Raw genomic sequence first — 70,380 nt, forward strand, 5'->3', positions numbered from 1 at the left:
GTCTTACAGGTCCAATTTAGCCAACGATTATAGCCAACGCCGTTGGAGATGATCTTATGAATGAATTGCACGTGGAAAATCTGCACAGAATTACGCCAAAAATTATCTATATACAGCATGTCCGTCGGAAATTTTCCTTGACTGTCACATTTAGTATTGCAAAAATTGATTGAAGGTCATAAAAAAGACTCACCGAGAAGAATCCAATGGTATATACGAGTATTTTGGACGTTTGTCGCATGTAGGGGTGTCGATGGATCGGATTTGGATCGGATCATCCTTGATCCATATCTTGATCCGTCTAATTTTATCGGATTCGGATTTGGATCGGATTATAGACGGATTTTTTAGAACATGATCCATATCCTAATCTGTAGGATTATCGGATTTTCGGATCGGAGCTTCGCTCCATGTATATTTAGAAAAAAATATTTCATTTTTTATATTTTGAATTTTCGGATCGTAGGAAAATCCAAATATGTATTGTAAAATAAAAATTAAAAAACGAATGTATATAAAACACACACCACACATATTAATCATTAAGACACAATTGCAAGAATGTGTAGCTACTACCAGTTACGGATATTAAAACATGAAACTAGTGCCGATGCACATAACCATAACATGCATATTCAAAACATGAAATTAGCAGTATGTTGACAAAATGAATACCAAAATATACACAAAAAATGCAACACCAATGAGCAAACCAGCAATCAGAATACTAAAGCATACAACTTACTCCTCAGATTTCAGTGGTCCGGTATACTAAAGCAATTTGTTTTATTTACTTTTATTTATAATATATTAGTTAAGTATTATATATATATAATTATAAATAAATAAATATATATATATAAAAGTCGGATCGGATTATTTTCGGATCGGATCATATTAAATCCATATCCTATACATATCGGATCGGATTTTTTCCGGATCGGATTTTTTTCGGATCGGATTTTATTTTAGATGATCCATATCCGCTCCGTTAGCTCTTGGATCGGACCGGATCGGACCGAATATCCGCTCCATTGACAGCTCTAGTCGCATGCAATATAACTGCGCAGATCTTGTTTGGGTATATCCTGTTCCCTTCACCGGGTCACCGCAACTATTGGTGATATGGCACCCGAAAATATAAACCGTCTTTTCATGCATTCCAAGAGCAACAAAATATCAGATTCCAGCCCCTCATAACAATAGCATTTGAACTGGGCTGATTAAAAATTATTGGTTAAATTGAAGATGGGTAAAATTTATCAAACTCATAAGATATTGCGGATGAAATAAATTATATTGATCGGCTATATTTCAAAAATAAATATAATTATTATTTCAATTGGTCAAATAAAATATATTATCTTATCTTAATGTGATAATAGATGAAATTTTGTTACATGTCTCTAGAGGTTGGTCAAATTAGTCAACCATTTTATTTTGACTATATTTTCTGTTGATGAAAATGGTTCATCGGAGGACGCATTGTGCCCGTCTGGGCAGCCCTACTTCTGGTTTTTTTTAAATAAAGGGTTAACCCTACTTTTCACGATCCATTTGTGTAAAAAGGAACTAGTTATAAAAATCTGAGAATTCTATTTCAGGATTTCTACTCTTTTCCCAAATAATTTAATCACTTATATGTCTTACTCCCTCTGTCCCTCTCATTTCTTTACCGTTACTATCTTGGGATGTCCCTGTCATTTTTTTACGTTACTATAAATAGTAAGTTTTTCTCATCATTACACCCATTATCTTCCCCTACTATATCATATTTAATAATAAAAACTACTATTACACCCACTACTTTTCTCCACTATCTCAAATCTATTATTAAATATTGATAGGTCCCACCACTTTACCCACTTTTCATCTAACTTTACTCAATTTTCATACATTGTCTTGGTCTCCGTGTACCCCTCCAATGTAAACAATTGAGGGGGACGGAGGGAGTAATTTACTTCTCATTTCTAATCACTTTCGTTATTTTAAGTAAAAAACACTTTTTAAAATTATCCAAACACTCTCATTATATTATTATATATTTTTTATTTATAATATTACACATATCTAACACGAATTCTCACCCGGAAATACACGAGACGAGGTCCCCCCCCCCCCGCTCTAATTATCGTCATGTCATTGGCTCATTAACCTAGAAAACAGTAACACAACTACTTAAATATACAAAATATCTCAATGGCCAATGACGTTCGACTTGTTCAATTCCCGTGCGGTGCTGTTACTTCCACTGATTAATCTATGAAATTATGAAACATAGTAGTAAAAAACATCTAAACTATAATGCACATATCAATCACTAGTCTCCTAAAAGTAAAAATAGTGGAGTGAAAATGACTACATATCTTAATTCGTGGTGCAGACCAGTTTGAGATCTAATGGTGCATTGCTATTGATTCGATTTGGTATGATCGCCCGATTTTTTATATTATAATGATGAGGACTGATATAGAATAGTACACCATAGATGTCTAATTGTAGCCAATGGGTCGCTGTTGGATGTTTTTTGAAAACAATAATACGTATATTTATATGGGGTAAACTAATGCTTCCAATTAGATGGTGTCTATTTCTCTAAAGGCTACGAATAGCTGATGCAGTAAGAAATTGTTGATCGGCCAGTTATCTTGGATTTTTTGGACTCGCCAAGTCAATGAACAGGTTCCTTTTCTTTTTTCAGCTCAAACATTAGTATCTGATTTATACATGTGGATATTCCACAGAATCTGAACCCAACATATTGGAAACATGATGTGGCTGTTTGGGTTAGTTTAAAAGAAGTGACTTTTTGCTTAAATTAAAGAATTGGAGTAAAAGTGAGAAGTAAATATGCTAATAAAATGTTTGGAAAAAAAATAGAAGCTGTGAGGGAAAAGTTAGCATTCTCAACTTCTTAAAAGTGCTTCTACTTATTTACACAAACGGGTTAAGAGAAGCAGAAGTCAGAAGCAACTTCTGCTTCTATGAAACAAACAGCCCCGATATATGAATAATTTTAATTGAGTAACTCGCTTCTCATGAGACATGTTTCATGAAATGTATCATAAAAAATGTGACAGTTTGTATGATTTTTGTGAATTGGATAATGAGATTTGAATAAATTTCATATTCAAAGAATCGTTGTTGAATTACTTTATAATATCATTTATATATATATATATATATATTATGTCAGGGTTTATGTAAAATTAGGCTTTGTTTATGTAATTGAATTAAGATGTGTCATCTGGCACCTTTAGAAAAAAGAAGAAAAATGCGTAATTTGGTATATATTATTATGAACAATTTTTTTAAGCGAATGGGATACACAATATGAACGATTATTTAAGTTGCTCCACTAATTATGATCCAAACAGCAGCAGGCAACAGTGTAAAAGATTAACTGGTGACCCCTTAAAGGCAATCTTGCCGGCCTCAGGAACAAAAGATAGCAACATTGTGTGGTGCATGGGCACTACAATTAAACTGTCGATAAAAGCCTAAATGGAAGCCCCAACACTCCACGATTAATTATTTCCCTGCTTTTTGTCTTTGGATTATTCTTCACTGGTCATGACAGTAGCTGTAAGCCTGTATTTAGAGCAAGTCCAATGGTGGTGTTAAAATATGTGTTATTGCTATAATATAGCATTCAAGTAAAAAATTCAACTTCAATGGGATGCTAAACTTGAATGTAAAATAGCAAAATGTTATACTTGGTTCTATATATAGAACCAACTATAGATGGTACTATAATTGCCACATAAGCATGCAAGTGACAAAATACATTAATAAAATAATAGTGACAAATATAGTTATGTACTTTAAGATTATCACTACGCCATAAATGACTTTCAGCAACATTACAAATACGTTGCCAGAGGCCCATAAATTGTTGCAGCAGGCTGAAAATTTGCAATGGCAACGGTTTTGGGCTGTTAGTATTTTTGGCGTTGCCTTAGCCAGCAAAGGCAACAGTTTATGCAACATCTTAATTTCGTTGCCAAAAAGGCACAATTTTGAAAAAAATATGGGACCCACCAAACAGTGGGTCTATATATTAGGTCCACTGTTTGGTGGGCCCACTGCTATACAAATAACAACAGTAAATATAAAGCGAGTACAACACATTTTATATGACTATTGCAATAGGTTCTAAAAATTATCAAATTGAAAGGTACTATTTGAATACATAGATTTCCCTACATTCCAAAAACATCCAAAATATACATCCATACTACTACTTATGTCAAACACTTAACAAATCATAAAGAATCCGAGCACCGCAAACATAGCAAGTCTCCCATTCTTGTAGGCCCGCTCAGTCGCAAATTATCATATGGATGTAGAAGTTTCACTCTATCTTGTAAAAATTGCACACCAGTTTTTGCTAGAAGATCTGAAAACCGTGGAGCTATTTCCCATGAATCTACTTCTGCACTTAAACATTCTGTCCGTTAGCAGGTGCATTATACAACAAAGTAAATGTTTAATTTTAGTCATACCTCCACTCAGAAGCTCATGTAACATTGGCTTAAAGATAAATCTTTCAGACTTGTCAATCAGAAGCACCTATTATATTCCAAAACATTAGAAGGGTCAATCAATTGATCTAAATCCAAGGAAAGCATGCTATTCAATTTAAACTCAGAAACCTGTTTCTTTGAACCAACACTCCACACTCAAATATTTGTTTCCATGAAGCAAGATTCCAAGAACAAACGTCTTGCTATTGTTAGAGGTCAGACCAAATATAAGTTATAATCACTGTCTAGATCAGAGAAACAGAACATAAACAAAATTAATTAATAATGCTCTGTATTGCTTGTAATTAATTACTAGCATGTCAACTATTAAAAGGAAAAGAAAGTGATGGCACAACAAGAATTGGAATGGTCTCTGAATCATATTGTGTTGGAACTAACACACAACATTAAAATTATTTATAAAGTTTACTGGATAAAAGCAAACAAATCAGCAAGATAAGTGGATATAAGTATGGCAGTACCTGCTCCGGTGTTCCAAAGCAACATAAACATAACAAACTGTCGGTTGCACTACTTAAACAAGAACCCAAATGAGCAAATGATCCCAAGCTATAGACACAGTAAGTAAATTAAACAATATCAACAATAATACTTAAAGTGCATAGTGCATACTACCCTGATTGAGGAGCAAATTATTTGAAAGAGGCATAAATAGAAATAACAATGTAAAAAATCAATAAAATTACAGCTAACCTGGGGTTTTATATCATCCGGCCATTCAAGCTATAAACACAGTAAGTAAGATAAACATTATCCAAGTAGCTGAGCCTTAATTAATGAAGTCAAGACCTGAGTCAAACACTAATTAACAAATTAACAACAGATTCGAGTTGAATTAGGCGAAACACGTATCCGAGATTCGCGGATCTAGAGTGTGATTAGTAGTAATTAGCGATGCAAGCGAAAATCGAACAGTGAATCTGACCTAGACATGAGAAGGAACAGCTCAGGAGAGAGGGAGAGGGAGAGAAAGGAAGGGGAGAGAGAGAGAGAAAGAGAGAGAGATGTACATACACAGGCATATGCATATACAGGTACAAGAAACAAAATCGAGTAAGAATAGTACCTTAAATCAAAGAAGATTAAATTCAACCCCAGTTCAAGAACTAATAAAGCTTTAATCCTCCCTTAACTCACAGCTTGCTTCCATTTCTAGCCCTCTCTTCGCCGCTCTCGAACCCTATTTTTCAGCTCTCGACATTGAGAAAGGGGGCTGAGTGTCGATGATGAATTAGTGTAATTTGGAGCTGAGTTGTTCAAATAGCGTGGCAATTTTTTAGTGGGATCTGCATATATATAAAATATTGATTAAAAATATTTCTTTATTAAAAATATTTTCTTTTCCTTTACATATTTCTTTATTAAAATTAATATTCTTTGCCTATATAATTGTTTGGCAACATTTTGTTTATGTCTATGCTAACGTAATTAAAAATTGTTGTAATATGCTAGATTAATAGATAGCTACGGCAACATCTTCTACGGCAACAGTGGGGAAAATTGTTGTAGAAGGCTAGTTATGGTGTAGTGTATGTAATTAGAATATAGCTTTATTTGGATATGTTTGGTGCTATTTTGCATTTATCATTAGACCATAAATTCTATTTTAGCATCAAAGATTACTTTTTGTTTTCAAAATATAACAAGAGCTATATCTATTTTAACATCATCATTGGACTTGCTCTTGCTCGTTTCTCCGAGAGAAATGTGTGAAATTATGCTTAGATGGGTTGGCCGCAGATAATAGACAGATTTTAGCGCACTCTTTATGAAAAACTAAATTGATATCATATAGTTTAGTTGTCTTGTGAGATCAATTGAGGGAGATTTAGTCGATTCAAACACCCTGTATTCTGTATGATAAAATAAAAAGTAATTAGAGTCAGCGGGTTAGAGAAGCGTAAGTTTTTTATTAGTTAGTATTAAATTTGTCTAATCTGAGTCAAATAAAAATTTGTGCGGGTTTGCTACGTATATCAGTGTAAGACTAGAAATCTAGAATATAGTCCCCTCATTTTGTTCTGCAAGTCATTTTTTTTTATCAATTCTGCAAGTCATTTTATTTTACAGAAATCATTTCATTTTACAAAAAAGTGTGATACTTCAATACAATTATATCATCGTAATCTCATTTTTTTTCTCAAATGACATGATAAATATATGTTTAATTTTAATTGGATATTAGTACACACCCGTTATTATTAACATAGGTCGAATCAATTAAATATTGCCAACTGAGATTTACAAAAAAGATTAGAAATAATCTTTGGGATGTCTGATATTTTGCTTGTTATATTAACTCTTTAATATATATGTTATATGTTATTAGTCAATTTATAAAACGAGATCCGTTTAGCTTAACTTAAAAAAAAGTAATATTACTTAATTTATATAACTGAAACGTAATTTTTAATTTATGTATTTTAATAGTTAAAATTTATTAGGCACAAAAATTATTAATAAAATTATATAAATTATTTTTTAATATGATCTCGTACAAATTCAAATTTCAAAAACAAAAATAAGTTAATAAAAAATTTCAACTTATACTGTTGACTTATAAAAACACTGGAAGCTGGCCAGCCAACCGCCACATCATGATTTCTGATAACCGTAAATATCCACCAGTGTACTTATAAGAATTGTACTGTAGGTTTATTTGCACGACGATTGACGACTCAAAAGATGCATGCATGTCATGTATGTATATGACTAATATGAGTGGGTCTTCCGGTGGTCAGCACTCAGCAGCAGTTGAATGTCAAACAATAAGACGAGCTATCATTTTCAGGAGCCCGGGAAGTTGGTGAGTGATAAACAACCACATAGCTCAAGCTGCCTGACCCACACCCAACTTGTTGAGTTCCACATGCAGCCCAAGAAGTTCCTTGTACCACGCTACTTCTGCTTATATGCATTTAATTATCTGAGATCACTATTAGAAAACTTGAATAGTATTAGGCTATTAGCTCAGCAATCTTGTTTTTTTGGAACATCTTATTTTCAATTTGACCTTCATCTTAACATAAAAAGAGTGATTTATTGTTTAAAATAATGAAGATGGTTATAAAAGATAGGTGAATTTGATTTATAAATTATTAATAAGTATATTTGATTTATAAATTATTAAAATCGTTAGAATTTGATTTATAAGTTAATTGAGTGTTAGTTTTGAATTTATAAATTAAGAAAAAAATCAAGTTATTAAAATAGAGAAAACTGTATGAATAAATAAAATGTGTTACACATTAAAATTTAAAAAAATCATAATAAAATACAAATCACTAGAAAATCCCAAAAAAAAATAGTATTTCTAAATTCCAGCTTCTTGCTTCAAAAATCCAAAAGAAACACTATTTTTATCATACTTCTAACTTATAAACCAAGAAATACTTAAAAGAAGCACATCCCAAAAGGCGCATAGATTAATATAACTATATTTGGCAAAGTCAATCAAAATAAATTTGAATATTTATGAAACTGAATTTTTATTTTAGCTGAGACTCGGATACTAAACACGGATTATATAGTAGGCTAAAATGAAATTGTAATTGAATATATCATTGTCTAAACGACAGTCATCTAAACTAAAGAATCCTTGGCGAAAAAGAAAACAAAAAAAAAAAACTAAAGAATCTGTATCTATGTAAAGACTAAAGAGTGTAACTTTTGACTTCAACCTGGTGTTCTTCCAAGTGGCTACTGGGTCACATTTAGTCCGTGCTTATAAAATTGATAAGAAAAGTAGCTGATAGAAAAGCTTTGTTGATAATTAGCCAAGAGGAGACTATAATTTGACAGGGTCGCAAGGCCACGGTTAGGTTGGCCAAGTTGAACAAATATCTCAACTCAGCGATTATACATTAAATTAATAAAGTTAGTGGGCTCTTATTTTTTTTTTTTGAACAAAGTGGACTCTTATTTAATGGACTTGAAATTTGATCCAGATTATTTTATATCGTATTATGTTTAATTCGAAAATACGATATCATTTTGTGAATGACAAATTAAATTAGACAGGAAACATTGAATGAAATATTTTAACCAAATTTTGATGTCAGTAGATCCAATCGAATTTAGTTTTAACATAGACATTTTATCGTCTTCATTTTTGTCACTTGATTTTCATTAAAAAATGAATTCGATCGTCTTTATAATTGAATATCGTCTTTATTGGGTGACAAATGAATTCGATCGTGTTTATAATTTGATCGTTTTAATATTTTTTACTGGTTTGATTGATGGACGAACTTATTACCACTGAACTCGTAGGAATCAATGCATCAGAAATATGAGCTGAGTCTAGAATTAATAAAATTGATACCAAATATTTCATTACGATATTTACATCTTACAATTTCAGATTCATGTCTCAAACGCACTGTATATGGTTTCTTAATACGAAAGAGAGACGTGAGTCCAAAAATACTAGAGTCGAGGTATCAAATTATTTTCTGATTATTGTTTCCTAATTCATATACGAAAACTGTACTGTTTAGTGTTTCCAATTTTCAAATAAAGTCAAAAAAAAATGGCACATGGAAGGCTGATATAACAGTACTAGTACGAAACAATAAATTATTTAGGTACTTAGGCGGCATGCAGCCGTCTTCACCACCCAGAGACTATAGTGGGGGTGATAAAATATTGGTCACCAGATCCATTGCTCAATGCATGATTATTAGTATTGTTAGGCGTAGAGATTAGTTTCTTTTAATAAAGAAAGCACACAAATGAGTGAAATGACTATCAATTCATGATTATTAGTTTTGTTAGACGTAGCGTCGAGATTAGTTTTTTTTAATAAAAACAAGTCTACACAGATGGCTATTATAATGATAAAAACCGGAAATTGGAATCAATTAGTGAAGATGATGATTAGAAATTATAAAGCATTTTTTCATAAATAACAGGTTTAAAAGAATTTTTATTCTATTGTTTGTATGAACTTATTATAATTTTTGTTTGTATTGTATTTTTCCGGGTACGCGGGGTGGAAGAAAGAACGATAACGGGACCTTTTATGGGTGTTTTCTTATCGAACATTAAAGCTTTATTGCTTAAGCGTCAGCGGTCATCTCTGCATGTCCGAGGGTTAGATGATAAATTTTCTTGAACGAGAGCGGCTATTGTATTCTGATATAATTCATCATACGTGAAAGTATCTTATGACAAAAAAAAACAGATTTAAAAGAATTTTTGCAAAAACTACTATCATTTTTTAAAACATATAGCAAAAATACTATGTTCCAGAAAATATTTGTGAAAATATGATGGTCGCATATGCAACCATATCTGTAACTGCTACAACCATATATGCAATCAGAAATGCAACTTTGAATTTTTTTTTTAAAATTATATTTATTTTCGTAATAAGTTGCAACTGGTTGCAAAGGTAGAGAAACATCCGTGCGGTGCAAATTCTAATATGAACATTGCAACCTAAAAAAGCAACTAAAACAATAAACTACAAAATCAACTCAAAAGCAACCAATTAAAATAAACATCTCGAAGAACAGATCAACGCGCATTCTCATTATCAACGGCAGGGGAACCACTAGCATTGTTGCCAGCGAGTCTTTGATTCATCATGAAGAATAAATCCACGTGAAGTCTGACGACTCGAATACTTGAATCATCGATTTCTTTGATTTATCGTTGAAATTGAAATTGGAGCAGTGTTTAGCCTCGGTCTCGTCGCCACCGCACTCCCTCTCCGGACCGCCGACTCATCCTCCGCCGCTGCCATGTCGGAGTTTGTGGACGGGATAGTTAAGGAGAAAAAAGAGATGAAGGGAGAGAGTGTAGAACCGGAGATTGATAAGGATAAAGCTGAGATGATGGGATAGTGGTGGGTTTCGATTCAACGAAAGAAAAACATGTGGATGGGAATGATGTTAGTAGTATTATAGGTAAATTAAAGAAGTTAGTATATTTGCAAATAAGATCCAAAAGATATTATATTTGCAAGATTTTAGAAAAGATAGTATATTTGCAAATAAGATCCAAAAATTAGTATACTTGGTAAATTTCTTACATTTTATCATCACCGGTTAATAATAATTTTTGATAAAATATATTATAGTCGAATATGAGATATATGGTACTCCCTCCGTCCCAATGAGATGTATACATTCACTATTTGCACGTATTTCGAGACTCCAATAAAATATAGTTGCATAATGTTTTTTTTTTAATTTTTGAATAAAAATTTAGACATCAATCTTTTATTCATAAAAAGAAAATTTTAAAAAATTATGAAGGTATACTCTAAAAAAAATCTTAAAAAAAGTGTCAAAAAATAGCGTATACAATTCAATTCATTGGCACGGAGGAGTCATTGGTCTATAATAACATGGCATTTAAGCCCACTCCCGATAAATTTTTATTAAAAAATAAAAATAAATCTGAGTCGGTCGAAAAAGTATATTAAAAAAAAAAGCACCAAATCACACATTCATAAAATTAACAAAAATGCAATAAAATGAAAAAACATAAGTAATATTCTAGAAAAGGTAAGACAGTATGGAGCCAACTGTGAGACACTATTACAAAATTAAACCCCCTATATAAAACAGCCCTATCAGCCTATTCTCACACCTCCCCATGCAATCTGGCCTCTTAAAAATTATACTCTCTCTTTTCATCTCCGCCCTTCCACGCCGCCGTCCATAATCATGGATCGGAACCCTAACCCTAATCCCCTCCGGCGCTCCACCAGCGGCGGCGGAAGCGGCGGAATCATCCTCGAAAAATATCAGTTAGGTCAAATCCTAGGCCGCGGCAGCTTCGCCAAGGTCTACCGTGCCAAATCATTGCTCGATAACGCCAACGTGGCGATCAAGGTGATTGAGAAGCCGGCCATAGCTGACCAGACGGCGGAGAGCTTGCTTGTGCGGGAAGTTTCCGCGATGAAGCGATTGAACGCTCATCCAAATATATTGAAAATCTTCGAAGTGATGGCGACGAGGTCGAAGATTTATCTCGTGATGGAGCTCGCGGAAGGCGGGGAGATGTTTAGTCAGATTACGAAGCGTGGGAAGATGAGTGAGGCGATAGGGAGGAGGTATTTTCAGGAATTGATCTCGGCGCTTAGGTTTTGTCACGGGAATGGAGTGACGCATCGTGATTTGAAGCCGCAGAATTTGTTATTGGATGAGTTTGGGAGGCTGAAGGTGTCGGATTTCGGGCTCTCGGCGTTGCCGGAGCACGGTAGAGATGGATTGTTGTTCACGGCGTGTGGGACGCCGTGTTATACGGCGCCGGAGGTTGTGAGGAGGAACGGTTATGACGGTGCGAAAGCGGATGCGTTTTCGTGTGGGGTGATTTTGTTTGTGTTCTTGGCGGGGTATTTGCCGTATAATGATGCGAATTTGGGGGAATTGTATAAGAAGGTGTATAGGAGGGATTTTGTGTTTCCGGATTGGATTTCGAAGGGGGCGAGGAATGTGATATATAAGCTGCTTGATCCGAATCCGAATACGAGGATGACCATGGAGGGGGTGGTGGGGACGAATTGGTTTAAGAAGAGTTTGAGGGTTGAGAGTGAGGTGGATAATTTGGGGGTTTTGTTGGGGAAGGAGAATTGTAAGAGTGATGTTAGTGTGAATGCTTTTGATATAATTTCAATGTCTTCGGGGTTGGATTTGTCGGGGCTTTTTGAGGCGGATTTGGGGAAGAAGGAGAGGAGGTTTGCGTCGAGGGGGTCGATGAAGGATGTGGAGGAAAGGGTGGAGAGAGTGAGTGGGGAATTGGGGTATAAGGTTGAGAAAGGGAAGGGGAGGGAGATGGGATTGGTGAAAGGGAAGATGGTGCTTCTGGTTAGGATTTTGGAGTTGGTTGCGAAAATGGGATTGTTGATGGTGGAAATGAAGGTTGTTAGTGGTGGCGATGAGCTTGATAAGGGCGATGTTGATCAGTTAGAAGCTTTGAAATTAGGACTCGGAGACATTGCTGTTTCTTGGCATAATAATGACGTGGCTGTCAATGCTTAAAGTTAAGACAGCGATACGTTAGTGATGGTGGTGGCTGTGAGGTGGAGATTCACAGATGATGGTGAGCTTTCTGATCATTAGTTCTTTGATTTGTACATTCTTGATAAAGATGATCAAGGGCTTGCTTTTGTTTTGTAACTTTGCCGGAGTATGGTAAAATGATGTTTGTTTTTGTACATTGAAATTTGCTTTCTAGTGTTTTAGTTTCAGTTACATAATCGATTCTTGTTGGTTTCTTGGTTAAGATTTTACTTTTCTCAACTTGATATGAATTTCTTCATGCAATCTGTTTCTCGACTTGATATAGATGAAACATAGTTTGTTCCGTTTCGGTTAGAATCAAAGAGCCTGATTTTCCTCAGCAACACTGCCCTCACCCTGGCATAGTTGCTCTTGATTTGTTTTAAGTAGAAAGCTATGTGCCTGTTTGGCCAATCTAACTTATGGATTTTTTCTGTAATAAGTCAGCTTCTAAGTCAGAAACACTTATAAAAAACTGAGCATACTAGTTTTCAGGACTTCTACAAATGGTAGACTGTTGCATCAAGATGAAACACATTTGTTCCATTTTGGTTGAAACCAGGCGTAATCAAAGGTCCTGAGTTTCCTCAGCAACACTGCCCTCACCCCTCTAAAGTAGAAAGCTATGTAATGCAGAAGTCTTTGTTTTTAGATTGAATATGGCTCACCAAGAACTTACCAGGTTGGTAAGTCGGAACGGTTGAATTTGAGCGATGATGGAATGAAATTTGTACTTTGTTAGATTAACTTTTTTTTAGTCTTCCCCTGTTGCGGGTTAAACAAGAACAACTCCTTGCCACAACCAACACACAAAATGGTGGAGGAAATGATGAATAACCATTTTTTCTAATATCTCACTCTTCCCTGTATTTGTCATCCACAATTAATTTTATTAATATTCTGAAGTCCCTACAATATCCTGTCTAGCCACATTTAATTTTTCTTCGAAATATTTCAGATTCAAATAAGATAATTTTCTCACTTCGCATTCATTAAGACAGAAAAATGACAATTCCTGGCGGAAATGTTCTCTGTCCGGACATGGGGCTTTTATGTCGAGATTCTAAATCATTTTCGACTTTAAACTGAAAAATATTTGTTTGTATAATAAATTTGAAGTTGTGTAAAATTAAAAATAAGTCAGAACTTTACTTAAATTAGAAGCTGATAGGATTTTTTTTATCAACTTATTTTATTTTTTTATGATATTTCGTAAATAAAAATCAATCTTAATACTAAAATAAACAAATTATCAAATTTATTTTTATTGTAACTCATAAAATATCTACAATATACTTATTCAAACAGATGATTTAAGACATAATACATGGGGGCCGTTTGGGCAAGTTTAAAAGAAGTGACTTCTTGCTTAAAGTTTTAACTAGAGAAGTGGAGCAGAAGTGAAAAGTAAATAAGTGAATAAAATGTTTGGCAAAGAAGCAGAAGCTGTGAGAGAGAAGTTAGGATTCTCAGCTTCTTAAAAGTGCTTCTGCTTCTTTACACAAACGGGTGAAGAATGGCAGAAGCCAGCTTCTGCTTCTGCTTCTGGTAAACATTCAGAAATCCCATATAAAGATTTCTCAAGTTACAGCCACAAGTTTCAGAAATCTGCTTTGTAGATTCCACAACTCCAAAAGGCCAGCTCATGCCAGCATATTCACTGTTTTCTACCTTCTAAAATTTTCACTCTACAATATTTTATCATGCTCTTCACCTCTATGTCCTGCATACTGATGCTTGTATAGCACAATTATTGTATTAACTCATTGTTAAAATTATTGCTGGGACAAAATACACAACTTGGGAGTTGGTCCAAGAAATTATTATTAGAATTGCCAAAGCTTAGAAATGAACAACAAAGTCTCAGATGCTCTGAATTATAAAATGTTACACATAAGAGTATCCTACCAGATCCTCTGTATTATAAAACAGTAAACCTGCCAAAGTTGATGGTTGTACACACTGCTCAACTGCTTTTGCACATGCTGCCTTAGCTTGTTATTTAAAGGAAGATGACACCATTTAACAAGAAATATCTATTACATAGCCTGCTCATCTGTATAAAACAAAAAATGTACATAATCTTGATTAGGAGCATCGATATCGCGGGGATTGGCTAAACTTAAAAGAAGTAATTTATTACTTAGGCATCCACCCAGATAAACTACCTCCAGTGAAGAATTATAAAAGTCAGAAGTTGGCTACTACTTATAAATTATTAAAAGTTTAACTTCTTTTTCTGTTATAAAGAAGCAGCAAGTGTGGTTACAAAAAAGCCGGGAAACCTAACTTCTTGCTTCGGGCTTCCATAATTCATAAGAAGCACTTCTTTGTAAAAAAAACCCAGAAGTCCAGTGTCCAAACACCCACATTATTTCGCTATTACTTTTACATTTATTACATCGCTGTAGTTTTACTAGTTCTTTTGGGATAAGCCAGCAGCTTGGTTACAGTATTTCTTGAACCACACTCCGATATTCAGAAAGCTTTCGAAGTCCGACTGTGGCCTGCAAAACGATGGAAAGGATTTCATTAGGTTCTAATATGAACTATAGAATCACCGTATAGCCATTCGAAAAGTTAGAGAGGATCAGTATTTACATAGTTTTCTACAAAACTATCATATTGCAGACAAGAAAAGGCTTGCTCTTGGTTTATTCTTTACTTCTTTCAACAAAACTAGCAGGATTTTTATATACCTGTCCTGTTTTATGCATTTGCTGTTTACGAGTGAATAAAACAGACTCGACTTTAGACAAAGGCTTGCAAAAACAAAACAGAAAATGTAAAGAAATAGTAGTATATCAGTTTATTTACCTATTGATGGCATGCACATCATTAGGAAAGACTATAATTTTCACCTCTACTCCTTTCTCCTTTAATGCTCGTGCATACTGCATTGTACCCAAATAATAAGAGCATTAACATTATTGTACAAGTAACAGCGCAGCAACATGGTTGGAGTTCTCTTCTCCACTCGAGGAAATTAAGTAACTAATATTTTGCAATAATCATATCAGAAACAACAAGGTCAATGGCACCTATTGTTGAAGTCTTCGACATCGGATTTCAACCATAGTATACATACATTTAATTCTGAGATACTGGTTTTCAGGTCAGAAAAGGCCTGGAATATACGCAGGCTGTCTTGAGGAGAATGAGAGTTAAAGATGTGAGGCAAAACTTACTTGCAATCCATCTGGAATTGGAACCCGAACGTCCATTGCGCCTAAGAGGAACAATGTGGGAGCTTTCACCTGCAAACAGGAACTAATTAATTAGCTTGTGTTGATATATTATGTGAGTTTTAATCGTCTCTTCAATTTTTTATACTCGAAGCATTACGGTATGATGTGTGGAAGTAATGTAGAAGTTCAGCATGCTAAGAATTTAAGGCAAGTATCTTCACCACACCAAGCAATGATGCTCAGAAAGGGATTTCAAAGCAATTATCTACCCCAGAATCCAAGAGAATAATAGTACTGATATCTTCTACTTAAGATGTACATCTGAATCTTAATTAACCTTTCTCCAATACCTAAAGGCTAAAAACAAAATTTGATAAATATACCTTTGACACATGTGAAATTGGAGACTTTCTGTAAAGTTCTGCAAGGTGTTCAGCTGATGGAGCTTCTGTAAAGAGAGATTTTCCTTTGCTACCATATGCTCCGACATAACACCAATCCGGTATATCAGTTGTCCCGACCATCAAAGAAAGGTTGCAAACGGGATTTCTTACAGCTGCTGCAACAAATTTATCTGGAGCCTGACAACTCATAGTTATACAAATAATCCGTCACGTAAGATTTGAAAACCGAAGAGCATATCAAGTTTGTTGACTGTATATAGTAACTGCATGCATTGGAAAACATAAAATTAATGCACCTGGCCAATCAAGTGTGTTGCCAAGAATCCACCATGGGAATTACCAAGCAGAGCGATCTTGGATGGGTCCACAAGTCCCATATTAGTGACATGATCAATAGCATTGAGTACATCATTAACATCCTGTGCCAATTAGAAGCAAGATAATATGATCTACAAGGACTACAATTAACTTCTTCCTTTTAACGTGTTTGTGATATTATGCGAGAATGTGTTCATATAATTATAATGTATATGTAGATAGTAGTAAAGGATTTATTTATTTTAATAACTATAAGCCATGATAACTGAATTAGACTAAACACAAACACCTGGGATCCGACATTTCCAGGGAGAGATTGCAATGCTTCTTCACCAAAACCCAACGATCCTCTGCAATAAATTTCTATCTTAGCAAATGCAGATACATGGAAAGAGCACCATGTCTTTAAAGTAGGAGCCCAAGGGAACCAAATTCAAGCCATGTATAGTGCGATTAAACTCTGAGAGATTGGAAGAATCTGAGGCCAAGACACAGTTCTTAGAAACACTATCCATTAATTAGCAACACAAAAGAAAACACTATCTTTGGTCTATTTACGCAGAACTTGCACAACTTATAAGAGATTAAGAACAGCTGAAAGGAAAATGGCTACTTTACCTATAGTTTACAATTAGCAAGCTGAAACCGACTGAAGCAAGGAAAGCTAACGACTTCGAGAAGGTTGACAAAGAGACATCATGAGGTCCACCATGAAGACTTACTATCAGTGGATCGCACATATCATGCTTCTCAAGACTGGATGACACAAATATAGCTTCAAAGGGTCTTTTATGACCTACACAGAGTAAGATTGAGGGTGCACATCCCGACGAGAAGGTTTTTAACCTCAAATATGAAACATGTGCAAAACATCCACCGAGCACGTCTTACTTTTCTATTAAATGACCGGTAAATTGCTCCAAAAGTATAAAATTTTGTATGTGGAATGCATTTAAATGCAACGTGTCTGCTATATATCGAATGAAGAGCATAAATAGTACAGAAAAGTAGAGAATATGCGTAAGGAACCTTCTGTTAGCTTCTCATCCCCAGATATATCCTTGACTGGAATTTTCATTATACTAAATTGCAGAGCTGACAGCGAAGAACTAACCTGTAAAATAATCATAATAATATACAATATATTAGAGAATAGACAACCCCTGAATTCTAAAAGCTTGTGTATTATACACAAGACAAAAGAATTAACCTTCTCCGAGCATCTTAATATAGAGCTTGAAACATCTATCCAGCTCCATGGAGCAGAAGACAACGTTTCACCAATAGGAAGGCCATACTTGATTTGAGGAATATGTATCGGGCTGCTACAGACTTAACAAAGTAATAATAATCATTTGCATAGACAACTTCATACACGTATGGAAAGTAAGCAAAGAAAGAATACATCACTAACTTATACCAGAAATAAGACTATCCCCATCCAGTGCAAGAACATCCCATGAAAAGTTTGAGTTGGAAGGGCTGATGCGCGATACATTTCCACTGGAAATATTAAAATATATTATCAACACTACAAGCATGGCTGTTAAGGTCGACATTCATGAGACAAGAACTGTGCAAGTCTTATAGATTACCTCAATACATTTACAAGAAGAATTGTTTGAGTGCTACCCCATATAGAAGATAAGACCATGGTATATCCATCTGAAAGCCAGGGTTTGTTCAGGATGGATGGAAAGTAAAGCCCTGGAAAGCAGCCTTCCTCAGCACACATCACGGCAGGTACCTGGAGTTGTTACTGGGACATTATGTATAGTTCAATGAAACAAAGAATACTAAGAAATATCAATGTTTCGATTCTCTCTATTCCAAACACATCTGTAATTAGTACACTATTGCAATTGCTATGAGCAGATGTCAAGTAGGATTGTAAAATACCTAAATCTGCTTACCTTTTTGTTATGGCAATATATTTGCAATGCAAATATACATTTAATATTTTGAATAATAGTCAACTAACAATGCAGACTTCTGGCCTTGATCCACCAAATGACATGATTCCTAAGTCCTAACTGACGCATTAACAGTTAACTGCAGGATCTAAACACTAGTCATATCATTGCAATTTCGTAGCAGTTGACTATCTTTTGATAAATCAAACATGCAGAGATAACTTATATTTTTTTTAACTCTTCAAATTATCTTAAGATTAGAACTTATGGTGCTATATAAAGAAACAACCATAAGATGAGAAAAGAAGAAAAAACAAATTATATATGTTATTTACTAATTGATAGATCTAGCTGCATTATATGGAATTTTTCATAGTGCCTTTTCATGTGGTAAGCATCGCCTTTAGGTCTAGGTACTTGTCCTTGCTAAAACGTATGACATCCGAAGTAACAACTCGTCAACTCTTAAAGCTAATGTTAGGGTGAATCAGATAAGGTTAATATTTGTTTTATGTAAAAAACTATGGAAGAAATACTAGTAACACTTGTCTGCTTACTGAAAATAAAATTCAGGCATACTTGATAATCAAAATTTCAGTATGAAATATGTTGAAACTGCAGACAAGCTTTCTTGTATATAATGATTTTATGCATCTAAACGATGATGATGCATGCAATACATCAAATATTAAGAACACAAGGCAAAACTAAAAACAAACAAAATGTGTGCAATCTATTGCCTTACAGCCTAAGAGATCAGTGGAAGGTAGTCGAATCATATTTTTTTAGGCGCAAAGAGGTGAAGAATGGCGGCCGTGCAAGCAAGCAAGGTATTATCAAAACTGGTCATCGATGATGTTTAGTGCTTTTATGCAGATTTTTGACGGATCTAGAGTAAGATCCTCTATGCTCTGTTGAAGGCAAATCACATCTTTTCCTACGAGTAAAATATTTATTTTTCAATTTTTTTGAAACTTCCTGCGTATGAAGCCAAAGGAAGCTGTTAGCCTGTTACAACGAAAAAGAAGTGTATGTCTTGAAGAAGGCACAGGTGGAAGCCCAAGACTTGTGAGCACAGATTACATGGCCTAATGCATCATACACATATTTACCAGATATTGCTCAAAAACCTCACCACATCAATAATCTTCATCGAAGAACATAGATTCCCATCAATTGGCCAATCTATTCTATGAAGAGATTCTGTAGCATTATGTGCCCCAGATTCTACAGAACATTTTGCTGATGAAAACACGAGTAACTTACCGTCTGGGCTGCAAGTAAATAAAAAGAACAATTACTGTAACATTTCAAAATTCAAATTAGAATCTGTACAAGAAACATCATTTTCAACTTATATTGACCAACTCCTGGCCTTCCCCTATAGGGCAATAACATGTCACAGGAAGAATTACTTTTTTTTTTCCTTGGACCAGGTGTTTATTACGTACCAATCTACAAAGTGAATTCGGTGACTCTAGAAACACTAATTGCCCCTTCCAAAACTTTTCTTTTGAAGGCGACATATATAGGGATCGCTTTTTACAAAATAACATAAGGCCAACAGAAATATATTTCTTATATTTTACACTATAATACATACAAAAATCACAGATTACAGGTTAGCACTTTACAAACTTTAAGCTTAAACAGTGAACTTGCAAACAAGTTCTTCAGGTTGAGGAAAAAGAAGTACCTTAAGCAATGAGTAAAATGCTGATAATCAAATGTAGAGTTTAGCATACCTGAAACGTGGACGTGAAGCACTAGTTGTGCCATCAGTTAGAATAATCATGGAAGAATTATCATTTGCATCACCCCTGAACATACAATGCTTTTAACAACATATTCAATATTGTAATAAAAATTATATCAGTTCCGAACCAAAGCAAATGAACTATATGCAAGATGACCACAATACAAATACCTAAGAAACTTACATGTGTTGCGTTGAATCGGCTTCCGGTTCATGAAACGGAGACCTTACAGCATATAAGAAACAAGGTCTATTGGAACAGTATTTGATACCAAGTTTTCTTTTGCTTGATGGCCATCCAACAAAAACCAAATTTTGATGCGAATCTCGACTTGACGGAGCCCATATTACTTGTCCAACACTTAATGACTTTGGAATTCCGTTAACAGGACGTATAACTCCACTGCATTTAGTCAAAGTACAAAATTAGCATCTAAAAAACAAGAGATAGCCCTATTAAAAACATGAGATCAATAAACATTTAGGTTGACCTGTTAATATCAATGACAAACAGCCCAGACTGCCTTTTCCCTGCATAAGTTTCTCCCCAGTCCTCATCCCAACTTCCCTGGCCTTGCCAGCTACCACTATCTACATCTTTAGATCCAACTTTTGTGTAACCCATGTCACCAAAAGTGGGCTTTGAGGGAGCTGGTTCCTCGGCCACGTAAGCAATGAATTTTTCACTAGAATCCCATGAAATTCCCTCAAACCTGACTCATCATTAAACTCTCATAATGTGAAGACCAAAAAAGTGAAAATAAAGTTTATGTTTGCACAGAGATGTCGTAAATGTTTGAAACCAGACCGGAGCAAGAACATGGTAAGTGAGGTATTCTGTTGTTTAATAAGAGGGCTAAATGTAATAAGTTTTTCATGAGGAACATTTTATTGGCACAAAGACTTACCAACCATCTGCATACACTGAACCATGGATAGATTGAGGAACAGAGAAGTCCTTTTCCAAGTGAGAGGAATTCCAAATTTCAAATGTGGTCGGAGATTGATTTTCATTATTTCGAACTACAAGGAGTTTTGAACTTGATGGTGATGGAACTATTACAGATGCCCCTGTAACCTCAATAGGAAATGTTGCCCACTGAAAGCTCACAGTGTTGGTACTTTCTCTAGAAATATTACTGCTTAAAATATGTTTTCTCTTCCTGTTGCCCAAAAGATTCGTCTGGCTAATCAAAAACATTGCTTGGGAGGCACCTGTTATATAAGTTTCTACACTTGAATACTTTCAAATGCAAAGTCGAATTTGAAGAAAGAGGATTATATTAAAAAGTACGGAAGAAGAATCAGAAAGGCACAACTGTATATACAGCACTAAACCAAAAAACATACCAGTGGTAGACTTAAAGGTCCATGCTTGTTCAATGTTGGAGACTTTTGAGAATTCTTGAAGCAACATGGACTGAGAAGCATATTCTTCCTCATCAAAAGACACAGGAGTTGTCATACTGGGGACGACTCTAGAGTTCTCCATTGGCAAGCAGATCACCAGCTTGTATTACATAATAAAGTGAAAAAATAATAATTAGCCTAGCAGTAACTATAAGAAAATTCAGGTAAAATTTTGGCAATAAACTATTATGGTAAAGGAAAGATAGCTATGTCTTCATAACAACAGCACCCTAACATGACTAGATCTGGTGAGAACTAAAGGATTCAAAAATGAAATTCATATATACATTGGAAAGTGATAACTTTGTTTGTTCTCACATGTTGCATACTGATATCACCTACACATTAAAACCACCTGAATCACAACTTTTATTTAAACTACAAAGCACCTAACATGAAACAATGTGGTGATAGCCATAGTGCACAAAAATCTCTACAAGTACGTTGTCATTGTCCTCCATGTATTTCGGTGATTGCACCAGTCATTCCTAGTCGTCAACAATCAGAAGCACTTCCAAATGAACGGTCAACACCACATTTCTTTCTATACGAAATCATGCCTTTTTTATGTTTGACAACTAGATGCAGAAGCATATCCTCCAATATGCACTTAAATAGTCCATCTTTACGATATTCACTGGCAGCAACTTAAAAATATTATCTAAAACCCCCTAAACAGCTAAAAGTCTCCTTCATATATATTCCAGCTACATAATACTCCTAAGGGTTATATAACTGCAAATCCCTCTCTCAATCCATCATCTATCGCCTTTCCGGTGCTTACCTAATGTATCCTCAATCGCAATTGGTCCATTATAATTAACATGCCTATGACCATTTTTTATATTGATCTCAAGAACAACTCTAGCACCATAATAATCTCTAAAAATTGCATACGTTTCCTTTAATCTTGTAAAATTTTGACCAAGATTTGCTATTCTTTTCACCATTATCAACTATTTATCCTGATCAAACTGTAGTAACTAGTAAGCTTTCATCTATATCATCAAGTGGGCATTAAGTGACAGCAATAGAAGTTAATGATCTTTCACATATATAAGCCAATAAAAAACTTAGAACTAACCTTTGGACGTTTAGCTTCGTGAGTGTCACAGAGCCCTTTTTGAATGCTAGCTTCTACTCAATTAACCCGGGCTAGCTGACAGTCAATCTAACGAAAAAAATTGGTATGGTTTTCTGCTGGGGATGCTCAAGTGAACTTGTTAGTTCTTGATTTAGTTGGCTAACTAAAGACTAAAGTTGATGTTTATTTAATACAAGTGGGTTAATGTTCTGCCAAAAAATGATGTGGGTTAATGTTTTAGAGCATCTCCAGAGGCTCTTCATTTAGGCTCCTAAGTTGAGATTTGAGGAGGGAGAAGAAAAATGTCTCTCCAAGAGACTCTTAACTGGCTCTTAAATCACTAAGAGCCTCTTGATTCTCTCTCCTCTCTCCTCAAAGTTAAGAGCCACCACATTGCTCCTAACTTATTTTTTCACAATAAAAAAATCCTTCTCTCCAATTCACCTCTATCTTTCCATCTCTTTTGTTATAGTGGAGCCCAATATATGAATAAAATATGAAATAGAGAAGAGATGTACAGAGTATTGTTGGAGTTTACACTCTTAACTTAGTCCTAAATTGCCAAGAGCCACATTTTTTATATTATATTTAGGAGCCAACAAGGAGGCTCTTGGAGATGCTCTTACACGCACCTGCAGTAAACCCTTGGTCCGAATTTAAAATTGTGATTTATAATTTAATTTGATTTAATATGATAAGTTGGAATTTTAAAATATTTGTTTGGTTAATTTTGACTTATTAATAATTTATGGATTATTAAAAATATAATAAAAAATATAATAATAAAAATGATTTGTGAATAATTTATAACTTATGTTATATTTTTTTCTTGTAATAATGCATAATTAATCAATTTTGATTTTTTATCACGTTGAATTGAGCAAAACATTTCAATTCAAAAATTTCGCTTGTCTTATATGGTCGCAGTGTTCATTCTGATTATTTCAGTGACTGAATAGGATGAAATAGAAGTATAGTACTTCATCTGTATTTTCCACATTTTTAAGTGCAAAACCTAACTTTATTAAAAAATTTCAAATGATATTAACAATGTATTTTGGCCCAAGTAGATAAGCTAAAAACGACAGCTCTCCATCACCCATTCATTTGCTCCCTCCAAACACACTAAAAACAACCTCTAATCAACTAAATCACAGCCATCATCTACCACGTGGCGCAACACAACTGAGCAGTCATCCACTTACCATCAACAACCTGTAACTCACAACACAACCTTACCGTTATGACAAAATGAAATTCTAACCACCTTTGAGACCAAACTGAAACGCTATCTATGGCAACTTCAGTGTCAGTGAGCTCACTAAATTCAGTTCCTAGATTCGGGTTTGGGTTCAAACCCGACCCATGTTCTTCTAGAGCTAGAGTTTTATTACAGACACCTTTAAGTTCAGTTAAACATGGGAGGCTTAGTTTGAAAAGATTGAATGCAGCTGGCTTAGCTGATATTGAACCTGACTTGAATGAAGACCCGAAAGATCGTTGGGCAACCAATGGCGTTGACCCTGTAAGTATTTTGTGTGTTTTCCGTGAGGCCTTATCTGGTTTTGTCATGGCGGAACCAGATAAGGACTCACGTAGGCTCCAGCTCGGGCTGAACTTTAAAAATTAGCGGTAATTTTGTTTTTTGAGACCAAGCTACAAATTTACAAAATCAGTGAAATTTATGTTGAAGTTGTTTTTAGAAATATTTGTGTAGTATGTGCAAGGTAGAGATGTTAATTACGCGGTGTTTGGAATGGGTGGTGCAGGATGATTTTATATATGGAGAGTATGATGATCATCACACTTATCATCCAGGTGATCATGAAAAAGGTAAGTGCAGCAATTTTACTTGGTGTATCAGCACCAACCCATCTGCCACTAGTTCTGAGCTCCCATATGATAAACTTCATCATAGATTTTCACATGTTTGTTTTTAGCTTGAGATTTTGACACAAATAACATGTCTAAGAAGTTGAATAGCTTATCAAGCATTTACTTGGCTTTTAAGTATAAAAGCGGAAACTTATCATCTGGTGTAGTAGACACCATCTCAGTATATATGTCCTGTGAATTGTGATAAAAGGATGGTCTGTTCATAAGATTTACTCCTGAATTTAATAAGTTTCCTGGTACCCCTTTAATTTTTTGGCTTTAGCCAGCTTCCACACCTGAATTTACAGAACTCCTAGACTTTTACCAGCATTTGTATTGCCTAAAGAGGCTGGAAATATTGTAATTGCAGTTTTCCGCATGCTGGTGCACTTTTGCCAGTAATTTTTTTTCATTGCAAGTAGAGTATTTCTTGTTAGGAATCCTATTTTTATAAAGATCGATATGAAATATGTGCATCAGCGGTCTCTCACCAGTCATGATATTTATCCCAGAGCTACCAAACCTATTGCCCTTGACTGCTTAATTTTGTTCAGTAATAGACACCACATCTGTTATTGCCATTGCTTAAGTTTATTTGCTGGTGTATAATCTGGACTAGCTTCTTGTGAGTATGTTAGCCTATTTCAAGCAAAGGCATAGTTCATATCCAGTATTGAAATCTAATTAAATTAATAGATTATCATCCTAATGAAGTCATCATTCGTTATATAGGCTTTAAGCCAATAGCGCGGAACATGTTGCAGGTTCACATTCTTAGGATCAGATTCTATTGTGATAGCTGTACATGATACAAAATTTTCTGTATTTACATGTTAGGTAGTCCTCCAAATTGAGATTCTTAATAAACCTGACATATTCATGACAGAAATTCATAACCAAGTGTTTTTCCCTCAGTATTTTGGGGCAGTTCCATGATGTTTAGAAGTATCCTACACTAGAAACACTTGGATATCTTTGATTGTACATTATTCAATTCCCATCTAATTATTTTCTTCTTCTTTTTTTTGTTTGTTTATCAGTATCATTTTGGGGATCAATTGCAGAAGATTATGCAGCGATCGACCCTCCTACTGGTTTCCAGGGTACCAACATAACATTGTCCAATATGTGTTGGATCCTACATATACATGGACTCTCTAAACTCATTCCTTTTTTTTCCCTGAGCAGGGCTTATATCATGGTTATTTCTTCCAGCAGTTGCTGTTGCAATGTATTTCGATGCCCCGGTATATATACATTTAATTTTACACCTTCAAGTGAAGTGATATAACACAGGGGCGGATCTACTAAAAAGCACGGGGACATGTGTTCTACCTAATTTATTTATTTTTTACATTTTTTCACCATCTAAATTTTACAAAATTTAAAAAGATACAGATGTTTTCCAAAAAATTGTTTGGTGTCCCCCGAAGATTTGAATCCTAAATCCGTCCTTAGAAGTACTAACATTTCTATGGACATCTTTCTGCAGGGAGAATACATATACATTGGAGCAGCCATTTTCACAATAGTGTTCTGCATCATCGAGATGGATAAACCAAGCGAAGCATACAACTTTGAACCTCAGATATACAATCTGGAGAGCAAGTCTCGAGACAAACTTATAGCCGATTATAATACCATGGACATTTGGGATTTTAACGAGAAATACGGAGACCTCTGGGATTTCACAGTGACAAAAGATGACATCATGACCAGATAAATTACAGCAGGCAAGAAATCACACTTGTACATTTACATTAGATTTTATGATTTCGTCACCACTGTTGTAAAAATAAACTTGATGTTCAAAAATTAAAACATCTGTGTTGGGCAGATCAGGGAGGAGGCACGAAAGTGGTGAAGATTTCTTACCTATATTTGATACACTGTGAAATAATGATACAGGGATATGTTTACGCCAACATTCTATAAATCTCCGATTTATTAAAAAATTCTCGAATAATTCTTAAAGAAAATTTCTACAATTTATCTATTACCCTGACTAAAAATATCTGATTTATCCAAAAATCTTCAATAAAATCCATATAAATCCTGAATCCATAAAACAACTGATTAGTTCCGGTTATAAATCCTGAATCGATAGGTCAACTGATTAGTTCCGATTCCCGATTTTTTTCACGGTGATCAAGATTTACCCGTATTCGATGTCTTTTTTATCCGTTTATCGTATTCCGTGAATTCGACGCATGTCACTGACCACTAAGCTGTTAACTTGAAGTTTTTGATAGCAGTATGAGATGATTTGAAAGCCCCAACTGCCAAGAACATGTCCCAGTTGGCTATTATTACCTTCTACCTAAAAGCAAGAAAATGGCTTCACTTGGTGAAAGTGGCTTGAATGCACGAGTTGTGTGCATAGAATTGTAGTTGCATAGTATCTAGAATGCACAAAAAATTCAAAAGGAGTGGATCAACTTCGCAATTTGAAATGGCAAAAAGGCTGAATTGTTGAACATTATGGAAAAATCACTTAACATATGGAACTTTCTACATTTACATTTGTTTACTTCAATTTGGGACCTTTTAATGCGCCCTACTCGTTCCGCCATACAAATAATGCATTCATATAATAAGAGCAAGAGAACAAAGTCTTGAAAGCATGTCGGAACATGAGTGGATGACTTTGAAATTATTTTCTTACATATCTATGGTCATATGGTCCAACCCAGATCTGTAATATTAAATAAATATATCGAGTCCCGACAAACACATGATATAACATAATACATATCGGTAAGATTTTTATTATGAGAATAACTCGCTTATTATAAGTCCCGTCATTTTAGTCTGTATGTTCAATATATTTTATGATTAAGATTTTTATTGTGAACCACTTTTCATAAGCCACGTCATTTTAATATGTATGTTCACTATGTTACATCATATGTTTGTTGCGGATTTTGGGTGTTCAATAAAAAAGTCCCATTTTCATACTTATTTCCTACGTCAGTCACGGATAATACTAACTAAAAATGGGTCTATGTCAATAGTGATTCAAAGAGAAATTCAACAGAAGAGAAAGAAAATTCTAAATGAAACACCTGACTACAAGGACAATATGATGCAAGACAACAATAAGATAAACTTTTTAAAACAGCCCCTTTACTTAAACTTTTTAGGCAGCTTCACAAGAAGCTTGACATGCTAGTTTCTTATACAAATCTACTGATCTTATAACCAGAGCTCTTGGACAACTTTCAACAGAAAACACAGAAAAATGAAAAACAGAGTACTCTGTTTTCTCAATACTCTGTTTCTCTTCATCCTCAGCTGCGATTCTCAGGCCGTAATAGAGCCAACCACTTCAGGCTACACTTGCAGTCTCAACCAGACAATTAGTCCATGCCAGACTTATGTATATTACAGAGCTGCATCTCCTGATTATCTTGATTTAGCTTCTGTAGGTGATCTTTTCTCCGTAAGCAGGCTGATGATCGCGAATCCAAGTAATATATCTTCGGTATCTTCTCCTTTAGTACCTTCTCAATCTCTGTTAGTTCCAATTCAGTGTTCTTGCAATAGAATTAATAGTAGCCTGTCAATTTCTTATGCTGGTCTAAATTATACCATCAAAAAAGACAATACATTTTACTTGGTTTCGAGTATTCAATTCCAAAACCTCACCAGCTACCAATCTGTGGAAGTTGTGAATCCAAGCCTTGTTCCGACAAATCTTTCCATTGGTGAAAATGTAATATTTCCGATCTTTTGCAAGTGTCCGGACAAAGCACAAGTAGAGAATCAAACAAAGTATCTCATCAGTTATGTTTTTCAGCCTTTTGATAACTTCTCCTCAATAGCTAGAAAGTTTGGATCAACTACTCAGGCTATAATTGATGTAAATGGGAACAATATCAAGACTTTTCAAACTGTTTTTGTTCCGGTTTCTCGACTGCCTGTTTTTACACAGCCTGTTGTTGCTGCTGCTGCTCCTACTGCTCCTGTTTCTGTTAAAACAGAGGAAAATAAAGATAAGGTTAGAGGACTATCCGTCGGGCTCGGAATTTGTGGTTTGTTACTGCTTTTGGTTTGTGGGCTGTGGGGTTATAGAGAGACTTCAATGAAGAAAAAGAGAGGAAAATATAAAGATGAAGAGAAGCCTCAAGTGATTCAGAAGAAGAAAGCAGTAGATGTGGACTTGATGGATGATGTTTCAGATTGTTTGGATAAGTACAGAGTTTTTGGTATCGATGAATTGGTGGAAGCAACTGAGGGATTTGATGAGAAATGGCATGTTCAAGGATCTGTGTACAAAGGGTATATCAATGGGATTTTGTATGCAATCAAGAAGATGAAATGGAATGCCTGTGAAGAACTCAAGATCTTGCAGAAGGTAATTTTTACTACAATGTCATAATGTTACTGGTACTTAAATTTGTTATGGGTCCTGGTCCTTGGCTGTTAATTGCCAGGGACCCGTTAAGTGTCATGTAGTTTTTGGACCGTTGGATGAATACCGAACGGTCATGATTAACAAATTTCTAATACGTCCGGCGCTTTTTAACTGACGGGTAAAATACTCCGTCCAGCACTTTTAAAGGGTGGATGAGTACCCGTCTAGCAAATAAAAAGCGTTGGATGTGTTAAAAAAAATTATAATCCTAATCGCTGGATATTCATCCAACGACCCAAAAATTGTATGTTGCTTAAGAGGGACGGCCAGGACCTGTTTGTTATACCCTTTTGAATCCATATATCGTTGTTTTATAAGTCTAGATGATACTAAAATGAATGATTTCTTGATTTTGAAGGTAAATCATGGGAATTTGGTGAAGCTGGAGGGTTTTTGCATAGACCCTGAAGATGGAAACTGCTACTTGATATATGAATATGTTGAAAATGGTTCTCTGCATTCATGGTTGCATAGCAGCCGTAGCGAGCAACTGACCTGGAAAATGAGGTTGCGAGTCGCCATTGATGTGGCCAACGGACTCCAATACATTCATGAGCATACGCAGCCACGAGTCGTGCATAAAGACATCAAAAGCAGCAATATTCTCCTAGATGGCCACATGAGAGCCAAGATTGCCAATTTTGGACTAGCAAAATCCGGTTGCAATGCCATAACAATGCACATTGTTGGAACTCAAGGTTACATTGCTCCCGAATATCTAACTGATGGTGTGGTTTCGACCAAAATGGATGTTTTCTCCTTCGGAGTGGTGTTACTTGAGTTGGTTTCCGGCAGAGAGGCAATCAATGAAGAAGGGAAGGTTCTATGGTCGACGGTGGATGGAATTTTGGAGAAAAAAGATGGAAAAATGGAGAGATTGATCGAGTGGATGGATGACAGTCTTCGCACTGGGGAATCGAATTTACTGGACAGTGTAGCAAATGTTGTATCAGTGGCGATTGCTTGTTTGCACAGAGATCCTAGTCGGAGACCTAGCATGGTGGACATTGTGTATGCATTGTGCAAGAGTGATGATCTATTTTCCGATCTCTCACAAGATTTTTCACCAGGAATGATTCTTGCTAGGTGAAAGGAAAGTGTTATTTGCTTCTTAATTTTGAGAACCTTGTTGAAAGTGTAGATTTTGTAAGTCATGATTGGTCTTAGAAATTGTGTGTAAATTAACGGAACGTTAGAACACGTTTGAAATCGTGCATTTCATTTCAAATGTATAGATTTCAGATGACACTACTTGCATAAGTTGTATTCTCATTTCAGTAATGTCCTGGATTTCAAATGAAATTCAAATTTGTTCAAATTCAGAAATTCAAACAAAATCAAGGTTCCAAAACAGATCATTAAGGAAATGAAAATCTAGAGCTGGCTAAAGGCCACCCTTGGGGTTCAATAAAATAAACTATAGTGTAGAGCACACTCTGGCAAATATTGAGATTTAAATGCTAATTGCATTGGGGCAGTGCTAAAAACGCATACAAAACAAAAAAATGTACTACAGTCTTTATGCCAGCAAGAAGCACAATAACATAGAAACAAGACCCAGTGAACCACTCTTGTTGTCTGCCCACCAAGTTATGCCATACAATTTAGAAACTTGAAGATGAAGATCATCATCAGCCTCTCTGCTAAACTGTTTCACAATGAGGACACCAATAATATCACTGCTAACTGTTTCCTGACGAGGAGACCTCAGCGCTACAAACCGGGCAGACCTACAACCACAGAATAATTTATAAATCAGTCAAATCTCAACCTCTCAAGCAAATATTAGACAAAGAAACCCCCCCAAATATATAGACAATATAAAAAAAAATTATATGCCAAGTAAGAAAAAATTAGGCAGCACAGCTCAATCCATCAAACATAACAATCTCCATTACTACTCCCCTTCCTTTGCTTTATTCAGTGCAAGAGTCATAGACAAAAAGACATACCACCAACAAAAGAATATAATTTTATTAGGAAAACATGGATATTAATAATCACAAGGAATGGAAACTAAAGAGAAACACTTGCTTTATTGATAATGCGAAAGTAAAGGCAAGTACTCTTGTTTATCCACTAGGACGAGAAACACAATACCCATGGTTGCCATGTCGAAAAGTAGAGGCTAGTCGATGGACCTTCGATTAGTGGACTAGTCGTAGGCTAGTCGACTAAAAATTTAATATATTATCATAGTTACACATAATATATTATCATAGTTACACATAACATCCTAGTCGACGAGTCGCTCAATGGAAAAAGTCTCTATAGTCTTGAAACTCTTAGGGATCCATATACAAGCTTTCTTCTTGAAAATTTAAAATATTATTATCAAGTTGACGACTAGTCGACGAGTCGGTCTATGGAAAAGTCGAGCAGCGACTTATTCATTCTGGGCGACCATGGAATTTACTCGATCCCACCCAGTATTGGCCCGGCCCAAATCTGCAGAAAGCGGGTTTTTTATACGTAATTTGTTTGATTTAGTGTGGAAAAAACTACAATTTTAAAAATAAGTTATGAACTATACTTTATATACACCTTAAAATGAGTGCCAAGCAGTGAAAAAAAACTGTAAAGAAATGAGAGTGGCGGAGGAAGTATGTTCTTTTCAGATATTTTGTGAATCCAACATAGTAGTGCATCTCGTGTCAATACTGATGAATTGTGGAGGTTTGTTAAGTTTGTAACAAAGAGGTCTGCAGTGGAACATGCCCCTGTATATAAACATATGCAAGCCAGTTGACACTCAAGGCATATGTCAGTGCTTCCATATGTATGAAGATAAGAAAACAATCTACTTATCGAAAAACTATATTATGTCCATATTCTTCTATATCCCTGCATAAATCAAGCCTTGTCTGGCAGATATCTCGGTTTAGTTTTGTTTCCACAATAGAAGAAAGGCAATTCAAAATTACCTACTAAAAGGCTTCTCCAGGCAAGTCATTGTAATGAAAAAATAATATAACTGGAATAAACTAATGCCTAGAAACTCTGCAGCAATTTTAGTCTTCAGATAAAAACTGGTTCAACTCAAAGCAACAACTATATTGATATAGCGTCGAGCTGGAGCAATGAGATACCACCAGAAGAATACCAAAAATAGATATCATACTGGAGCAGAGTATGAACTCAACTAAATTATTTGCTGATAATTGTCAAGAACAACTAAATGGCTTCCTGCCCCCCTCAGCCCCTCGGTAAAAAAAAGCTGGACAACTCATACTAGATAGAGACATCCTTTGGGCCTCAGCTACAATTACATATACGAATGAACGGTTTACAGCAAATTGAATTAGAGAGTACCTTGTTTATACGTAACCAGTTGTCTATGCACTCTGGGTGGTATGAGTGTTTACAGGAAAGCAAAGTCAAGGTGTCTCCCTCCTCATAATCCAGCCGGCAAATTACACACCTACAACACAAATGCAGATTGATATAAGCATATGACCCTCTTTTAAGTAATTGACTAAACATACAAACTTACGATTCCATGTTTCCATCCTGATTGCTTTCCATCTTGAAACTCATTGAAGGCAATGAGGCTATTGTATCAGCAGATAACCCTCTACTCTCAGTTCCGACAACATCACCCAGTGCAAGTAATTCCTAAACACATAAAGTTGCCGCATTACAGGTCATAAGGAACAATATAAACAAATTAGCTACATTTGGCGAGTCTAATATAGTTTGTTTTATAACATAACACTATAACAGACTTACCTCATATGATAAATTATCTGGATCAACCTCCTCCCAAGCATCCTGAAAGATCCAACAACAGCAATCATCATAATCGACTCAACAAGGTTCATAAATAATTAAATTACTAATTAAAAAATAATAATAAAAATGAACCTTATCAGGAGAAAATATGTGAGATAAGCGTCAAGTGAAAAATTAAAAAGAGAACTAGTATACTGATTTCAAGGTTCTGATACATGGGTAGTTTTTTTTCTTTACTAAACCTTGTGAACAGTCTCTAGATGCATTCCAACAAATAAGGAAAACAAAGTAGGGGAATATGTGCAATATATTCTTGCTACATTTAGAGTGGGCGAGCAGGAGCGCTATGCAATCCATTTTTAAACAAAATTAAGTTCTATTTAGTATTAAGGTAATTGTTTTTCTTCCCTGAGACATAATCCTTAATTAGCTAGCTACTGGAAAATAGAAACTAAAGGTCACAGTTAGGCCTGGCAAAATATGAATTTGGTTTGGTTTTGGACCCAATAATATGGATTTGGTTTGGGAACCAAATCCATTTAAAATCCATATTACATTAAATATGGTTATGGTATTGGATCGGTTTTATGGCTTTGGTTTAAAATATGGATAAATCATATTTATTTACTGTCATTTAAATATATTTCAAAAAATTAAATTTCATTTAAAATTGTATTTTATTATTATAAAATATGATTATACTAGCTATTCATGATTTTATTATCTTTATAAAGTATCATTTTTATGTTGATTAATCTATTAATTTCATTTCATTAAATACTATAATTCCGGAAAAGGATATACACCCACTGAGTATTCTCCTATCACTAGTGTGTTTCAAATTAAAGTAAAATCAATAAAGATAATCAAGTTTGTATAAATTAGTTTATATTCAAATTATCAATTCATCACAGTAGCCACTTCTTGATAAGAAATCTAAATACACGTATATATACGTACATACACAGAAATTGTCAGAGTTGACCAGATTGTTGACCAACTTCTATGTGCATATCTTGATGACTTGTTGTATTAAAGTCTGTCAAAAATGGAAAACCAGATTGACAATAACGACTAGAACTATCCTAGACGGATGAATGATGAGGCGGTGGAAAAGTATTACTAGAGTATGATCAGGATCCACATTTAGATCCATATATAGGGTTGAATATGTGATTTGGAACCGGTCCAAATCCATTCTATATATGTGATTTTTTTATTAATCCATATCCTGAATTCTGGTTAGGATCGGTTTGGATTTGTGGTTTTGAGTCCATTTTGCCACCTCTAGTCACAATAGACAAGTTCTCTATTAGCGTGACTTATAGAGTAATGATTTTTTTTAATGATCCGACCATATGGATGTGAAATGTATGTCAAAAATCATGATCTAATGCTTTTTGTGTATATGTAAGATGTAGAGTACTGATCTATAATGATCATAGTTTCTTATATAATATCGACAGTAGAGTTTGATTCCAGTTATTTTGTTAAAAAAATGATTGATTCAACGTATTAAAATATGTGAAAGTATATAGAGTTATTTATATAATGTGATAATCATATCCGTACACTTGGATATTCAATTAAATGGTTAAATACGATGGATTTGAGACGTACTAACATAAAAGTTCTCTATTGTGGCCTTTAGAAACTCCATGCTCACTACTTCTCACGAAATTTGGGAGATGTACTATCGTCTTCTTACAATTTGATATAACACGAAAGTTTCAGATAGTGAAGTGGAAAAGATATCCCACACAAAATATTACCTGGAATTAAACTGGCTGCCGAAATCAAGAAGATTTTTCAATATAACTTTAAATATTGGCATTGCCAAGATTGTACATTATATAAACGACGAGGACAGAAAATGTTTACTACAGATAAAGCTAGAGATCAACAAACTGTTACCTGAGAATCACCGCCACGATCATCTAGCTCCTCAGAGTAACCAGCTACCACTATAAGAGCAAGACTCTCATCAGCCATCATATATGAGAATTGGGACGAGATAAAAACAGAGCAATTAAAGTACAACACTAACTCTCATTTATCCCAGAAAGTGCAAGCAACCTCATAGCCAGTTCCCGTTCTTCAGCATCTTGTAGGGCTCGTGCATAAGCCTCGTCATTTGGAAAATCAGCAGGGTTTAATTCAATATCAGATTCACCACCATCATCCTCAATATCATCATCTTCATCGTCATGAGAATGAACATCAAGCTCATCTTCTTCATCGTGAGAATCGTCAGAGTCATGCTCATGTTCATCACTTGCATCAGAACCGTCAGACTCATTTTCGCTGTGATCCTCAAAATCATCATCCTCGGCCACATAGCTCCCAGTCTCCCAACTTCCATAATCACTTCCATCCCCATTCATTCTAATCATCATATACGCCCTTTCCTACAAAGAAAAATGATTTCCAACTCCATCACCAAACCATAAGAAACCGCCACTATAGATTCTAAAAAACAATAAAAATTACAATTCGACACAAAAGACACATATCCAAAATAATAATAACAAGACAATTAGAATAAGAATAAAAAGAACACTTACTAGCCTAGAAACACTTAAAAACCCAGGTGGGTAATAAAAAGCAACTATAATAGCATAAAGAACACGTCTTTACATCAATTCTATATGTAGGGAGAGGGAGAGGGGGCGAGGGAGAGAGAGAGAGGGAGGGAGGGGGAGAGGGAGGGGGAGAGAGAGGGGGGGGGAGAGAGAGAGAGAGAGAGAGAGAGAGAGAGAGAGAGAGAGCTGACCTGTTCTTGAAGAGTACGAGCGAGGGCAAGATCAGCATCGACCTGACTAAGCTCGGTGAAGGCAGTTCTCGTCTGGCGAGCATCGTTGATATTCTCCGCCGGCGGGGAGTTAGATTCTCCGGCTGCCGGAGAAGGGATTTGGTCGCCGGTGATCTTGGGCGGAGCTTTGGAATCAGCATCGGGATTGTTACTGTTGTTATTGTCCATAATGATTATGGAATTAGGATTGAATCGAGAGAGCTAAATCAGAGTGGGGTTTGCTTCGGATTCAATGTGTACATGACACAAAGTAAAAGGAAAATAGGAGATATGCTTCAGCACTATTGTAGATTCTATAATCTACTGAGTATCAACATTTGGTGAATCAAGTTACTTAAAATTTTGATATCCGACGAAAAATTTTTAAGTATTTGTTTTATTCGAAATAAATATATTAATCTAATAATAAAAATTCATATAACATCTAAACCAACGATAAATCAAATAAAGAGCAAATTGTAATCATCTGTTTTCATGAAGAGGCAATTAACGATTTTTTTAAGATAAAGAATGGCTAACGAGCTTACTGCTTTTTTAAGCACTTTAAATTGCTCCGGCAAGAGAAGCAAAAGTGCTTTTTTGAACTTTTGAAATGAGAAGTTAGAAGTCAGAAATGTTATATTTTTTTTATAGATTTTTTAGTGATTGACAATTTATTATTAAGTTTATACAAAATTTAAGTATAATGATCTTATTTGTTAATAAATTTTCGCGTATTTTAATAATTTGAATTGTTTTAATTTATAAATTTAAATTACCAAACACTCAATTAACTTATAAGTAAAATTATTCAAACACTTTTCATAATTTATAAGTCAAGTTCAGTTATGATTTATAATTTTTTTTCTTTTACTTTAAGCAATAACTCATTTTTTAAAGTTAAGTCAACCGACACAGTGTATATACTAATGCAAGCACACATTTTATACATTCTCCTTGAATTGCTGATACTCTCGTCGTCTTCATCATGCTCTGATGGAGCTATTGTCTACAAAATTTCTCACCAAACTAAGACTATTGTTGATAATCAAAAGGCGAAAACTAATCTCCCACGAAGGAGAGAAAACAACCTAAAAATACAAGTCAAAAATCGAAATAAAAACAAACTGAGAACAATTGAAAATAAAAAACTTAAATGTTAATTTAAAAAATGTTACGAGGCTTTGTCAAGTCATTGTGGATAAACATTCTTTTTTGCCACGAAAGATAGATTTCATTACTACATCAAATCATCACATAAAATTGAATAAAATTTGAAGTGTACACCTCCCACTATCTGTTTATACTCAGTTATTGAACAAATGTATCTAGCTCGGTAGTGAGCTACGCTATTCGCATGCAATTTTACAAACTTACACGTTGTTTTGAGCTTGCAATCCACACAAGAGGTCTTTGCATTCATCAATTATCCTTTGTAAGTAAGAAAACTTGAGTAAGAGCATTATATTAATTGAACCGCAAGCAATTCGTCTCTAGTTTATCCTTGTTCGTTCTTTTTCCTTACTTCATATAATGCCTCATGAATACCCATATTCGATTTGAAGTATTACAAATCTTAATAGTATTTCCTTTACTTTACTGCAAATGCCAAAATATTATAATTTTTTAAAAATATTATTTAATATTATTTATTTTAAATAATTTAATTAATTGTTATAAATAAATTTACTTTTATAATAAAAAACATAAACGGATCGGATCTGGAAATCCGAATTCAGAAAAACCGGAACTGTTCCGATTTTTTACGGTGATCCTGACCAAACCCTAACTAAAAGTTCACCAAATAAAAAAAACAAAAAGCTAGGTTACAGAAAATGAGCAACCTCCGCAAATTGATGCACTAGCTTCTGTGTTTCATATCACTTGTGCGTTTTGTGCTGCATCTCTTGTCTGAAAATGGGCCACGGAGGATATAACAAGCGCAAACCGCCGGCGAATAATCGGCGGCCCAAAGGCGCCACCGCTGCCATTGACAAGCCCAAGCCCAGTAAGTCCAAGTCGTCTGGCTCTCTCAAGAACCAAATTCGATCCACCGAGCGTTTTCTCCGTAAGGTATATCACTTTTAATCTATACTTACATAGTTATACACACACATGTGTGTGTCTATATATATGAAGCTGGGTTAGTTGTTGTAGTAAGTTGTTATAATTTTTTAGTTAATTGAATTATTATTGCCTCTTTTGAGTATTGTTTAGGTCTTCTGGTAGGATATTTTTCGTGATTTCGGAATAATGTGAAGTTTTAGTTAGTGTGCTCGAAGTGCGGGAATTGTTTAAGTTTGGTATGGGAGTTTTTGTAATTCAAGCAAAGATTTAGTTGGTTCCAAGCTAATGATGTACATAAGAACAAAGATGGCCGCGTGTCTTTTACCGTAACTTAGTTTAATATGTGCTATATACGAGTTTTAACTTTTGCGGGGCAAGGGCCAAGGCTTTACTCATCAGTATGCTTTGCACAAGTTTTGCTTATTGGTTTTATGTTGATGGTAATTGAAACATAATTGGTACTAGTATGTACATTGTTGAGGTTTGATTTGGTTAATCGGATGGCGTTATTGTAATTAAGGTCAAAAGTGCAATTTTATTGATTGTTCTGGAAATATGGAAAATAATCATAATTCGTAGATCAGATTAAATGGAAAATTATTAATTTGGTGGACATTTTCAATTTTTGTTTAGGTGTAATTATATTTTCTTTGTTAGGAGAAATTGGTTTGTCCGAAGTTTATGTGAATTTGGTTATGATGAATATCTTTTTTACAAAATGTTAATTATAGCTTTAGCTGGTTTGCATTTGAACAATGGAATCCTTATTCGCCTCAGTTGGTGTTAGATCAGCATAGAATATGACTTCTGTTAGTGCTATGCAGACACCTAGATATTTTCTTTGTTACCAAGACTCTTCAGTTTTGCCATCATACCCCCGTCAGGCATGACATGGGTGTGGGTGTGGGATTTGAGTTGGATCTTTCTTGTTAAAAACATATACATGCTTTACTTCTTTGAGGAGATCTATTTCCCTTTTCATTAAATTTTTTGTAATACAATTATATTCATTAGATATGTGTGTGTGTGTTATATATATCTATTGCAGTTATTATGTTCTTAGGTACATATGTCAATACTGAATCTAGTGAATTATTTTTAGGATCTTCCTGCCGATGTTAGAGAGGTCCAAGAAAAGAAGTTAGAAGAGCTCAAGAAGCAGATAGAACTTCAGACACGTTTGGTTAATGAACGGAAAACATTTTTGCTGGATAGAAAAAAAAAGTTTTTCGGTAAATCTATTTCTGTAATTCACATTTCGTACTGTTATTATTTTGATTCCTCATTTGACACATTCTAAAATGCAATGGGTTCCATTTTGTGCATGAATATGTGGGTAATGGTCAGAGAGGAGGAAAATTGAACGGAGAATGAGACGTCTGGAAAAACAGCATCGTATTTCAGCAGGACAGACCCAAGAAGCTGAGATATCTGATCAGCTTTTAAAACTGAAAGAGGACCTTGAATATGTTAGGGTAAGCCATAGTGGACACTGCACACCCTTGCAGCTAACTGTTTATTTCATCTACCTATTATTGCATTAGTGAAACTTAGGGCATCATAAGTTCTGAATCTTCTACTAATGGCTACATGTACTTCTATAATATATTTTTTAGCATTTGATGTTTTATGTATAACAATGAGCTTATTACACCGCCTTGGTAGCTGATGGAAGTCACAAAATGCACGTTTTAATGATAATATGTTAAGCACCAGAATTTGTGCTGCATCTTCATCCATAAGAGCACATTTTGTTTAATCAAGCATCTGGTAAGATGTCTCTGATTAATTAGTTACATTACAAGGATATCTTCGTGATAGGATTTCGAAACTTCTGAGGATCATGGCAAATGATTATAAGAAATTTATATGTATGTGTGTGTGCATGTGCACATTAATATATAAACCTTGATAATTTTTTACGAGATACAAATATAGTACAAGTTTGTCCAATATAACTGTCATTGTGGTGCTATCTTATGACACAGGGAACTCTTCTTACAGATAGAAGAACACTTTATTCATCTTGTTATCACCATATCAATATCCAGAGGATGCAATAGCAATCTGTTATCTTGTGAATTTTGAGCCAAAGCTCAATAGTGAATACTAAGGCTGACTTTTGACAAATTCGTGAATGTATTGTGTGTGCATAGCAATCCTGCCTTAGTACCTTAACTAGCAAAATCCCGTCATTGTTTTTGATACAATGTACAGCCTCAAAGAGAAGTGAGTTGACGTGCACTAAAGAGAGAGACAGGGACTCTCCATGTTGTTTTTACTGGTCCTTCATTGTGTTTTCTTCTTTTAAATTTTGTCTGGTGTGCGATAACTAATACTAACTCCATCCCATAAACAAGTCTCTTTTGGAGATTCCCCCCCACAAAACGCTGTCCATATCAAGTTTCAATACAATTTTAATGATCAATTATTCAATTCCTACTACTTTTCTTGTATTTACTTATTTCCAAGAAAAAAATGGACTATTTTCCATTGATTTAGTGCTTAGAGTCAAATTTTGTATTGGAATTAGTTCTGTACTCATTAATTCAAGGTAATTAATGAGGATGCAAACTATGTTTAATGTTAAAGTTTCTTAGTATGCGTAATTTTTTCTTAAAAAGCGTATTATGGGATGGAGTACCTTTATTTCTTATGGTTGAGTAACTTGGGGTGTTTTTGGCCTCACACGTACACACTGCATTTTGCTTTCATGTAGAATTTATTTAATGTGACTTTCAACCAGATGTAGTGTGCTCATAGTTGTAAACATTTATTTGATAGCTTATCATTTATATTCATAGTTCTTTGTGGCAACAGTATTCTGTGACAAGTACGCGCTAGCTGCACTTTTACTTATTATTTAATACTTTGTAACTAAAATTTGTGATTTGCTTACAAGTTAGAAGTCTTTAAGGTATTGTTTATAAATATAATTGTTGACTCTACTTGCTGAAATACAGTACACATATACAATTTGCATGTAGAGGATGACTTTTGCGTAGGTGCAAATACAGTTTTGTTGTCTCTACGTCTTGTTAGTTGGCACTGTTAGAAACATTTAACTTTTATAGAGAGCGTGACTTTGATGTCAGGCAAAATATATACTTAATTGAAGGAATATGTCAATAAAGCAAATATGAGTATACACAGAGTGACAGACGTGTCCATGTTCTTTTATGTGAGTATGTTGGCATGTCAATGTCCTTGTAAAACAATCCCCTTGTGTTTTACATGATCCCTTCTTTCAGCATGTCCATGTCCTTCGAAACAACCCCCTTGCATTTTTGCCCACATACTGACACAGGAAAATAAATGGAAAAAAGCGAGCTCCAAAACATGCACCCTACCTTTTCTGCACGACTTTTTAAACTGTGCTTTCAATGTTGGAGTGCTTTTGTCTCATTTAATTATTTGGCATAGCATACAGTACATTCTAATATACCCTAAAATACTGGTCGTTGCAATTTCAAGTTCTTGCAAAATGTGTAATATTCCCAATTGAAGAATCAAAAATTGATGTGGGTCATTGCATATAAAATAGTTTAGCGACTTAATACCCAAACACTATGCATCTGCACATATTTATTTTACTGGCCAGTGTCCTCTCCCATTCTCATTCAAGTTGGACTCTTATAATCTTTGTTTCAACTTACAAATCACCTTAATTATCACTTGTGAGTTGTGATCTGTTTTTTGTAAGCAAATATAATTTGAGTTCATGGCACTAGAAATAAGTACTTCTTAACTAATTATTCTTTCTTTGTTTTTCTTCTGAGCTTAATTAGCTGAACTTTTAATGTGACCACAGTATTCATTCTACCTTATTATATCCTCCATGCTATGTTTTAAGTTGCACTTAAATGAATATCATTTTAGTCCTTATTTTCAAATCTTATTTTATTATTCTTTTTACCAAAAAGCTGAAAGCCTAATCAATATATCTATTTTACTTGTGTAAATAGATACTATCTATTATTAATTTATTATGAAGAGAATTTAATGAACCATAAAAATACTTCTACAAACACTGCATCTTGGATCAGTTGGCAGCAGTATTGATCTCCTACCTACTTTTTAAGATTTGACTTGTAATTCGGGTTGAAGATCTAAGTAGGAATGTCACAGATGCTAAGATGTGCTTCTGAGTTATTTCTCGCTACAAGTTACTTTTAACTTGCCACTTCCAATTTTTTTTAAACTTATGATTCAGTTTTATGGCATAATTTGTTATTTGGCAAACATACCAAATCATATATATATATATATATATATATATATATATATATATATATATATATATATATATATATATATATATATATATATATATTGGAGTTATTAGTTGATTTAGACTTACAAGTGATATGCACAAGCATGCCCTGGTACAAGAATTTTTTCTAGGCTCTATATATGCACTAAGTTCAGCGTTTAGTTCAGTCACTAAAAACACACTTTCGTACCATAGTATGATACTTTCAAAGTTAAATCAGCTTCTCTGTGTACAATCTACTTCCTATAAGCTAAAGTTTTCTGTCCAATTAACTTGCAGTTCTTTCCTAAAAAGGAAAAATATGTACCTCTGTTCATGGGGGGTGATGATACGGAAACTGTTGATAGGCGGAATGTTTTGCGGAAGCAGATCAAGGCAAATATAATTGCTGCTGCAGCAAGTGGGAAAGATTTAGAAGGTATGCTCATTTGCATACTTATTTTAGTTAGAATGCTAGAGTAGCTTACTGTTGCATATTAAGCATCGATCAGCTACACGATAGATGTCAACACATCAATTATTTATGTTTACTTGATTGCATCGAGAATCTATATGTAAACAAAGTTTCTAATTGTTATTTGGCAATACTTTTGGCTTTTAATTTCTAAATCGTAACTTTGTACTTATCTAGCTGATTACTTGTTCAGTTCTGTATGGTGCAGTAAACTTGTGTACCCATATCAGATGTGTATTCCTGATATTTTCTTGGATCTATAACAGAGACTGGGAGTGAGGATGATGGTCATTTGGATCCAAGTGAAGATGACTTCTTTTTAATTGGAAGCTCCAGTGATGAAGCTGATGCAGATGATGAATGGACAGATAAAAGCACAAGGTACCTTGACGTACATGTAATTTAATATTCAAGTTGGTAGTTAAGTTTGCAAATATATGGATTAGAACAGCATTTTAGCTATTTCTTTGTATGTGATAGTCAAAGATACTGTGATAAAACAAAATATAGGAGTCCCGCTGAATATAGTATATAGGTGCCAAGCCATAATATATTTTGAAAGTAGAGTCTTGTTTGAAGATTATGTGACTTTATTTCAGGAACAAGTCTTAATAGTGCTCTATTATAAGTTTCTGAGGAAATTTACAGTAACGTACTTTATAATGTTATCTGCATGTTTAATTTCTGTTTCATATATATAATTGTTAGATGTATGAACAATGCCTTTGCCTTCAATTTTTATTTTTTACGAGCAGTCCTGAGTTGAAGACTTAATTTTTATTTTATTATTTTGGTGGCAGGGAACAAGCTTCTAGTACTTCTGGCAAAGCTGCATCTGGGATGTCAAGTGATGAGAAAACTCAGGTTTTTTAATTGACTTTTGCATTTTGATACCTTATAATGTTGAAGGATGCTAGTGCGATCTTTTACTATTCTTGCTTTTGATGAATTGATGCAGCGGCAGTTATCTGCTCGTGCTTTAATGCCTCCACCTGGGCCATCTAAAAGGTTAAGTTCAGTTAATGTAAAGCCCAGGTTTGAAGGCTCATCAAGCAAGAAACCATTCACACGCAGGCCTGAAGATTTCGCCTTGTCAAATAGCATGAGCGGATCATCCTTTAGAAACGATGGATACTCAAATTTACATGCTGGCAATAGGAGCAATCCGAGTTTAAATTTTAGAAATAGGGCAATTTCAAATCCACGCACTGACAACAATTTCAGTGGCAACTCTGGTGTCCGGAGAAACACAATTTCACTTACAAGCAACAGTAGCAATTTGAGTTCCAACTCTGATGCTCGAAAACCGCGAAGAAAGAGACGGCCCAAGAAGAAAAAAGAGCAGGTAGTGTAATGCAGCACCAAGGCAGTAATTTTATTTTCTGTTAAATGTACAGTTTAGATTCATGCTTAAGTGGGAGATTAGAAATTTTTTAGCTTGTTTTTGCTATTTTGGCGGAAAAGCGCAGGTAGTGTACTGTGTACATGTGGGCTACAAGGTAGTTTTCTTTTTGCTGGTAAGTGTATCGTTTGCTTGGAGTCATTGTTAGGTGAGAGGTTTAAAATTGTTTCTATACTGTTTCTGCCAGTTTTATGGTGATATAATGTGTCAAACCCAAAATCTGGTTCAGATTAGCTTTCGTTTTTCAAGGCACTAATATATAATTTGACAATTAGATTTACTGTTTTCTGATGTTGGATATACTGTTTAACTATGACATCATTTGTTGGGTGCCTGTTTTTGTAATAATTCATTTTGTGATATTTTGTGTGCAGGCATGAATGAGGGAATCTGCGAATACCGGACAAAATGAAAAGAAATGCTGACACCGGATTTCTTTGGAAGGATTATGAAGCTTACTTTTAATTATATAGGGAAAATTGGAGAAGTCATCGACACTGACACTAATGCTCCATGCAAATTGAAAATTTTGGAGCTACGTTTTTGTTTAATCCGCTATCACTTCATATTGTAAAATTACATATTTTCATGGGCTAGTCAAGGATTGACTGCTTTGTTTGTGGGATTAACTCAATTATTATTATTGTTTATTTTTGTTATTATTATGAATAGATTTGTAAGATGTAATGATTTATAATTGTTAGATGAAGTGTTGTGTGATTGTGAAGTTGGTCAATGTCTTGGGCTGAGACGAGCTATTTTCTGGAGGAAAGAAAGTCATGAATTGAGGATAAAAAAGTGACTGAAAAGGGAAATCAACATTAAAAAATAATGAAATTTTACAAAATAATATAACAAACTAAGTTAGCTCAAAAAATTATTTTTGACTTTAACTTTAAGCTGTTTCTTTTACTAAAAATCAATTTATAAATAATTACACAGAAAAGTATTTTCATCGAAAGTTAAAAATTATTTTGCCAGCTATAACTCGTTCTTGAAATTAATTGCAGTTTAACAGTCTTTACTTTTAGACCCAATTGCAAATCGGGCTTGGGTAGCAGATGCCCCGAAAGCCCACAGACCCGAGCCCATTTATATATAAATTACTCTGTTCAAAAATCAGCTCTCTCCCGCCATTTACAATAGTATGAAATGAATCACAAAGTACTTAACCTACTCAACCGATGTCACACTTTAAAAGACCTAAAATCTCTGCATTCTCGACTCGTAATCGAAGGCTCGGTGAACTCATCCGACATTCTTTTAAACAAAGTTCTCAGGTTTTATTTTCGTTACGGAGAAATCAACTATGCTCACAAGTTGTTTGATCAAGTTCCTGAACCAAATGCCTTTTTGTGGACTTCAATGATTCATGGGTATGTTGAGAATAAGAAGTATGGTGAATCTTTTGGTATGTTTAGATGTATGTTGGGTCTGTCGATTCCGCCTTTGAATTTTACTGTTATGTCGGTGCTTAAGGCATTGGCTCGGAGTGGTGGATTGAAAGAGGGGGAGGCGGTTTATGGGTTTGTTCGGAAATGTGGGTTTGGTTTTGATGTGATGGTGCAGAATGCTGTGATTGATTTGTTCATGAGGTGTGGGGAAGTTGATTTGGCGAGATTGGTGTTTGATGAGATGAGTGAGAAGGATGTTGTTACGTGGAATTCGATGATATCGGGGTATGGAAATAATGGTAGAGTCGATGTTGCACGTGAGTTATTTGAATGTATGGGGGAAAGAAATTTGATTTCTTGGACGAGCATTATTAGTGGGTATGTCAAGGGCGGTGATATGATAGAGGCACAAATTCTTTTCGAGGCTATGCCTACAAAAGACTTAGCTGTTTGGAATGTAATGATTTCTGGGTATGTCGACATTGGAGATCTTGATGCTGCTGTCAATTTACTTGAAGCAATGCCTATGCATGAAGTCACAACCTGGAATATAATTTTATTGGGGTTTTGCAAGGCACATGACCTTAAATCTGCTAAAAGCTATTTTGGCAAAATGCGTTGTAAAAATGTTGCTTCGTGGACGATGATGGTAGATGGATATGTTAAATTAGGTGATTTGAACGAGGCCAGGCTTGTGTTTGAAGAGATGCCAGAGAAGAATCTGATTGCTTGGTCTACAATGATCGCCGGCTATGCCAAAAATGGGCAGCCACAGCGCGCTTTGGAGCTATTTGTACAGTTTAAGGAGCAGGGTATTAAGCCAGACGTAACTCTGATTATTGGTATTATCACGGCTTGCTCACATATGGGAATTTTAGATGTGGCTGAGTCGGTGATAAATGATTATATCGGACCCTCACTCTATTCTAATTTACATGTCATAACCAGTTTAATAGACATGTATGCAAAATGTGGCAGCATTGAGAAGGCTTGGAAAGTGTTCGAAACGACATCAGAAAAAGACTTGCTTTGTTATAGTACCATGATTGCAGCTTTTGCAAATCATGGATTGGGACATGAAGCCATTTCTTTGTTTCATGACATGCAAAGAGAGCATATAAAACCCGACGGTGTAACTTTTATTGGAGTTTTGAGTGCTTGTAACCATGGAGGTCTCGTTACGGAAGGGAGGAGGTTCTTCAAACAAATGATTGAAGAGTATGATACTCAACCAACAGAGAAGCACTATGCCTGCATGGTTGACCTCCTTGGCCGTGTTGGGTGCCTTCAGGAAGCACATAACTTAATAGCTAGCATGCCCATGGCACCCTCATCAGTTGTTTGGGGAGCTTTACTTGCAGCGTGTAGTGTCCATCGTAATGTTGAACTAGCGGAAATTGCAGCAGCTGAGTTATTTAAGATTGAGCCAGATAATTCCGGAAACTACATTCTTTTATCCAATATATATGCTTCAGCTGGACGATGGCGTGATGTTTCTAATGTGAGAGCAATGATCAGGTCTCAACGAGTGAGAAAAAACAGAGGTTCTAGTTGGATCGAGTTGGGAGCAGTTGTTCATGAGTTTGTCATGGCAGATAATTCACACAGACATGCCGATGACATATACAGTATCTTAGAATTGCTTACAGAAGATATGCAGCTTTCATATGTCTGATGGGCAACTTGTAAAGTGCACTTTTTTGTCCCTATAATATGGATATTGGCAGATCAAATTAGAGGTTAAAGGAATGTGTCCTGCGGCACATTCACAGATTTTTTGAAAGTAGATTTCTAATGTCAACCAAACGGTTCATATTCGGAACCTTAGTGTAGCCACACATCTTGTAGAATAATCTGTATTATCAACTAATTTAGTGATTATTGGATATTAAGAAACAGATAATTGACTGATTCTGATCAATATCTTAATTACTTTAGGCAATGAAGGGCGTTTTGTCAGGTGTGAACATATGAAAAAGATAAAAGGTACATCAAAGAACCTGCTGTGAAGTGAATCCTCGATAGAATATCTGGATTTGGAAATTAGCTCTTCTAAAGTGGTATATCTCACTCTTTGAGGTTCTCTTTCTCCCTCTCTTACTATATTCGGAAGAAAATTGCTGTCTCAATTATGGAGGAGGTAGCACAATATTGATACCCTTTGCTTAGTGTGATGTTTAGGCTACTATTTACCCAGTAATGCACATTTTTTTTATATAGATATTTCTGTTGAGCATCTGAGTTCATATAAAAAAATTGTTTTCTTACTCATCAGTTTTCTTAATACATTTATCTTCATGATTGATTTGCTAAGCTACTATAGTGTCCGCCATAAGAGACTCCTGCCTGCACCAAAACCAATTATGATGATTATGTAATACAAGAATTGAAATACCGTGTTACAATAAAATGTGAAGGAACATGGACAAAGGATTAGGGAGAGATCAAGAATGATATAAAAGGAAGTGGTACACATATAAATACGTCTTTAGAAAACTAAAATATGAAAAAGATTTCCTGGAAGTGCCAGACACATAACTCTTGAAGGTAAGTACCACATTCCAAGCTTAACATAATGTTTGCTTTGACAATAGATGAGACTGATGAAATAGATTTAGTTTCTGTTCTGTTAGCAGAATCCGAATGGGACAAGAATGAAATTACTTATTAGTCATTTTGTCGACATTCTTAGTTACTAAAACGACGGGTATACCCCCAACCTATATTTTAAGAGTAAATCATCCACTCTGTACAGGTTGAGTTCTTGTATGGGAAGGGTGTGGGAAAAGTCTAGGTGTACAGGACTTTACCTTCTATATTTGATGGTTCATATTTGTGACCTACCCGGCTACCAGATAACAAGTAGTCATTTGACCAATATGTCAGGTATGTCCTTGTGGTCATGTTTCTAACTTTATGCAAATTGTATTAAACTTGATGTTAAAAGAGTACAAAAGATTGCATTCTTGGAATATTAATTCTGCACCAGATAAAAAGAGATGAACCCTTCATCTTTATATAAGTTTGAAATATTCTATGCTTCCACCTTCGAGTAAACAATTGGTGAGATGTTTGCTTTGTCGCACAGCGCTCCAAAACAATCATCACTTTCCAACCAATATTCATTAAGATATATAATACAAAGCACAAAAAATTTGTACACTGCTCAATGAGATTCTCTTACTTTCTGACTTTGAGTTTACTTAGAAGAGCTCCATTCATACCCACCACCAAGTAGCAGGGCTTATTGACTAAGAAAAAACTCAATTGCCCTTTCTGCAAAATCGTGCAAGGATGTCAACAGTTTTTTTTGAGAACACAAATACATCAACTTAGAAAACTATAAACAAATATATATATTACACGCGTAGGCTAACAACTAACAAGTTGGGTTCACTGGCTGTCTCTTTCAGTTTAGTTGGACATTTTTCTTTTTTTGCTAAATGAGGTTACACATTTTTACTTGTGGTTTTTATAAAGTTTAGATATTTGGTGGAAAGAACTAAGTACTGTTGTCTGCAATCTGAAACCCTTCTTGCACAACTGTCTATTGATGTTAAACATTGACGTCTCCAATATTCATGTCTACTGTTCGATGTTGCCATTTGCTAGTCCTGAATTTATCAAGTTAACATTTGCTAAGTTTCATTCCTACTTTGTGACAGTTTAGTGATGACATTTATGTTCTATATAAGTTTATTTCTGTTGCTATTTTTACTCGTTGTAGTCCCATATGTGTGCACCCTACCAGTCTGAATTCCCTCCCTTTTATGTCCAGAAGAGGTGTGACATAACCTTTGAATTACAATAACATAAAGATGCTAAGCCTTTATGTTTTCACAGTTCTTACGTCTTAAAAGAGTACTGGAATGTTATAGTCTTTGAATAGGTTTTTTCTTATGCAGTCCTCATAATAGATTAACATCTTACTATATTATATATTATATATCATAAACATGCAATTATTTGATGAACATTAGATTTCAATTTTAAATATAACTATTAGTTGTGATACAATCTCAAAAAGAACGCTGTCAAGCAATGAGCTATAATCTTTTAAAATCTTATAAAAAGAATGCTCGTTCTGGATTTACTATTCAGACTAAAACTATAAGCAGAGATCAGTTAGTTTATAGTTCAGGAACTAATCCAAAATTTGGAGTTTGTTTCTCTTTACCATCTCATCTGTTATTTGATTGATAATGAAGGTTTGGCAATATCGATCTACACTAGAAGGCTTTAAGTACAGATTGGACTTATGTGTTGTCATATCCTGTTTTGCTGATAACTAATAATTGCGGAGCTAGGTGTCAGATAATCGTTGGTCACTTTAATTAGAAGAACAATTCTCGGATAAGATTAGTGGTGATTTAGGAGAAATCTGGTTGAATAGATATGCACTGTAGGGATTAGTGCATAAATTATCCTATGGATTACTTGATAAAACAAATTATTGGTTCTTGTCCCTAGTATAGTTTTACTCTAATGAATTGACGACCCGGGAATACTGCGATTGGCATGGTTTTAGATGCGTTTTACATTGACCACGAAATATTACTCAGAGGATCATACTAGTATTCAACTTCCTGAAAGTTTCTTTTATGAACTTGGATTATGAATTTAAGCTGAAGAACACTTCCTGATAGATAAGCAGTAGGATATTTATGTTATCTGTGCTTTTATCTAGGACCAACTATGTATCTTCTACTTGTATATGTATATGAAATAACTACTTTACATATAGTTCATACAATTAAAGCAAACAAACATGTATAACCAATTGGTCTGATAATATATGTTACAACTTGCAAACAAGAACATTAAAATAAAAGCTCAAAACTAGTAGTGATCTTCTCGCCATATACAGCATAGAGAAACTATAACTTTTACAAGAAACTTTCACTTGCTAATTCCCCAGTTGGTACCCAGATAAAGGTAGTAAAAATCAGAAGTCTTTCGAGAACCCAAGCTGGAAATTTTCTTCAAAGAAGAGATCTCCTCCACAGTTGCTTTTGTTTGTCATCGTTTGAGGGTCTTTCAAACCGCACAACCCAATCCTCTGGCTTCTGACCCTTTCATGATTCTTAGTCTCTTGCAGGACGACATAAACATGCTGAAGAAATGAGAAAAAGATAGATGTAAGCATAAGAATTATTAATCAAACTTAAACCACTAACAAAACACACAGGAACAAGAAGGAGGACTTACTCCCATGGAACATCACCAACTAACATCCAGTCACCATCTTTGTCTTCATAGGTAGGTGCATGTTCCGATCCTTTGTAACCTTCCCTCTCAGAGTATACACCTAAAACCAGATCATACCACGAGACATTTAGAAACATATCATATAATCTTATTAGCATGAAGATATGTACATAAATGGTTAGAAATAAGTTTATATTATTAATACCTATGGAGAGTTTGAACATGTTCTCTAAAGCCTGTAGGAGATCTTTGTAGCCAGTATAAACCTTCAAATCGATCTTTCTTAGGTAAGGTGCTCCGTCCATGCTTACTTTGACATAATTTCCATACTCTGCCTCAGCCTTCTTCGGTGCAAAGTTATTCTTCCTGTAGGATCTTATTGGTGGCCACCCAATCACTTGTGCCCTGTAAATTGTAATTATACATACTCATTAGTTTTCTATATTTCAGACAGAATTTCGTGATAAAACTATTTACAGCAGTGACTTACTTGGCAGCAGGTGCAGCTTCATGGTCACGATGTTTGGTATCAGCTTTAGCCTCTGATCCATCATCTTCAGCAGACTTAGGTGCTGCTCGCTTGTTTTTGTTGAAGCTAGAGATTATTTCTTTCTCAATCTTGTCCCTCCCTGGCAAACCCAACCTAAGTTCAGTAGCCTCAAGATTGAGACCTTTCTCCTCAACTCCAATGCTTTCCATTTGTAACAGCTCTTGACAAAAACCAAAGTAGAATCTAATCTTATTATACGGATACCGTATAGAAGAGAAGGTAGTGTAGTACAAGGTAAGAGAAACTTGTGTTGTTAAAAGAAAAGAAAGGGTGTTATAACAGGTAGATGGTAGTATATGACTATAGAGAAGGGAATATATATCTATGAAGTGACTTAGAATTGTTAGTGAAGGGCATGAATTTAGGACAAAGGTAAGCTAAGCTGTCGGTAGCATTAGCAGCATCTTTGAGGCAACTGCTCCTACATTTAGGGGACAAGAGCTCGACAAGCTCAGCCGCCCATATGGAAGACATCAGGACTCGACTGTGATGGTCAAAACACATTTTTAAGGGTTTTAGATGAATCTCAAGGGTGTAAATTTAACAAAATAAAGTGAGATTTAGCATTTCTTGTGAGTTTACAGGGCCACTTTGTGCTGTTAGGTATGGGCAAAGAAATTACATGTGGGACTAGAATTTTTGACAGGTTTGATTTTAAGCAAGTTCTTGGTAGCTACATTCTGTCCACAGAAAAAGAAAATAAGGAAGATAATAGAGCTAATAATACTACAATACATGTGGTCTGTTGAGCATTTGTGTTTTATCTTCCTTTTAAAACCATTAATTTGGCGCAATATTCACACACTGTAATCTCTGAGGTGTTATCTGTTGGTTTACTGTGTATTATGCATATCTCTATCTGTATGTGTGCTTTCAAATTTATCAAACGTTGTTATCGAGTAGCTTCGTCCAGATTCGGATTATTCTCCATGGAATAATGCTAGCGATGGATGCTTATATTCCTCATTTACATATAACAAATATTTTGTTGAAGGATTCCCCCATTGTTATAGAAATACACATTATAGGCAGATAACTTATTGCAGAATATATAAAAAGACCACTTGGTTCTACAATATACGAGTTTCCTCTTCAGTTTGTTTTTCGTGACTATATTTTGTATAAGATTCCATTTTGACGAAACATGTAACTACTGCAGGACGGAATTATGTCTTAACTTAATTTAACACTTTGTAAACGGTCTCGAACATGCATCATTTTATTTTCAAATGTTCAGATACTTTTTGTGTATTGCACATTGCATCGGGCTAATTTTTTGTGTTGAACTGTTGTTTGAATCATATTAAGATCAGGTTTAAGTTCATGAATCTGGTGGATTGCCCTACTTTAGATACCTAATCACATGGTAAACAGGTAAGTCGTCTCTTCCTTGTTCTTGAAGTTTTCTACTCAGAGCAGCTGCAGAGTTCAATAAGTTTAATTAAAGACTTTTAATTCTTGAACTTGTCAATGTGCCTTATTCCTTGATTACAAAATGTACTGTGAGATGCATGAATGTTCAAAGGTTAAGTATGTACTGTTATGAACTTATAATAGTGCAAACAATTGCTTAGTTTGACAGTATTTGTGTTTAAAGAGCAACTCTTTTTTACCAGTCCTTGTAGTTAAACCTATTTTTAACACCAAATGCTTTGCACATGAACATGACTATCTGTGCTGTTTATGAAACAAAGTAAAGCAACATAAAGTTAGATTTATGAAAAACAGTGAAGTTTGTCATATCTTGTTCCTTGGTCTCAAGACTTTTAACTATCTCTCAGACTCTCACCCATAGGATCCTAAATATTATGAGCATCAGGGTCCATCTGTGCCATGCGTGTGCTGGCATTCTCACCTTTCTACTCTTTCAGTAAAGAGTTTGCCCTGTAATGTCTGTATTTCCGGAATTATTGCCCACCGCGTTTTCTACTCACCAAACTCCAGCTCATAAATATATCGGGGTCAAGTAGGTACATAATTTATGTATCACGCAGGGCAAATAAATTTTATATACAGATATCAGAATGTGTTATTTTGTTTAATAAACATAATAATAAAGGAATAAATAAATTAGAAGTAATAACGAACACAATGTCACATCTGTCATCATCAAAACACACCCAGTTAGTTCGATTTACCTACATGTGTTGGTTATGAAACTAATCGGCAGGTTCTTAGGAAAAAAATCATAGGCAGACCAGGGTGTCCTATAATATGCTTTTTTTTGAAGAAAACACACCAACAACGTTATTTTCTTCATTCGTACACCACTTTTTTTCAACAATAATTCAATAACACTCTTAAACAACTCTTGGTCAATAATGCTGCAACATCCGTCAGTACTCAATACTTGGTTTCTCTATGGTTGAATCTGATTTTTTTTTGTTTGTAATACTTGTTTTTATTTCCTGTAACCTCTCTAATATATTTGATAGCAAGATGGAAACAAACGGAAAGATTCAAAGAGTCATTTTATATTTCATATTGATGGAGTTTCATAAAAAGAATGCTGTACATCTTACATTAAAGTAATTAATAAGATGCCCTTTTGTGTCTGTTCCTGGTAGTACATTTCTGTATATATTAATACCCCCATACCTATCCTGATTAGATAAGAAAGGAATAAAAATATGAGAGAATCTATGGTATAGTTCTGATCGAGTCTTTCAAGTATGAGACATTGTAACTTGGAGCATATGTCAGGTTTTTCATATCTCATGTATGAAGGATGTACCGTGATAGCTAAATTTGTATTTTAGTTATATATACACGGCAACAAAAGGGACTAATTAGTATCTACCGCGACTAAAATTCATATAGTAATTAAATACACTATATATTAAGTTTTATTGACTAAATTCAGTGGCGGAACCAGGACTAGATTTTAGGGGGGGCTCGAATAGTGTTGCATGGTTCATGGGTCGTTTGGGTACGAGCTACATGATACGGTACATGAAACGCTAGTTTTTGTGAATCGGGTACGATGACCCTGTCAAATTTAAGCCGGACATAGTCAGTAATTTATGTTGATTTTAAATTTGATTGATGATATTCAGTTTATCGAATTTAAGCTTGTTTTCTTGAATGAATTATTCTAATACATGAATTATTATCATGGACATCTGAAACTAGCTGCATGTTTATCAAAACTGATAGAACTCTGAAATGTTTGCAACAAAAGTCTACGTTGATTCCTTCAGTTCTTATTTCTTACTGGAAATGTGAAAGCGAAAAGAGATGATTATGCGAAAAATATCTGTTCTGACATATTAACCTACGTACAAAGCTTAGCCAACCGTTCGAGAAATATCTGTTCAACACACAGGATAGGAACCTTGTAAAAAAGCTTAGCCAACCGTTCGAGAAAAGGGGACCATGGTACAGCACTATCAGTCTAGCAGAACTAGTTTTACCAATTGAAAACTTGAAAATTATGACACTGTTGACTGTCCTGATGAGTTACACATTACAAGTAACAAGAGTATACCAGTATTTGACATCTATGGCTGATCTGTGTGGATCAAGTCAAGATTAATCAAACCGCAGAGCATGATTGTTTTAGATGGACCGGTTCTCAACATGGTATCAGAGCTCAGGTTTAGCGGAGGTCTCAAAGTTCGACTCTCTAAGGCTGATCTGTTTGGATCAATTTGAGATAGTCAAGATTAATCAAACAGCAAAGCATGATAGGTACAAGAAACGAAAACATTCAAAGTAGGAGAAATGTTGCAGTCGATGATCAAAGGCCGTGGGGACAATGAAAGGTTTGCGCATTAGTAGATATGTTCTGTGCGAACAAATCTTGTGGTGCTCGAGCTGCAGCTCGTGCTGCAGTAAAATTACTGCAGATTCGGATGATGGACTTGACAGGACTCAATAAATGGAATTTGTATGTAGCCAGCAAGAGGATCCGCGATTTTTTGTGAGTGAGGATGTTGAAGTTGTGGATCACAGTGTTTAGGTTAAAATCTAATGTCTGTATCATGAATCTCAGCATACTTTTCTCTGGACAATTTTCATCCTACGTTAGAGTATCGTTTAGTCATTTTCCAAGGGTGGATAGAAGATCATTATCCAGTTAGGTTTTCATTTATCAGTACTATTGTCTTTTCATGGTAGTGGCAATGTGGTATGTGGTAGTGACTCGCGACAACTTCAAGTGTAATAAGCTCCAAACTTCTCCAAGAAAAACGGATAAATTCCACGGAGAGAATATTGTCAAAATTAGTTAAATTTGCCAGAATCCCGTTGAAATTGAAACGAGTCGAATATCCGTCACTACAACAATTCTGGGCATTTACGATAGATTTTTTCCGCCTTTTCAATCGTAATTAATACTATTTGCGACGGAAGTTTTCTGTGGTTTTTGCTGGCGTCTTTATAAATTTTAAAAATGGTCGGTAATTTACCTTGTGTCGCAAGTTTTCACTTTCATCGTAAATGTGTCGGGATAGAATTTCGATCCATGCACGTAGGGCTAGCAATTGAAGCCTCACATGCGAGGGAAAATGGATAATTATAAGTTGGTAGTAGCAGACAAATATGTTCCAGTCTCTGGCACAATGAGTCGTACAGGATTGATGATGTGAAAGAGAAATGAAGGGAATTATCGATTATAGATGGACCAGAAATGGTGGGGAGCTGATCAGCTTTTTGTGCAATTAAATCCGTGGGCACTGTGTTGTGAAACATCATGTACTCATCTGGACCTCATTCGGAGTAACACATATATCTAGCTGCCCATTTTGGACCACCGAATGTTTATTTTTACACACGGATACGCATAAAACTACAAGAAAACCAAATTCCGAGCACAAAAAATTAGGGTCCACCTCTTTAACAACAGTTTTAGATAATTTTCAAATGCATCCTCCAGGTTTTTGTCCGTTTACATAGTTCTATATATTTGAAATTGCTCACCTCTTTGACCATATTTCATCATCCACTACACCAATTCTGACCAATTACGACGGATATCTTACGACAGAAAAGGCGGAGCGCCAAATTTATGACGGAACACCACCATTCGTCGTATGTTCTCGTCAATACTTACGACGTACCAACCTTCCGTCGTATGATTCGCTAGAATTCAGGTGCGACCTAATAAAATATAATAAATCTTTTCCCGCGAAAAAAACCGTCGTAAGTTAACATACCTACCTCATTAAAGATAAAAAATAAATAAAAATAAAATGGTTTTCAGTTCCGTCGTGATTATGCCGTCGTAAGTTAACATATCTACCTAATTAAAGACAAAAAATAAATGAAAATAAAATGGTTTTCGTCGTAATTTAATCGTTGTAAGTTAACATATCTACCTAATTAAAGAGAAAAAATAAATGAAAATAATATGGATTTCGTTTCCGTCGTAAGTTAATGTAATTATATAATTATATCTGTTTTAGAAACGGAAAATAAATGAGAATTATAAGTTTTAATTTTCCGTCGTAATTTAACCGTCGTAAGTTAAAATATCTAACTAATTAAAGACAAAATACGGCGGTTTTTTCCGTCATATGTTGCAATTGATAAATTGAGTAGTGGGGTCATATGTTGCGGTTGATAGCTTTCCGTCGTAAATGGTACTAATTACGACGGAAAAGGCGGAAAAAATCCGTCATAAATGGCCAAAATTGGTGTAGTGATCACTGTTAAAATTATTGTTGCAGGGGTAAAACAACACTTTTGTATGGAAAGAATCAATAGAAGGAAGTCTACAAATTACTATTTTACTCCTGCAACCGTTAGTTTTAACAGTCAACTTGATGGAAAATAGTTAAAAGAATGCATATCGAAACGCTTTTTAAACATTATGATGCGTATTAACAAGAAATTTTGTTTGAGACCGAATCGAAAAGGCGCTTAAACTTATGGGGTGCAAAGTGTAAATTACTCCTATATTTATGATTAAAATACAGAAATAGCTTCTTAGTTACGTAATTGCTGGACAATTATTCTCTTTTAGTACTCGTTGAAGTTGTAATGAGCAAATCCGACTCATCTACAGTGATGTATAAAAGTATGAACACATTCATCAACAAAACATAGTGCATGTAGGTGGCGCAACTGGAGATGGATTAAGGTTGAAGCCTCAATGCAAGTATGCTTGTGATCAAATGTGTGTTTTTATAAATTTATGATTCCTAATTTCCCATCTCATCCTTCATAATTAACACAATATTTTTTCTCAGCTCCGGCTAATCTTGCATGACCATTGAAATTAATCTTGATCTAAGATATTTCAGCCCTGGCTTTCTGTTCTAGCTACATGTGTACGTGAGTGCCTCTGTGCCACTGGCTTCTTCCAAGCGATGGGGACCAGCATAAGCAACTGATTGATTCTTGATTTTGATCAACGTGCCCTACATTCTTTAAGCACACCACATTTGAACTTGCTTCTCTAGCTAGGTTTAGTAGTTCAATCAAATTAATTTAAAGCTGATTGCGTCTTCGTTAGCATTAATCCCTAACTTTGTAATCTTACTACACGGCTAGCTCTCTTCGATTGACGACAAGAAACTGCAATTATTTGACTGAATAGTTGAAATCGAAAAGATTCAGAATAAAATATCTCATACGGATTTTCTAATATGTGTCTCGGGGACGCACACACGAACAATTACTTTTTGATCGGGTTACAAATTTTTATTGACTCTAATTCTATTAATAATGACGATCTCATAAAAAAATTATCACAGTTTCTGAAACTTTCATATACCCCTGTGTTATGTGATATGTGGAGCATGAATAATTAATAGAATCCCTAGCTAGCTAGCTAGCTACTTGGCCATGCATGGAAACCTTGATATCATGAGGTCCTCCTGTTGGGCCAAGCCCAGTGTAAAGCCCATAATCCACACCAAAAAGCCCGTTATAACATAAGCCCAGGAGAGACACTATAAAAGGAAAGGAACTATCCCTAGAGAAGAGGTTGGCAATTTGAGACTAAAGAACCTGGGGAGAAATAGACCCCGACATTTGGCGCTAGAAGGAGGTCTCATTCAGCCAACAGATCGGAAACAATGATAATCGGAGAAGAGGAAGGTGGCGAGAACGGCGGCGGAGATGGCAACAGTATCCCCGTCACCCGCGTATTCTACACCATAAGAAATTCGAGCAGAAGGCCCCCTGCATCTCGACAACTGTTTCTAAGTGAGACGTCGGATAGTTCAGGGGACAAGCCAGCTAGTTCAGATCCGACGAGAAGGAAAAAACCCCGCCGGAAGGAGCACCGCACCTTGGTTGAAACACCGCAAGGCAAGAGGGTTTTGTCTAGCGATGCTCGCCTCCATTTGGAGAGGTTGAAAAGGCTAAGACAGCCGTTAGGCACCGTTGAGGAGGAAGTTAACGCAGAACTGCAAGCGGAGGTGGAAGCCCTAGACAAGCGGCGCCAACTCCTGGAGCTGAAAGTGCAGCAAAGGGAAGAGATCATGCGGCTACAAGAGAAGCTTGGAGTATCTGAACATCAAGGGGTATCAGCTCCGGAATACCAAACGGTGTCACGGGGTCGGACTTCGGTTCGCGACCCAACGTGGCGCCCATCGGTCGATAGTGCTTGTTCAGCCAGAAGCGAATCGGCGACATCAGTGGCTTCCAGGCAGTACCGGAAGAAACAGTCCAGTGTGGCGGAGTACGGAGCTGAAACATGCTGGAGCGAAGGGGGTAGCAAAGTCGCCATCCCGGAGCTCTCCAGGATACAGGACGATTTGGCTGTGTGCAAGGATTATGTGCGTAATCAGGCCGGCGGGTTTGACACTCTCAATGATAGCCCTCTAACTGAGGACATAGAAAATGCGCCGGGCGACCGCAACTTGAAGTTTCCGCCGATGGACCATTTTGATGGGACCACCGACCCAGCAGACTTCTTGAATACGTTTGATGGAAGAATGAGCCTCCAAGGTCACACGGACGCAACGAGATGTCGCTTCTTTTGCACATGCTTGAAAGGCAACGCACTCAGCTGGTTTCAGAATCTACCTCCACGCTCTATCAATTCTTGGGCGATGCTGAAAATTAAGTTTCGAACTCGATTCTCCAGCAACAAACGGGGAGGCAAGATAACGGCTTCGCTAATGACAGTGCGCCAAAGGTCGTCCGAATCATTGCGAGACTTCCTGGCAAGATTCCGCGTAGAGATGGCAGACATACCAAATCTCATAGACGAGCTGGCAGTCAACTACCTGGCCGCAGGGGTGGATAAGCGCCGCCACGGCCCGCTGTTGGAGGAGTTCTTCGAAAAGAACCCCCGAACCCTACAGGCCGCCATGCAGATATTTGAGCGTAGGCTGACCTTACAGGAGGCTGTGGGGAGCATTCAGACAACCTCAACTCCACCTCGTCGGTCATCAGGTCGGTATCAGGAAAGGTTGTCGCCACGAGGCTCTCGCTGGGAGTCAAAGCGGGCGGACACTAGACCGTCGAACCGTGACGACAAGGCAGAGCCTAGCAGAACACGAACTCCGAGGCGTGATCGCCAAAGTGCTTCTCCGGCGAAGCAAAGATCTGGACAGCAGTGGCCACCACGTCCACCCAGAGAAGAAAGAGAATTCACCAAGCTGACCACGGATGTTAACTTCATATTGGCAATCCTCAAGACAGATCCAAATTATCGACCGCCCAGGCCGATGAACCCTAACAGGGCTCCTAGTACCCGCTATTGCGAGTATCATGAGGATACGGGGCATACCACAGATAGATGTTTTCAGTTGAAAAACCTCATAGAAGACAAGGTCAAAAGCGGGGAGCTGGCTCATTTTGCCGTCAAAGAAGAACAGTACCGAGCCCACACTCCTCCCCGAGATCGGGTGATAGATGTTATCTCAGGAGGGTTTCAGCCATTTCCTACTCCCGGTAGCCAGCCGCGGGGACAGCAGAACGAAGTATTTCGTATTGACTCCAAAAGGCCAAAGAAAAATCCTTCCCCGGTAATCTCCTTTTCTGATAATGACTATGCTCCAAATGCGACAGAATCGCACCGAGATGCCCTGGTCATTACGACCAAGATCGGAGTCAATACTGTCAAAAAGATACTGGTGGACGACGGAAGTTCCGCGGACATCCTTTACCAAGGAGCCTTGTCCAGGATGGATATAGGCGAAAGAAAAGTTTGCGACCAAAATTTGACGCCACTTTACGGATTCACTGGAAATGAGGTCAGGATCGTGGGCACAATCGATCTCCCGGTATTGTTCGGGTATGCTTCTCTAGCTAGGTTTAGTAGTTCAATCAAATTAATTTAAAGCTGATTGCGTCTTCGTTAGCATTAATCCCTAACTTTGTAATCTTACTACACGGCTAGCTCTCTTCGATTGACGACAAGAAACTGCAATTATTTGACTGAATAGTTGAAATCGAAAAGATTTAGAATAAAATATCTCATACGGATTTTCTAATATGTGTCTCGGGGACGCACACACGAACAATTACTTTTTGATCGGGTTACAAATTTTTATTGACTCTAATTCTATTAATAATGATGATCTCATAAAAAAATTATCACAGTTTCTGAAACTTTCATATACCCCTGTGTTATGTGATATGTGGAGCATGAATAATTAATAGAATCCCTAGCTAGCTAGCTAGCTACTTGGCCATGCATGGAAACCTTGATATCATGAGGTCCTCCATAACAGGACCACTGGAAATGAATGGCCATGCATCTTCTGGCAACTCACACATGAAAGGAGTACTACAGGCTAGCTACAACTTCTCAGCTGCTCTCATAATTTAATGCAACAATGCATGGTATGGTATATATGTGTTTATTCTTCTTAAAAATAAGCATATCTATATATAACTCATAATCTACTCTGGTATGTTTGAGCTGGAAAGACGTAGATGTATGGAACAAGAAATCAAGTTACATGAAAAGAGCAGCTACCAAGAGCTAAAGAGAAGTAAAGGCATATCTTGTCTCTTATATATTCTCGCTGTCTGTGCATTATCATCAATAATGGTGATGGAATTAAGCACCGAACCGGAGTTATTTGTAGCTATATATATTGACGTACCCTAAGGTGAGTCATGAAAAGCTGCATGCGACTGGAGAATTAATGAGTATCCGTAACCTGCAGATTCCAATTCTTTCACTCAAATAATTCAATTATTAGGTCTGGACACGCCTTTGTACATCTCACATAATTGTACTGTCATCCGTCCACTCATCAACCGGGGCTGAAATGTTTTCGGATTTGAAATTGAAAAATATTATTAGTTGTATTATAAATTATAAATTATACAGTAACAGTAAGTCAGGATTTAAAACTGTTTTTGATTTTAAGCTGATAATTATATATTTGTTTAATGAGTCAGAAACTATCTTAAAGTCATGTAAGTCAAAAACTGACTTTAAATCGAAGGTTAATTTGAGTTACTTTTGATAGTGACTTAGAACATCTTCAATGGGAGATGCCAAGAGGGGTGTCAATGCCATGGCATGACATGGATCGGCATTCTAGTTGGCACCCTAATTGGAGATGTTGGAGTGCTATTGGGGTGCCAAGTGAGTTGGCTTTTGGGTGCCAAAAGTTGGCAACCCATAAAGTAGGGTGCCAATTTCATTTGTGGTCTTAATAATACATATAATATTATTTCTCTATTAATAAAGTTGGCATTTTGGAGTGCCAACTCCATATATCCAACCATTGGAGTGTATTTTGAAACAAGGGTGCTAAAAATGATTTGGAAGAGTTTGAATAAAAAATATAATATTTTGAGTGATGTGTCAAAATTGGCACCCCTTGAAGAGTGCCAACCTTTGGAGATGCTCTTAGTTATTTCAAATTTTTTAATAAAAATTATCTAATTTTCAAATAAATAAAATCCAAATCAACAAAATCAAATTTCCAAAGAGGTGATTAAATTATTTTAAACCGTAAATAACAATTTTAAACTCAACCAAACCGCTCAAAAACTTGAATCAAAATCTGCCGAGTAACAGAAAGGATATGAAACTGAAATACATCTGCACACCACAAAGTCTGTCAAGATTATCATCAATATTATCAGATATATCTAGACGGAGAGATATCAGGGAACAACTTTGATTCTTCCCAGAGAACAGTTTTTGTGCACCCAGCCTTGAGGTTAATCAAAACTCAGATTGTTTAATCCTTCCTGAATCCTGAGCTATAAAGCTTAGTCAATCAGCGACGCAATGAACTAATTCGAGATCTTTGATTCTGTCTTAAAAGTAACTCCAAGATTAATAGAGGATCAAGCATACCCAATTATTATACTCTAGCTACTAGCTAGCACAAAACTGGGAGCACTTCTCATTGCAGCTTTAATCTCAAAAAGGCCTATCTTTGATCTCCAATTGTTGACTAATACGATATATTATTCGTATCTTCACAAAATTTTATTCTTTAGAGATCGTTAAAAATCAAAGTATATTCACTTTTAACCTAATACGGATGAGATAATATTTTTTGTCAGATAAATAACCAGTAATCAATCTCCACGTCTTCCGTCCAACGCCGTTTAGTTATTGTTCTTAAAAAAGTTGTAGAGACAGCAAAACATTTGAAATAGAGTCAGTGGCATATGATGAGTCAAATAAGACTACTTCGTTCGTCATGCATGACTTAACCTAGAAAAGCTAGGATCTTGATTTATATGGAGACCAAACTTAATTATTAGTCCTTCACCTTCCGACGATGATCTCTTTTTTATAATTGTAACAACCGGCAATGACTTCAAGTCATAAACAATCAAATATAAGTATATTACTTTTGACAAATTGGAAAATAGTAAAAGATATATTTGTTGATAATAAAAGATATATTTGTTGATAATCAGTTTATGTAAATTTTAAGATGTTAGGGAAATGTCTTAAATGGACAATATGAGATATTTCAACAATTTCACTCACTTGAAATCTCATTTTTTTATTGAAAAATAGATCACGAGCGCCCATCTTTGGCACAATTAATATATTCGTGTCTATATTATATTGTGAGAATATTAAGAGTGGTGGAGAATCAAATTTGAAACATCTGCTAAACCAGAACTCCGATATCATGTTGTATTAGATGAACTCGTTCTCAATCTGCAGGTATACCACAGCTCAGATTTACGAGAGACTCGAATCATTTTCGGATCTGGAGAGAATTGATCATTTAACAACATTGTCAAGAGAAGCCAGCACAAGATAAATAGACCACCGATCCGAATAAATAAGCAGATGAGAGTAGTTCGATGAAATGAAGCAGGTAGGCAAGCAGTGCGCTGGCGAGTAATATATATGAAGAAATAAGTACATCGACATTCTATATTCTAGCTAGCAGTGAATGGGTTGGTCAGCCCCCACCATGGATATATTTGTCTCTATTTCAACCAACAAGTGGAATCATATTTTTGTGGTGCAGATTCTTCATTTATCGCATTTGTGGCTCACCTATTAATCTATGACTATCCACACTAATTTAACAATTAATTATGCACGCAATTCATTGATGTAACATGCTTCCTGTCTCCTGATGATCGATGTAAATCATCAAAACTCAATTTTCTATATTTCATACAACTTTAATCGAGTTGTCTAAATAATTCTAAATATTATAAAGTACCGTTGCTAGTTTCTTTGTGTAATTAGTTATGATAATTGAAAAATCAAGCTTAAAGGACGACTTGGTTGTTAGGAGAACCATTCTAATTAAATTAAACAAGCTTTTGCTTGGTTTTTTCTTTTATAACGAATAGAAGCCTTTTAAACTACCATACTTGAAAGTCAGAAGATAATAGCAGAGTTCTTGTCACCCAGCCTCCTGTACAACTATATATCATGCTAACAATTCGAAAATTAATTTTTTTTGGAATAGTTGAAATTCATTAAAGCTTGATGAATTTTCAATTACACATTAGTTTTTTTTGGTTCTAAACACTTACTTTATATCTTCAAAGATATAAAAATTTAAAAATTGTTTAGAAACGCACATACATTTTTTCGAGTAATGTTTATGATTAAGACTAGAATAAATAAGAGCAATTGTGACCGAAAGTAACTAAATGACGGATTAAATATTCTAACACAAAGTACATTACATTGTGATGGACAATTTCCGTCTTTACTAATTTATTTATTCATATATATTTTGTCTAGTCCTCGCAAATTCCAAAAATAAGGAACCTACATATTTATATGATAATATATAAAGATAATTAATTAGGTCGGTAATTCGAGTAGACATCAATCTTTTTTCAATCGAGCTGGAGTTTTTGTTTTTTTCAATCGAGCTGGAGTTTTTGTTTTACGAATCGAGTCTAGTTAGTTTATCCCCTCCATGCCCCGTGTTATTATACTTCAACTACTATTTGTCATAATCGACTACTTAACACTTTTACCGATTAATCATCAACATGATCACTGATAGCTATTATTAACAAATTTTGTAATTTATCAGTTTTCTATATTAAATAGTGATTACATGTCGTTATAATTTGTGATAAAATTTAATGTAAAACTAATGTATTTTACATTATAAATGTGATAAAAATTAATCTAAAAATTAATTTATAATTTTTGGCTAATATGATTTTTAAAGGCATAAGATCACACATGAGAGTTTAGTGTTTAAATATGAGCTTGTACGTATTGATATTTTAGATGGGCTAAGAAAAAATGTTTAAAATAAAATTTTTTGAAATAAAAATCTAACTATTTGAATAAAATCAAAGACAAATGTACATGAAGTAATATAAATCAAATAATATTTGACAAAAAATATATCAAATATTAAAATAATAACAATAACAATAATAATAATAATAATAATAATAATAATAATAATAATAATAATAATAATAATAATAATAATAATAATAATAATAATAACAATAATAATTTATTAGGTACAAAAGTAAATATCATTATTAATTTATATATTAAAATAATTAAAAATGTGAAAAAAAATTGGGTGTTAGTCCCATCATCATAATTTCAAATTTTAATGTCCCAAATAGCATTACTCACAAATTTGGCCCCGAATATACCGCTACATCGTGTACCGTTTTCTTTTAAAAAACAAAACGTTACACGGAGTTATGTTAACTCAGAAGTATCGTTGAATAGTTTCATCTTGTTCTTCATGATAGGTTGTTCTTATTCTTTTGAGATAAGCAAATTAATTGATTCACTTGATTCTTTACATATACTTGAAGTAGATGATTCTTCTATCTCTTTAGCTGATTTTTTTTTTTTTCAGATTTTGATTATTTAAAAGATTGTTCATGGCTGGTGTAAAACAAGAAGGTTCGGATAGTTAATGTTGGAGTTCTTGATTCTAGGGTTGCTGGGGGGATCTTAAAACCTTACATGAAGTAGAGTTAGATTGCTTTCATTTAAAAATTACAATTTTACACGATTAGCGTTTGCATTTTAAAACAAAACACTACTTCATCTACGTTATTAGAGATTATTTTTCACGTTATTTTGATCATATTACTTGTAAATTTTGTACTTAGAACGTTTTTCAAAAAACAAAAACACATATGCATACCATCGCCGACATTTATAAGCGCCAAATAACAAGTTCATGTCTATGCAGCTTGAATCATTCATTTATAAGACCAATTGCAATTTTCGGAGTTTCGAGGAAGAGTCTTCATATGTAAATACTACTAAATACTATTAAAACAATATTAGTATATATCTATATTGTACTAGTAGAACGTTTTAAGTTATAGGTCTTACAAAACCTCTTCTTTTTCTTTCCATCTCTCTGTAATCCGTGAATATAGCGACTAGCATGGTCATGCTTGCAGTATCATGTTCCCTCCAACATCCTGCCGACCCTGTAATTAAGAGAGGCTTATTAATACCGAAAGAGAAGTTGAGTTTAATTTCTCTCTCAATGTTACAATAATTTATATATTCTTGTATTCACACCTCTATTAGAATATTGCAAGGAGAATAATTCATTGAGATACAAGTCATTTTCGTTACGATAAAGATAATTAATGTTTGTTTTATTCTTAGTAGAAATGTTTTTCTTCTTAAAACAAATATATATTTATGTGTTTAGAAAATATTAAACCATCTTAAATATGTAATTCTAGAATATAATTTGAAAACATATCACGTTGTTTAAGTTAAATAAACTTGAAACATTTTATTTCCTTATGTAACAACTTTTGTTTTGTTCTTTACTTTAAATTAGTTGCACTTTAGTGAAACAAAGGCCTAAAATCTAATTAATATAAGGCTAAATATGTAAAAGAAACAAGAAGTTATGGTCCTTTTGGACATGAAAGATAAAGTAATTTATGAGTTATATATGACAAATTTATTTATTTACACATAGTAAAATATGATATCATATGTATTTGGACAAGATTAATATTTATGGGTCGCGGAATCTATCAATTCCACAATCTTTTGTATCGTTCATTTAAATTCGAAATCAGTTGATCTCCCTCAATTCCATGCCATACAAGTGAACACAACTTAAGTGTTTGGATAATTAAATAAAGAAGCAATTGCGGCTAGAGAAAAAAGCTGCACATTGTACCTTGTGAAATCTATCCACAAAACACATAGGGTCCTGTTCCCTGACAACCGTGTGTCAGGGAACAGTTATCCAACACATCATCTCCCAGCCGTTGGATAACGATCCAACGGCTGGGACAAAACAAAAAATTTTAAGCGATCCGCGCTTTTTTTCCGCGGAACTACTGGATTGCGCTCCCCATCCGCTTTAATTTACGAGGATCTGTGAAATATCCTCCGCTGTAAATAATCGCGGAAGGGCTGGAGGGTCTCAGATTCACGACCACATACAATAGTTCAAATACACATCTGTTACCAAAAAACACAGCAGTTCCGGTGATTGTGCGATCAATGTGTGCGATTTCTCTGTGCGATCACGCGATTTCATCCGTTGCTTGTCTCGTGTGCACTGTGAAGGTTGACTACTATCACGTTTTTTCTTGATTGTGCACAACAAAAATGCAGCCATGGTGTTTGTTTTAATGTTGGTATGAATGTGTGTGATTGTGATTGTTCTTCAAAATCCGCGTGTGTGCACTGTGTATGTTTGGTTATATCGATGCTCTTTGGTATGTGAACTGGGTCTGTATTTTCCGCGTAAATTAATAGCGGAAGGCTAAAAAACAACCAGGCGTTTCGTGTATATTATGCGCGGAAAGCGTGCAGAATCATGTCCATCCGCGGAAAAAAAGTGCGAATCGTTTAAATTTTTTTGTTTTGTCCCAGCCGTTGGATCGTTATCCAACGACTGGGACATGATGTGTTGGATAATTGTTCCCTGACACACGGTTGTCAGGGAACAGGACCCAAACACATAATAAGCCCATGAAACTTATTTACCAAATAGTCATGCACAAGCACAAGTTAGCTTTAAAAAAAAAAAGAAAAAAAAGAAAACCAACTTCTATGTTAGCCAAACACCCCAATTATATATTTTAGCTACAAAATCATTTCCATTCCATTTATCTCCTATGCTATTCCAGTTTATTTAAGTAAGAAATTGATACAAATTATTAATCCATCTAGAATGTATAATAACATAGAGGCCGTTTTGCTATATAAATTAGTCTATTTATAATGTATAGTGGTTTTTCTATATGAAGTAGCTATACTACATAATATACAATTCACAACAATAAAAAGAAAGAATTAGTTGAATATATATGCAATTATGCGTAAACTACCAACGGTCGGAGGACGGTCCATGCACCGCGTATAGTTAGATTTGAATATCATTCTTGGAAAGAGCATAGAGCACTCCTAAAGCTCTAATAATTCTTTATGTAGTTACTCTAATTATTACACCCAATAATGTTTTATAGGATTAAAAAGAAGTAGATATTTTTATATGTATAAACACATGTATGTGTACGTATAAGGTGGTGAGGACGCTGAGGAGGCCCTTGCGGCTCTTGCTCTAAGCCTATATTCACGGTAATGGTTGGTTTTTATGAAAATACCACATGGAGGAGGAGTATAATTGACAGAACATGATTGCTCATTTTTCAACATTAATTGTTTATTGTAGTTATTCTTTGCAGCTTAATTAATTTATCTAATGCAGGTTTATTTCTATATTGGAAATTAAGAGTTGTTTGATTAATGATTCTTTAAGTATTGGACCACAAGGCCACTAATTTCCCTCATCATGCCATTCGATTCCCTACATTTATTGTAGGGTTATTTCCCTCTGTTAGTGCAAGGTATAAGTTTACAAAAGATACTTCCAATAGTTACTGCTCCCTCCGTTCGTAAATAATAGTCGCTTTGACTTTGTGCACGTAATTTGAGGTGTACAAAAAATATACTTCCACGTATTATTTTTCAATTTTTTTTTTCTAAATAAAAGTTTAACATCTATATTTTTATTCAAATTTTTTTTTTAATAAATAATGTGTAGAAATACATTTTTATTGCATCTCAAAATACGTGCAAAAAGTCAAATCGATTAATAAAAGGAACGGAGGGAGTACTGTTTTATTTAATAGAAAGAGAGGCAATGTAAAATTACACTTTATATGTGTAGCATTGTTATACAATTCGATAATACGTACTTGAACTCTCCGTTTGATGATAATGCTATAACTAGATTTAATTTAGAATATAGGCTTGAGATAAATTCGTGTCAACCACAGTGTTCCACGAGTTTTTTAGGCTTTGAACTAGCTCTAGGTATTGGAGAACACAATAACACTAATTTTCTTTATAATCATTAAATTAGGTTTATCGGATTTTTGAATTCATATTGAATAGACTAGATGTGGCTGTGATTAGTAGGATAATTAGTTCCTAGAGTTAAAAACAAGAAAAAAAGAGAGTTTTTGATAATTATATCAAATTCGAGTTCAAGTTAAGATCAAATTGAAAATCAAACTCATACATATTCATGATGCGTACGTCTTTTATCCGGTCAAATTTAACTATTTTTGACCGGAAATGACTAAAATCTATTAAGTTATGACTGACCGCTGATTCCGGTTCAAAATTAGCTAAATTTGACCGAACGCGGTCAATTTTAACTAAATTTAACTGGAAAAATCAGTCAAATTTACCTGTTTTTCTTGTAGTGATGTTATCCGCAAATTGACAATTAAATTTGAATGTGATTACAATATTTAAATTTGTATTTACTTATAAATTATAATACATAAATATACTCCCTTTTCCTCTATTTTCACCTATTAGATATAATTACCGCTCTTCTCATAATAACCTCATAATTATAGTATATGCTACAATTTCTGTTTATGAAATTGTGCAAGTAGCTAGCTTAGAGGAAGTTAAAGGCAAAATAAAAAATTATCAGCTTGTAACATGCGCTTGATTCCAGAAGATCAAGAGTCCAACTACCTCCACGTGTCACCACAACCGCCGTTGAAACTTGATAGCAGAATGCAGGCATCGGTATATATGGCCATCAAACTGTATACACTGGCTCCCCCATTTGTTCTATTATTGCATTTTCTCTCTATTAATCTCTCTCATTATAACACATCCATCTTCACAAGTAAACAAAGCAAAGCAAGCGAGATAAATAGCCAGTGATTTCTGAAGCCAAGGGAGAGAGAAACATGTTGAAGACTGAGCTGTGCCTTGGATTGCCTGGGGGAGGTGAAGCAGCTGGAGAGATTGTCAAGACTTCTGGGAAGAGAGGCTTTTCTGAGACGGTTGAGCTGAAACTCAACCTCCAGGGTGATGACTCAGCCCTAGATCTCAAACATGACAAGACCAAGGTTTCGTTGGATCAGAAGAACAAGGATCAAGTCTCTAGGCCACCTGCCAAGTATGTCACATACACTTATAATTCCATCATGCATGCTCCCATGATATCTCTTGATGTTTCTAGTTTTTATGCTATATTCCAATGTGACGGAAAGTCGAACCTGAGACCTCTGCTAAACCAGAGTTTTGATACCATGTTGTTGTGAACCACTCTATCGAAAACTTTAAAGTGTTAGAGAAATGTATCAAATGGATCTCATGCTATATTTCAACAGTTTCTCGTAAAATATTAGTTTTCTTATTTGAAAAAATTCTGCACAATTAAGAACATATTTTCCGGTGAACAAACGGAGCCTTAGTTTTGTTTTTATTTCCATGGTTGATGAAAAATATCTGCCATGGAAATAAAGTCAACCAGTCAAATAATTAAGACTACTCATATTAGGGTTAGTAGCTAATTTCTGGCCAGCTTGAAAGTACAAGCTTGAATATATTTCGAAATGTTATTATTGAATTATTGTTATGAATAGCATGAAACTTGTAGTAACAAAGTGTGGCCATTAATTTGTTTGACAGGGCTCAAGTTGTAGGTTGGCCACCAGTGAGATCTTACAGGAAGAATGTAATGGCTGTGCAGAAGAACACCACTGAGGAGAAGACTGAGAAGTCTGCAGCCACCGGAAACAGCATGATCGGCACGGCAGCTGCATTCGTCAAGGTCTCCATGGACGGCGCGCCTTATCTTCGCAAGGTGGACTTGAAGATGTACAAGAGTTACCAAGAACTCTCTGATGCCTTGGCCAAAATGTTCAGTTCCTTTACCATGAGTGAGTTTTTCTCTCTTAATACTTCTTATGTTTGCTCGGTTTTGAC

General features: G+C 35.2%; 9 protein-coding genes and 1 long non-coding RNA gene across 12 annotated transcripts in view; 6 read left to right on the forward strand and 4 right to left on the reverse strand.

Annotated features, from left to right (window-relative positions):
* Positions 1–4,091: 4,091 nt before the first annotated feature.
* Positions 4,092–5,776, reverse strand: LOC135149750 (uncharacterized). 2 transcript variants are annotated; one of them, XR_010287955.1, is made up of 3 exons: positions 5,614–5,776; positions 4,506–5,336; positions 4,092–4,435 (listed from the first exon to the last, which is right to left on the reverse strand). It is a non-coding gene; the product is annotated as an uncharacterized LOC135149750 (long non-coding RNA). The 2 variants fall into 2 exon arrangements; XR_010287956.1 differs by having other exon boundaries at positions 4,506–4,572; positions 4,656–5,774.
* A 5,352-nt stretch (positions 5,777–11,128) lies between these two features.
* LOC108200408 (CBL-interacting serine/threonine-protein kinase 7) lies at positions 11,129–12,717 on the forward strand. Its single transcript, XM_017368540.2, has one exon. The coding sequence runs from the start codon at positions 11,225–11,227 to the stop codon at positions 12,539–12,541; it is 1,317 nt and encodes a 438-aa protein (XP_017224029.1). The 5' UTR covers positions 11,129–11,224; the 3' UTR covers positions 12,542–12,717.
* A 2,060-nt stretch (positions 12,718–14,777) lies between these two features.
* LOC108202894 (acylamino-acid-releasing enzyme) lies at positions 14,778–22,838 on the reverse strand. 2 transcript variants are annotated; one of them, XM_017371497.2, is made up of 18 exons: positions 22,636–22,838; positions 21,492–21,651; positions 21,050–21,356; positions 20,633–20,854; positions 20,326–20,544; positions 20,131–20,205; positions 19,521–19,659; positions 18,068–18,219; positions 17,893–17,975; positions 17,683–17,804; positions 17,502–17,586; positions 17,091–17,268; positions 16,762–16,822; positions 16,451–16,573; positions 16,134–16,331; positions 15,751–15,819; positions 15,380–15,456; positions 14,778–15,069 (listed from the first exon to the last, which is right to left on the reverse strand). In XM_017371497.2, the coding sequence occupies exons 2-18, from the start codon at positions 21,631–21,633 to the stop codon at positions 14,979–14,981; spliced, it is 2,343 nt and encodes a 780-aa protein (XP_017226986.1). In that variant the 5' UTR covers positions 21,634–21,651; positions 22,636–22,838; the 3' UTR covers positions 14,778–14,978. The 2 variants fall into 2 exon arrangements, with proteins under 2 accessions (XP_017226986.1, XP_017226987.1); XM_017371498.2 differs by having other exon boundaries at positions 21,050–21,384; positions 22,636–22,778.
* Positions 22,839–23,893: 1,055 nt separating this feature from the next.
* On the forward strand, positions 23,894–26,435 carry LOC108200804 (photosynthetic NDH subunit of subcomplex B 5, chloroplastic). The gene is made up of 5 exons (XM_017369057.2): positions 23,894–24,160; positions 24,405–24,468; positions 25,551–25,613; positions 25,699–25,757; positions 26,003–26,435. The coding sequence occupies exons 1-5, from the start codon at positions 23,930–23,932 to the stop codon at positions 26,231–26,233; spliced, it is 648 nt and encodes a 215-aa protein (XP_017224546.1). The 5' UTR covers positions 23,894–23,929; the 3' UTR covers positions 26,234–26,435.
* Positions 26,436–27,617: 1,182 nt separating this feature from the next.
* Positions 27,618–30,208, forward strand: LOC108202681 (serine/threonine receptor-like kinase NFP). The gene is made up of 2 exons (XM_017371197.2): positions 27,618–28,867; positions 29,286–30,208. The coding sequence occupies exons 1-2, from the start codon at positions 27,752–27,754 to the stop codon at positions 30,015–30,017; spliced, it is 1,848 nt and encodes a 615-aa protein (XP_017226686.1). The 5' UTR covers positions 27,618–27,751; the 3' UTR covers positions 30,018–30,208.
* A 77-nt stretch (positions 30,209–30,285) lies between these two features.
* LOC108202682 (E3 ubiquitin ligase BIG BROTHER-related) lies at positions 30,286–35,786 on the reverse strand. The gene is made up of 7 exons (XM_017371198.2): positions 35,433–35,786; positions 34,707–35,067; positions 34,574–34,623; positions 32,657–32,698; positions 32,421–32,542; positions 32,240–32,348; positions 30,286–30,657 (listed from the first exon to the last, which is right to left on the reverse strand). Exons 1-7 carry the CDS (start codon positions 35,637–35,639, stop codon positions 30,610–30,612), a joined length of 939 nt encoding a protein of 312 aa, XP_017226687.1. The 5' UTR covers positions 35,640–35,786; the 3' UTR covers positions 30,286–30,609.
* A 1,460-nt stretch (positions 35,787–37,246) lies between these two features.
* Positions 37,247–44,373, forward strand: LOC108200437 (rRNA-processing protein EFG1). The gene is made up of 8 exons (XM_017368587.2): positions 37,247–37,523; positions 38,620–38,749; positions 38,865–38,992; positions 42,070–42,208; positions 42,511–42,625; positions 43,045–43,108; positions 43,203–43,589; positions 44,021–44,373. Exons 1-8 carry the CDS (start codon positions 37,368–37,370, stop codon positions 44,024–44,026), a joined length of 1,125 nt encoding a protein of 374 aa, XP_017224076.1. The 5' UTR covers positions 37,247–37,367; the 3' UTR covers positions 44,027–44,373.
* Positions 44,374–44,772: 399 nt separating this feature from the next.
* LOC108202286 (pentatricopeptide repeat-containing protein At4g02750) lies at positions 44,773–46,944 on the forward strand. The gene has a single exon (XM_017370673.2). The coding sequence runs from the start codon at positions 44,799–44,801 to the stop codon at positions 46,713–46,715; it is 1,917 nt and encodes a 638-aa protein (XP_017226162.1). The 5' UTR covers positions 44,773–44,798; the 3' UTR covers positions 46,716–46,944.
* Positions 46,945–49,793: 2,849 nt separating this feature from the next.
* Positions 49,794–51,143, reverse strand: LOC108203156 (auxin-induced protein 22D). Its single transcript, XM_017371919.2, has 4 exons — positions 50,739–51,143; positions 50,454–50,653; positions 50,249–50,348; positions 49,794–50,153 (listed from the first exon to the last, which is right to left on the reverse strand). The coding sequence occupies exons 1-4, from the start codon at positions 50,945–50,947 to the stop codon at positions 50,078–50,080; spliced, it is 585 nt and encodes a 194-aa protein (XP_017227408.1). The 5' UTR covers positions 50,948–51,143; the 3' UTR covers positions 49,794–50,077.
* An 18,072-nt stretch (positions 51,144–69,215) lies between these two features.
* Positions 69,216–70,380, forward strand: part of LOC108200255 (auxin-responsive protein IAA7) — a 2,448-nt gene continuing 1,283 nt past the window's right edge. Inside the window, exons 1-2 of the mRNA XM_017368351.2 lie at positions 69,216–69,568; positions 70,084–70,334. Of these exons, the coding sequence (XP_017223840.1) occupies positions 69,357–69,568; positions 70,084–70,334 (463 nt within the window). The 5' untranslated portion in view covers positions 69,216–69,356. The remainder of the gene's footprint in view (positions 69,569–70,083; positions 70,335–70,380) is intronic.

Source organism: Daucus carota, chromosome 9 (assembly GCF_001625215.2).
Source record: "Daucus carota subsp. sativus chromosome 9, DH1 v3.0, whole genome shotgun sequence".
NCBI classification, from domain to species: Eukaryota; Viridiplantae; Streptophyta; class Magnoliopsida; order Apiales; family Apiaceae; genus Daucus; species Daucus carota.

Excerpts from the sequence above, each read along its gene's own strand:
- LOC108202681 (XM_017371197.2), top strand. The coding sequence starts at position 27,752 with ATGAAAAACAGAGTACTCTGTTTTCTCAATACTCTGTTTCTCTTCATC. Across the intron at positions 28,868-29,285 it reads AACTCAAGATCTTGCAGAAG|GTAAATCATGGGAATTTGGT; the intron begins GTAATTTTTACT and ends TTGATTTTGAAG.
- LOC108202286 (XM_017370673.2), top strand. The coding sequence starts at position 44,799 with ATGAATCACAAAGTACTTAACCTACTCAACCGATGTCACACTTTAAAA.
- LOC108202894 (XM_017371497.2), bottom strand. The coding sequence starts at position 21,633 with ATGGAGAACTCTAGAGTCGTCCCCAGTATGACAACTCCTGTGTCTTTT. Across the intron at positions 18,220-19,520 it reads CGATGAAGATTATTGATGTG|GTACCTGCCGTGATGTGTGC; the intron begins GTGAGGTTTTTG and ends TAACAACTCCAG. Across the intron at positions 17,976-18,067 it reads CTTCTTGTAAATGTATTGAG|TGGAAATGTATCGCGCATCA; the intron begins GTAATCTATAAG and ends TAATATTTCCAG.
- LOC108200804 (XM_017369057.2), top strand. The coding sequence starts at position 23,930 with ATGGCAACTTCAGTGTCAGTGAGCTCACTAAATTCAGTTCCTAGATTC. Across the intron at positions 24,161-24,404 it reads CAACCAATGGCGTTGACCCT|GATGATTTTATATATGGAGA; the intron begins GTAAGTATTTTG and ends TGGGTGGTGCAG. Across the intron at positions 24,469-25,550 it reads TCCAGGTGATCATGAAAAAG|TATCATTTTGGGGATCAATT; the intron begins GTAAGTGCAGCA and ends TTTGTTTATCAG.
- LOC108202682 (XM_017371198.2), bottom strand. The coding sequence starts at position 35,639 with ATGGACAATAACAACAGTAACAATCCCGATGCTGATTCCAAAGCTCCG. Across the intron at positions 32,699-34,573 it reads ATCGTGGCGGTGATTCTCAG|GATGCTTGGGAGGAGGTTGA; the intron begins GTAACAGTTTGT and ends TGGATCTTTCAG. Across the intron at positions 32,349-32,420 it reads CAGGATGGAAACATGGAATC|GTGTGTAATTTGCCGGCTGG; the intron begins GTAAGTTTGTAT and ends TTTGTGTTGTAG.
- LOC108200437 (XM_017368587.2), top strand. The coding sequence starts at position 37,368 with ATGGGCCACGGAGGATATAACAAGCGCAAACCGCCGGCGAATAATCGG. Across the intron at positions 37,524-38,619 it reads CCGAGCGTTTTCTCCGTAAG|GATCTTCCTGCCGATGTTAG; the intron begins GTATATCACTTT and ends AATTATTTTTAG. Across the intron at positions 42,209-42,510 it reads AAGTGGGAAAGATTTAGAAG|AGACTGGGAGTGAGGATGAT; the intron begins GTATGCTCATTT and ends GATCTATAACAG.
- LOC108200408 (XM_017368540.2), top strand. The coding sequence starts at position 11,225 with ATGGATCGGAACCCTAACCCTAATCCCCTCCGGCGCTCCACCAGCGGC.
- LOC108203156 (XM_017371919.2), bottom strand. The coding sequence starts at position 50,947 with ATGGAAAGCATTGGAGTTGAGGAGAAAGGTCTCAATCTTGAGGCTACT. Across the intron at positions 50,654-50,738 it reads GAAGCTGCACCTGCTGCCAA|GGCACAAGTGATTGGGTGGC; the intron begins GTAAGTCACTGC and ends TACAATTTACAG. Across the intron at positions 50,154-50,248 it reads GTTGGTGATGTTCCATGGGA|CATGTTTATGTCGTCCTGCA; the intron begins GTAAGTCCTCCT and ends TCATTTCTTCAG.